At 58.4% G+C, this 68,517-nt stretch overlaps 2 protein-coding genes across 6 annotated transcripts in view; both read left to right on the top strand.

Annotated features, from left to right (window-relative positions):
• Positions 1-10,681, top strand: part of TAB1 (TGF-beta activated kinase 1 (MAP3K7) binding protein 1) — a 33,174-nt gene extending 22,493 nt beyond the window's left edge. For 2 of the 3 annotated variants that reach the window (XM_082740009.1, XM_082740008.1), the window contains exons 4-11: positions 1-51; positions 517-655; positions 1,594-1,707; positions 2,313-2,424; positions 4,076-4,220; positions 5,800-6,022; positions 7,288-7,450; positions 8,981-10,681. The exon at positions 1-51 is cut by the window's left edge and continues 36 nt beyond it. In XM_082740009.1, coding sequence (XP_082596135.1) covers positions 1-51; positions 517-655; positions 1,594-1,707; positions 2,313-2,424; positions 4,076-4,220; positions 5,800-6,022; positions 7,288-7,450; positions 8,981-9,188 — 1,155 coding nt within the window. In that variant the 3' untranslated portion in view covers positions 9,189-10,681. The remainder of the gene's footprint in view (positions 52-516; positions 656-1,593; positions 1,708-2,312; positions 2,425-4,075; positions 4,221-5,799; positions 6,023-7,287; positions 7,451-8,980) is intronic. The other variant, XM_082740010.1, reaches the window with a different exon arrangement.
• A 26,081-nt stretch (positions 10,682-36,762) lies between these two features.
• Positions 36,763-67,510, top strand: MGAT3 (beta-1,4-mannosyl-glycoprotein 4-beta-N-acetylglucosaminyltransferase). 3 transcript variants are annotated; one of them, XM_082740004.1, is made up of 2 exons: positions 36,763-36,929; positions 62,739-67,510. In XM_082740004.1, exon 2 carries the CDS (start codon positions 62,740-62,742, stop codon positions 64,339-64,341), a length of 1,602 nt encoding a protein of 533 aa, XP_082596130.1. In that variant the 5' UTR covers positions 36,763-36,929; position 62,739; the 3' UTR covers positions 64,342-67,510. The 3 variants fall into 3 exon arrangements, with proteins under 3 accessions (XP_082596130.1, XP_082596131.1, XP_082596129.1); XM_082740005.1 differs by lacking the exon at positions 36,763-36,929 and adding an exon at positions 41,578-41,719; XM_082740003.1 differs by lacking the exon at positions 36,763-36,929 and adding an exon at positions 46,597-46,967.
• Positions 67,511-68,517: the final 1,007 nt, after the last annotated feature.

Below are 68,517 nucleotides of genomic sequence, written 5' to 3'. Positions count from 1 at the left end.
ATCGATGATGCACTGGCTGAGAAGGCAAGCCTCCAGTCCCAGCTGCCAGAGGTAATCTCCCCAGCCTGCTCTCGGGGGGTAGCACCTCAAGGCCCAGCTTTGCAAGGAGCAGGGACTTACCTGCCGTGTTACTCCCCAGCCATTGGCAGGACTGGGCCATAGTGTGTTTGCAGAGGCCCCTCCAGGGGGTCTCCCGGGCCCACTGTGGGCAGCTTCGGTCAGGCTTGGCACGGGGGTGGGCGGTGAAGGATGTGAGAAAAGGCCCTTCCAGATCAGTCCTCGGCCTGAGCCTGTGCATCGCATCATCACCCACCTGCCCACATCAGCCACCGGCCCTTCCAGAACCAAGAGGGCGAGTGCGGTCCTGTCTGGCTTTCCTGGGAGAAGGCTTCCTCGGAGCTTCGGTGCGGCTTCATCCCGGCCAGGCCCTCGGAGCCTCGCCTTTGAAGGGAGGGCCTGCTGGGGAGATTAGTCCTGAGCACCCCGCCTGCTCTGACCCCCTGGTGTGGCCTCTAGGGTGTCCCTCAGCACCAGCTGCCCCCGCAGTACCAGAAGATCCTCGAGAGACTCAAGGCTCTGGAGAGGGAGATTTCCGGAGGAGCCATGGCCGTCGTGGCTGTCCTGCTCAACAGCAAGCTCTATGTCGCCAATGTCGGTGAGCCAACTGCCTGTCACAGGGCGGGAGCACTGGCCGGAAGAAGGCCAGCCTCGAGGTCTGGGTGTTCTTTGGGCAGCCTGCTTCCCAGACACATAGGCCCTCCAGCCCATGTCTCCTGAGACCCTGAGGTCCATTTCCCCATTTCTGCCCAGGAATGCCCCAGTCCCAGCGCAGAGAGTGAGAAGACCCGGCTGCGAGGCAGGCCTCCCAGCTTTAGTCCCCGACTCTGCCCCAGCTGGCTGTGGGCGAGTTGCGTCCCCTCTCTGGGTTGCCTCAGTGGCTTCCTCTTCTGGTGGAGATGACCTGGCTATGGAAGACCCACTCAGCATCTCACAAAGGGCTGTGGGATGGGCTAGGTGAGGGGCCCCGGGGATATTTGGATTTGTGGGAAAGGAGGTCATCTGGAAACCCAAGAAGACCACACTCACAGATTACTGTGGGAGCAGTGCAGAAACCCCATGATCATGTCTGTCTGTTCTTGGGATCTCATGGACAGAAGTCAAAAATACAGAAAGACAGGGTGAAAAGCATAGAGCGAACACCCGTGTGCCCAGCCCCCAACCCCAGCAGTCAGAGCCTCAAGGCCAGTCTCATTTCCTCGCCAGTCCTTTGGCTCCGCAACCCCAGACATCGTGTCACGTTATCTTTGTCAATAGTTCAGTACATCTCCCTAGAGAAAAGGTCTCCCAGTAAAATCATAATTATCCTAGGATGACACTGGAAAAGTTTAACCTAATTCCTTAATACTATCAGCACGCCTCGACTGGTGACTCACCCCAGTGGTCTAAGCCTATTTTCTTTGCTCGGTTCAAGGATTTCCCGGTGTGAGATGCTGCCTCCTCTCTCTCTGTCTGTGTCTCTGTCTCTCTCTCTGCTCCACCCATCCTGTTCCTCCTGTGCGCAGTCTTGGCTCAGCTGCTCAAATTCCCCTGCAGGTACAAATCGTGCCCTTTTGTGCAAATCCACGGTGGACGGGCTGCAGGTGACCCAGCTGAACGTGGACCACACCACGGAGAATGAAGACGAGCTTTTCCGCCTCTCTCAGCTCGGTGAGTCGGGGCGGGGCCGACCCCCATGGCTCACCCTCAGTCTTCTTCCGGGGGCCGACTAGGGAGAGGCAGGAAGTGCTTGGGTTGCAACCTTGGGCTTGGGACCAGCCTGCCTGGGGTTGGGTCCCAGCTCTGCCCCTTACTAGCTGGTGATGTCCGGAATTTTGGAAGTTTGTGCCTCAGTTTCCCCATTTGCGTAATGAGGATCGTAGTCACACCCGCCTCAGGGCCTTGTGAGGATTAAGACTCTTTATGTGTGAAGTGTTTCCAGGAGTACCGAGTGTACGTCCAGGAGTACCGAGTGTATGAAGGTACTATGACTGCTAGAGACTAAGAGGCCAGAGAAGGCTTAAGGCTGCAGCTCGCACGGCACAGCTGCTCGCTCCCTGCCTGGGGCCTCTGAGGAAGGGGGCGTCCTGATGGGGCTGGGCACGGTGGACGCTGGGGCCCTTCGGGTGAGCCGCTCCCAGGGGCGCCCTGGCGTGACTTCATTTTCCACCCAGCGGGTCCTTGTTGTCTGTTGGGGGGCTGTGTCTGTATGCTGTTCGTTTCCTCCTTCATGGTGAGCAGGGTCTGGGATGGTCCTCTCGTTCTCCCGCCGGCAGGTTTGGATGCAGGAAAGATCAAGCAGGTGGGCATCATCTGTGGGCAGGAGAGCACCAGACGCATCGGGGATTACAAGGTCAAATACGGCTACACTGACATCGACCTACTCAGGTAGGGGGCCGATGTGAGACCGGAGGGTCTGGGCAGAAAGATGGTCTGGGGACAGAAAGATGTGGTTGAGGTGGCTGGAAGCCCGAGGAGAGCTGTGCCCCTCCCAGAGAGGCTGGTGTGTGGCCTTAGACCCAACAGGCTGGGAGGTTCTGTAGAGCTGGGCTGGCAAGGGGTCCGGTTGGGGACATGAGTGAAAGCCAAGGGCAGCAGCCAGGGCCACGGGGCCTGACAGGAGTGGCCAGCGTTCTCATGAGCTCCTGTAGTTGGGCAGCGGTGGTGACCGCGGGTGGCATGCCCGCCTGTGCCCAGCTCTTTACACACGGTCTCACTCGCTGCTCCCTCAGACCCTGTGAGGTAGGTACTGCTGTTGGCCCGAAGGTGTGTTCATCGGAGGCAACCGATGTGGAGACCGCGGGGGGCCACCTGCTCACAGGGCTGGCAGGGGCTGAGGCAGGGCTTGAACCCAGGCATCCTGAATCCGAAGCAGTGTCCTTAACGGTGATTGGGAAAACAGACATGCGGCGGGCAGGGTATGTGTGTGTGTGTGTCTGTGTGTGTGTGTGTCTGTGTGTGTGTGTGTGTAGGAGGTGTGGTGTAGTGTGGGGTATGTGTATGCAGTGTGTATGTGCACAGTGTGTGGGGGGGTGGGGTTGGGGGGTGTGTATGTGGGGGTGGGGGGTGGGGGGGCTGCGGCATGTGTGTGATGTGTGTATGTGGGGTGGCACGTGGGGGGGTGTGGTGTGGGTGTACAGGGAGTTGGGGGTGCAGGGAGGATTTAGGCAGTTGAGTTTGGAAACTTTGTCTCTAACTGCGGGGGGTTCTGTTGGCTTAATTGGAAAGTCCAGATTCAGAACAGGTCAGCTAGCACCGAGGATCCACAGTGAGGGTTCCCCCCACCCGAGCCCGGACTCCTTCCCCAGAGGCTGCTGGTCTCCCCGTATCCTGTCCTGGGGCTCCCGTGCGCATGTGTGTGGGGATGTGCCGGGGGGCAGCCACCTTCCTAAAACGCCCTCAGGTCCTGGCATACCCTTTCCTGTGCCCTGCACCCCCCTCGTTTCCCGATGGGTGCTGTGCTCCCCACTGTGCAGTGCAGGGGGGCGGGCGGCACCCCCCCGTAACTGCAGCCAGGGGCTTGTAGCAAGGCCGCAGCAGTGCTCACCGGCCCTGCTCATGGGCTCCCGGGATGTGTCCAGACTCTGCTCTTCCATGTACCATTGCCGGGAACATCTCAGACTTGCCTCTGCGTGTGCACGCACATGCTGGAGCTTTGTGACATTCGCTGTGCACCTGGGGAGTGGACTCGGGGTCTGAGTGGGCGTGGTACTTGTTCTGGAGGAGCCCGGGCGAAGTGGCCTTTTACAAGTGATCCCCACCTTCTTGCCGTCCCTACCGCCACCGCACAGGCTCTGTGGCCAGGAGGTGGGGACTGGGGCCAGGGTCGGGTGCCCGCAGCCGCCCCGCTGGCTCTCCAGGCTCTCAGAGCTTTACGTTAGGAGCCACGCTCAGAAGATAGGTCCGTTTTTCTGGTTTCTCTCTTTCCTCTTGTCAGATGTGCATTTGACTTTACATCCTGGGTGGATTCTTGCCCTTAGCAGCACAAATGTCCCCCGGGGCCCTCCCAAGCACAGCTCTCCCCACGCTCTTCCCACAGCGCTGCCAAGTCCAAGCCGATTATCGCGGAGCCCGAAATCCACGGTGCGCAGCCCCTGGACGGGGTGACTGGCTTCCTGGTGCTGATGTCGGAGGGGCTCTACAAGGCTCTGGAGGCCGCCCACGGGCCCGGGCAGGCCAACCAGGTGAGCCCGGCCCCAGCAGAACACCGCCAGCCCACCCGCAGCGCGGTGTACGCCCCTGGGGACCCAGCCAGCCCTCGGGCCCGCTCCATGGTGCTCAGGGACCTGGAGCTCCAGTTCGCAAATGCCCTCACCAGGCAGCTTCTGCGCCTTCAAAGCTCCCGGGAAGAAATGCCCGGCGCTCCAAGAACACACACCCCACCCAGAAGCCTGCTCGTTCTGGGCTTGAAGTTGGGTCAGTCCCCAGGGCCCCAGGAAGTGAATTTCCCCAGGCACATTGCTCTGGAGTGTGCCTGAGAAGGGCCCTGGTCCAGAGGAGAGCCCAGAGGGTATGACCTGAGCCTCAAGGGTCCCCTCCCTCCGCCTCCTCCTTCCCTGCCTCTCCTCTCCTCTCCCCTTCTCTCCTCTCCCCCCGCTCCCCTCTCAGCCGCACTTGCTTACAGCTTGCTCCTGTCTCTAACCGGTGATAACATCCACCTTTCTGGGATTGCAGTGAGGGCGAGGTGTGATAAGCTTAGGTCCCCAGTCAGTGGGAGCCCCTTATTTTTCCTGTGCTGAGAGCACACGTGTCAGACAGTTGTCCTAATGCGTGGCTTCGAGACAGTCAACCTCAAGGATGATTTTGAAGGGAGGCTGCCTTTCCCCGACCTTGGCTAGTGAATTCAGGTTGTGTTTGTGCTTCCAGTAGGCAAGTAACCTTTTCTGCTTTGTCCTCCTTTTAATTAAATATTAGGAGAAGAATGTCTCATGTGTCTATCTCCTGATAACCTATGTTCAAGGTTTTTGATTTACTTTATTTTATTGTTCCTGCCAGTAGCCTTATAACCCAGGAGATGGGCTCGTGTCCACGTCGAGTTAGGCAACTTGGGGCTGATGGAGTTCAGGGGCTTGTCTGAGGTCTTGAGGTGACAGCCGGTCACTGACAGAGCTGAGCTGAGCCCACCCCAGACAGGGCTCAGGTCATCTTCTGTGACCTGTCTCAGCCCTCCTGCCTCCAAGAGACTCTGGCCAGCCATCATGTACAGGAGTTTGTGTTTGTTGTCAGTATGATTTTTTTCTTTTCCTTTTTTTTTTGGTCTTTGCCAAAGAATTACCTAGTGGCTTTTGCTGGGTTGTAGAATAAACTGGATAGTGGACTTCTCTGAGGCATGTGTTCATTTTGTATTCCGTGTTTATAACAAAAATGGCATGACATAGCCTACAGTAAGTTTGTTCCAGGAAAGGAAACTTAGTAATTAACAGCAACTGGTACCAGGCTTTTTCGTGGTCTCTAGTGCCCTCCCATCCATTGTGCAACTTAATCCTCTTAATAACCCAGTGAGGTGGATATTATCCCCCATTTTATTGGTGTGGAAGCCAACAGTTGGAGAGATCACAAGGTCACACCTTTTCTAATGAGAAAGTTCCAGAAGAATTAGCCAGAATACCTTGAAAAGTTCAGATTACAGGCGGGACTGCTGGAGACCTCCTTCACCTGCTCGGCTGATACTCCTCAATGCCCTGATTAGACTCTGGAGTTGCGGGCGGCGTCCTGGGCGCCCCCTCCCTTCTCCTCACCAGCTTTTGCTCCCCCTCCCCCCAGGAGATCGCCGCCATGATCGACACGGAGTTCGCCAAGCAGACTTCCCTGGATGCCGTGGCCCAGGCCGTGGTAGACCGGGTGAAGCGCATCCACGGGGACACCTTTGCCAGTGGCGGTGAGCGCGCCAAGTTCTGCCCGAGGCACGAGGACATGACCCTGCTGGTGAGGAATTTTGGCTACCCTCTTGGTGAGATGAGCCAGCCCACGCCATCCCCGGCTCCAGGTATGCACGCGTGTGACCGGGGGGCCTCCTGAGGAGGTCGTCCGGGGCTCGGGGTGACTTTGGAGGGGTGGGCCTTGCCGCCTGGAGTGGACGTGGATCCAGAGGCCTGGCTTGAAACCGTTCTGATCTGGTCTCTGACCGTAAAGCTCTCTGAGCTGAGTTGTTGTTGTTTTTCCCTGTTGCCTGTGAAATGAGAATCCTAGCACGTGCCCGGCTGATCTTCTGAATGTCTGAGTACGTGAGCAAGCTCTTTGCCAACCTCCAAGGCCACACAATAGGGATGGTGGCTGCCACTGCTGGGGTGCCTACTGGGTACCTGGCCCTTTATGCACAGAGTTCCTTCAGGCCTCAAAACCCTAGGCACAGGGGCTCCTGGGTGGGTCAGTGGGTTAAGCCTCTGCCTTTGGCTCAGGTCATGATCTCAGGGTCCTAGGATCGAGTCCCACATCAGGCTCTCTGCTCAGTGGGGAGCCTGCTTGCCCCCCCCCCTCTCTGCCTGCCTCTCTCTGCCTACGTGTGATCTCTGTCAAATAAATAAACAAAACCCTAGGCGCAGGGGACACCCCCGTTTACCGAGGAGCTGAGGCTCTGGAAGGAAGAGAGGGAAGCGAGGTTAGGCATGTGGACAGAGGGGCCCCCGAAACCTGGCTCTGTCCCTGGGCCCCACTGGGGGTGAGGCTGAGATGCTTTATTTTCTCCCTTTGGAATTCCGTGGTCAGGTTGCTGGGGAAGAGAGGCGCTAGTCTTTCTCTGTTTCGCTCCCCGGGCTGGTCAGTGTCGAAACTATCCATTCCTAGGGGCTGCCTTTCTTTGTCATTTTTCAGACAAGCAGGGCTTAGCACGTGAGCAGCACAGATGGGCTTGTTCCCCCACGGACACCGGGGTTACTGGAGTTTCTGTAACTTGTTGTTATTGTGACCGTATTTTCTTGGGCCAACGTCCACTTAACCCTGGGCTGAGCGCGCCATGGGGAGCCCGGCAGTCACCCTGCCCTGGAGGCAGCTCAGCGCATGTTCTCCTCCTGCTTTGAGCACCGGTGCCTTGCTGCCGAGAGGAGCCCCCCGTCTGCCTGGAAGAGTCTGCCATTAAACAGACGCCCCTTCACTGTCCCAAAGGGCAGCCCCGGGAGCCAGGCCTGGCTGCTGCCCACCTTCTCAGCCGCTCAGACGCTGTCCCCATGTTGCCCCTCGGCGGCTGTGTTCCCACCACCCCAGCGATCCCCGCTCAGCCACTCCCTGCAGCCCACCTCTCTCTCCCCCGACAAGCTGCAGGAGGACGTGTGTACCCCGTCTCCGTGCCGTACTCCAGCGCCCAGAGCACCAGCAAGACCAGCGTGACCCTCTCCCTTGTCATGCCCTCCCAGGGCCAGCTGGTCAACGGGGCCCACAGCGCTTCCACGCTGGACGAAGCCACGCCTACCCTCACCAAGTAAGCCCTCCCCCGCCCGCAGCCCCCCCCAGCCCTGCCTCCTGGGACAGCCCCTCGGTGCAGGGATGGGAGTGGCCATGGGGCCTAGTCCTGGGCTCGAGTGATGTGGGGTGAGGTACGCTGGGGTCTTGTACCTCTCACATTCCCCACTCCATCCCTGGGGGTCCTTTCCAGACCTGGAGGCAGGAGGAGGCCGCCCTGCAGGTTCCAGCAGCTCACTGAACCCAGACCTGGGCGGGGTGGGGGTTCAGGGGCCAAGCGGGCGAGGCGGGCCGGAGGAGACAGGCGGCCGGAGGAGACAGGCCGCTGTTTGTCCTTCCCGTGGGTCCCACAGACTCGCTTTCCTTCACTGGGAAGGTTCTCGTGTTCTTTTCTTTTTTCCCCATCTCCTCCCCATCTCTGAGCCTCCGCAATGGCATCCATGCTTGGGGGACATTGTTTGGCCTGTGCTGGCTTGTCAGAGCCTGGGCTCTGACTAGAGTGTCCCATTTTAGCTTTAAAGTGAGTCGCCCAGTTTACGGCGGCGGGGGGATGGTGCGTGGAGGCAGCAGGAGGCCCAGAACTTAGGGGTGAGCAGGCTGGCCCCCCTCGTCGCTGCAGACCTGCCTCACAGGTCCATGTCTCTCCGGCCCCTTCACTTCTGTGGAATGTCCACCCCCCCCCCCCAGCCCCACCACACCAGGGGACCGGGATCTGGTTTCCACATTCCAGCCCTGCACAGAATAATAGGGATGCCACACCCAGCCCACGCAGAGGATGTGGCCAATTGGAAGGGCCACCCAGGAGGGAGTGGTGCTGTGGGCCTCTGCCCCCCCAGGGGCCTTCCCCTCTCCCTGCCCCCACTGCCGCCACCACCGCTGCTGCTGCTGTGGGCCAGAGGGACCCGCCGGGCTGTGAGCAGGGGGCGTCCCGAGTACGCAGGGCTGCCTGGAGGAAGGAAACCCCAGCTGGGTCCTCAGAGGCAGAGCAGGACAGCAGGGTCAGGAGAACTGACCCAGGAGAACTGGCCATCCTGCCGCACCTCTGCTTCTGGGGCCCCTGAACGACCCCTTTCCTTGGGCCTATCTTTGAGTGGGAGGTGGGCTCTGCTGTGCGTGGGCCAGGCCTGGGGGCTGGGCAGGCTGGTAGGTAGTGCCCGGCTGTGGGGTGTTTCATGACAGAGCAGGTACCCAGGGAGCTCTGGCGACAGGGGGCCTGTCCCCACCAAGCCAGTAAGGAGAATGAGAAGGGGGGAATGAGGAAGGCTTTTGGGGAGCAGCTGGAATGGACCGCCTCTGTCTTGGCACTGCCCTGAGGGAGATGGTCTGTGTCCCATTCTGTCGCCATTGGGATATATGGCGATCGAGCCCTGGAACCGAGTGATCCATTCTGTTAAATTCTAGTTCACTTGACGATTTACATAGAGCTCAAGTTTGGGAAATACACTTACTTGATTTTTCACCTGTCATTAAGAACATTGCCCGGGCTGGCTCTGGCCTGAGGCCGGAGGGCCTCTCTATCGCTGACTGATTGTCCCCTGTGTCCCCACAGCCAGAGCCCAACCCTGACACTGCAGTCCACCACCACGCACACGCAGAGCAGCAGCTCCAGCTCCGACGGGGGCCTCTTCCGCTCCCGGCCCGCCCACTCTCTCCCGCCTGGCGAGGACGGCCGTGTCGAGCCTTACGTGGACTTTGCTGAGTTTTACCGCCTCTGGAGCGTGGACCATGGCGAGCAGAGTGTGATGACAGCCCCGTAGCCCCAGCTAGGGGATGTGGCCTGAGCAGGACCTTGCCCGGGGACAAGGGGGCCCAGCTTTGCGGCCAGATGGGCCTTTTCCTGGCATCTGCCTGTTCTGAGGTGGGGCAGGGCGCTGGGGAGCACCTAGTCCTCAGCCTGCACCACACTCCCACCCCACCCGCACCCAGCCGTACTGGGTGCAGCAGAGAACGTTCTCCGAGAGCAGCCCTGCACACCAGACCTTGGCCCAGCAAAGGGGGCTGGAGGCCCCGCCCTCAGGCAGACTGAGCTGGGACCGCTGCAGTTTCTCCAGCAGGACAGGGCAGAGGCCACGCAGACTGCGGGCCTGCTGTGTGGGGCGGACCTCAAGGAGTTCTGTGGTCCAGCCAGGGGCCTGGCAGCCGCTGCTTTCTCTAACCCCGCAGCCCTGGGCAGGGTTCCTCCCTCCCTTCTTCAGCCTCCAGACTCGAGCCCTGGGTGGCATCTGCGCCTTCGAAGCCTGCACCTGTCCCTGGGCCTCCCCAGGTTGTTTCCAGTGGTCAGTGTTCACGAAGGCCAAGGGAAGCTTCGGGAGCCTGGGCTGGCTACACCTCTGGGCAGATCAAATCGAAAGGGGCAGGAGGTCCAAGAGGAGCCCTGGTCCTAGAGCCCACCGAAGGGGTGGGCTGGGCATGGCTGAGCCTCCGCAGGCCTGGGGGTACAGGAGAGGTCAGGACGTGCCGGGACTGAGTGGGGATAGTGGCCACTCACTGACAAGTGAGTCTTTACTGGCTTTAAGGGAAAAACAGGTCAGGAGTCAGGCTGGTGGGGGCGTGTTGCAAAGACCCGTGGGAAAAAGGTTCTTGGATACCAGGTGGCCCAGGTGACCGGGAACCTCAGAGGCATGCCCCACTTTTGCAGACACTTAGGGATGGAATCGGAGCAGCCCAGGCCCCGAGAGCACACATTCTCTGCCTTCGGTGGGCAGAGTCTGGCAGGGCTGTCCCCAGTGGCGGAAGAGGAGGCAGGCCCAGGAGACTCCCAGCTTGCCGTCTCCCACAGTCAGCAGTGGAGCAGAAGTCAGACCTCTTCATCAGTCTTGGAGGCGGCCCTGGATCCCTCCGCCCCTCTCCAGCTCCTGCCCCACAACACCCCAGACACAGCTTTTACCAGGGACCGGGAGTTGCGTGCAGCCTCCAGGGTGCCTGGACTTGAAACAGTCATAGGCAGGCTCTAAGGCCCCGCTCGCTGGGCGGTGCAGGACCCCATCTCCCTGCGGCTGAGCTGAGCGGGCAGGTGCGGGGCGGGCGGGGGACAGTCTTCGGGGAGAGCAAGAGCCTCTTGGCCAGAGGGCCGCCACCACCCGTCACTACAAGGCCATCGCTGTCCCGCAGGTGAGCAGATTTAAAGTCTGTCTCGAGGGCTTGCAAACAAAGAGAATTCTCTTCCAAGAATGTCTCTGTGATGCTGTTTGGTGTCTAGAAATAGAATCCCTTTTTTACGGCAATAAAGAAAGAGTAAGAGGTGGTATTACATGCCGGGTGTTGAGTGCTGCTATTCAGGTCTCCTGTGCCTCGCCACGGCCTGGGGAGCTGGGGCCTCCTCCATCCTTCTGCTCAGCGGCATTGCAGGAACGCAAACCCTAGCCTTCTAATGGGACCTGCGCGGCCGGCCTCCCAGCCCAGGCAGGACAGCACTGGGTGCCCAGCGCCCCTCCCTGCCCCCACACATCTGGAGAGGGGGGCAGTTTTCTCGAGCTACAGGCCAGGTGCTCCAGGCTCCAGGCCAGTTCTTGGTGCGTGAGGACCAGTGTGGCGGACAGAGCTCCGGGTCACCAGGACGGGCCCCCTCCCCCTGTCACCAGCTAGTGGACATTCAGGGAGTGCCTTTGCTTTATTTTGGTTTTGTTTGGGTGGAGGGCTTTCCGTAAATCCTGATCTGTAAGTACCAGCCTCTCCCTGCTCTGTGGAACTTGACCCGCCCGTCTGACAAGGGCGAGTCTGCTTAGAGGCGAAAGCAAAGCTCAGTGTTCGGGTGCCGGCATCTGAGGCTCCTGGGTTCCCCTGCCCCTCCCCTGGGAAGAGCCCCACTGGCAGGATGGGCCTTTCAGGGTCCATCCCCACTCTGGCTTCCCCAGCTGACCCTCGGGAAGCCCTCGGGAGCACTGCTGGCCTGAGACCCGGAGTCCTGGTGTCAGCCCAGCACCCTGAGAGGGAGGCGTAGGTCCCCCGTCTCTCAAGTGAGTAACTGAGGCGCAGACAGGTGGGCCCGCTCCGTCACAAATGGCCGTCCAACCCCTAGGCCTCCCGGGGCTGCCCTAGCACCTGCTTTGGCCCCCCAGGCCCTGCCCAGCTGGCTTTGTGTCCCTGAACCCCGTCCTTGGTGTCCTGCAGCTCCTCCTGGGCCGGCCTTTGGAGGCCGAGAGGGGCGCCGGTGTAGCTTCCTGGTTCCCTCTGGTGGATTAAGCTGTGAGACAGAGAGGGCTAGTTTGGGGTGGGGGGGTCTGTCTTAGGATTTCAGAAATGGCAGGAGTCGGGCCCAGAAGGGAACGGGGCAGCGGGGGGCCAAGCTGCGAAGTGCAGGCCTGAGCTTACAGCCCAGCCTCTGGCCGCCTCCCACCGCCTCACTGGGGAGAGCAATCTCCCTGGGGCTGGATCACAGAGGACCAGAGAAGCCCTGTGGCCACTTGTCCCTTGAAGACATCGGTCCCCTCACACGATGCGATGCAGTCCCCGCCTTGACTAAGGACCTGGCCTGGGTCAGACCGGATGAAGCAAGCGTTCGTGAGCTGCCGTCATCCCGGGGCCCGAGGCAGCAGGGCAGGGGACCGGGACCTCCGGCAGCACCGGGAGCCCCATGGACACTCCCCATGGGGGTTTGTTCTCTGGAGTTTCCAGCCTTTGTTGGGTCCTCTCATTCTCACAAACTGACCCTGCTGCCGAGCTGCGGGAGGCACCTGGCAGGGTGTCCCCACCACTGGTGGCATTGGCAGTGAGACCTGTCAGGGGCCACTCAGGCCGCTGGAACGTCATTGGGAAAGGCACCTGATCAGGCTCTTTACATGGTTGGCTCTTTATTGTGCCTCAGGCCTCTGTGCAAATGCTACATCCCAAGAGAGGCCTGCCCTGGTCCCACTCCAGCCCCATCCCAACCCCATCTTCCTGTGGAATCTGCTTCATAGAAACGGCCTGGCATTTCTGGCTTGTTTATCTGTGTTGTCTCACTCACTAAGATGTACCCTCTGTGAGAGGGGGACTCTGTCTACTTTATTCCACTGGGTCCTGGCCCCAAGGTCCGTGCCAGCCATACAGTAGCTCTCACATCCGTGTTAAATGAAAATGACAAGCTGTGTGACCTTGGACAAGTTACTTGACCATGCTGAGCCTCTGGTCCTTCATCTATAAAATGAGGAAACCAGCTTTTTTTTTTTTTTTTTAATTTTTTTTATTTTATTTTTTCAGTGTTCCAAAATTCATCGTTAACGACCAACTTCTTAATAAGATTCCCCGCAGGCTTGAGCCGCCATAGCTAGGAGACGGTAAGGACTGCACTGCCCCACAGATGTGGAAATGGACAAGAGCATGAGCACGGATTTCCGCGCTCTCCCTGCACACCCCCCACACACTCAAAAGTCCCGTATAATGAAGGCTCCCCCCGGGACCTCCCATGGAACAGGTGTACCGGCAGCTTCCCCCAGGAACCCAGACATTGGGGAGTGGGGGTGTGCCGCTTGCTCGTCTCAGCCAAAGCCCGGAGGGAGGCGATCTGCTGGGCTCCTCGACGTTTCTTCCAACAAGGGCATCTTTCATGATTTTTCCTTCTGGGCCCCCTATTTTGAAACCAAACAAGGGCGCAGATCACTGCCAATCCAGACAGGCTCGGCATGAGCACGCGCTTTGTTCCCACGCAGAGGTGATGTCAGCCCCGAGCAAAGACAGGCACTTGACATTTCCACGAGCCTGGGCAGCCTCCCCCAGGACAGACACAGTGTCTGGCAGCCGGCTTTGAGGAATTACAGACACCAGTTTGCAGATGCCGGCCCTGCCTTCGAGACCCCCAGAGAGGTCAGAGGACCCCACGATGTGCGGATCGGTTGTTTGGTCCAGCACCTTGCTTTGGCTCTCCCAGGTCATGCGGTGGGCTGGGGCAGGGACGCGGTGGGGCCTGGACCTCCACCGCTTCCTCAAGGCCAGAGCCCCAGACGGTCTCCACACCTTCCATAATCAAGTTCCTATGCTTGTAACCTCAGCAAAGCCATCCCATGGGCCAGACGGGACTGAGCTCGAACCTTCCAAAGCTCCAGCCTCCTGCTTCCTGGCCCCTACTGTGTTGGAGTCACTCGTGTGCTTGCTCCTTCCTCTCCCCCCGCCCTGAGACCCCCCGCCCCGTACCCCCTCCATCCTAGAGTCTCCTCTAGGCATCTCGGTAGCCATCTGGGCAGCGTCTAGGGAGTGTCAGAGGAACATGAATGGATAGACGAATTGCTTAAAGAAGAGCTTCTGGAACTTTCTACAGCAGATACCATTACCTCAGAGAAAACTACTCCTACCCCAGCAACCCCAGAGTTTTAGGGGTTCTAAGAAATTAGATGTCTCCGTTTATTTTGAATTTCAAGGTGAATTCTGTAGTCATATTCATAATATCAAATGGGTCTTTTTTTAGTATAAAAGCAACTTTTTTTTTCTTTTTTCAGATATAACATTTAAAATTACATTATCGAGTCATTTGATACTTTAAGAAGTGAACCACGTTGGCCCCGTGGCTCCCTAGAGTCAATTGCCGAGGGCCAGGTTGGGAACTTTCCAGACCTTTGTTCCGCAGGGGGCCCACCTGGGCTGCTCCCCACACCCAGAGCCCCCGGTCAGAATTTGTCTGCAGGTCTACTGGGTCCTGTCATGAGCCCCCCTCCCCATGGGACACATGTGGAAATCAAATACAGGCAGAAAGTTTGGGCAGAGATCTGGGGAGAGAGATGTCGGCTCAGGCTCAGAAAGAACTTCCCAACAGTGTCCAACGTGGACAGTCTCGCCGGCTGCCTGTGAGAGGTGAGGAGCTGCCTGTCAGGACGGATGTGTGAGAAGAGGCTGTCCCCGCCTGGCACCTGAGGGTCTGGGGGAGGACAGAGCCGCAGGCCCCCGCCTGGCTGCCCATTAGGGCCAGGGGGCGATGAAGACCAGAGCTAATACAAGGACAGATTCTTCAGCTCCACCCTCGCCTCCCAAATCCAGAGGGAAGCCCAGGAATCTGGACTCGGACAGGAGTGCAGGCTCTTCCCCAGAGGCAGGGCTGGCCGCCTTCTGCCATCCTGCGCCCCCCGCCCCCCCCCCCGTGGCCTTTCTTGATCCGGTGCTTCTGGAAGTCCTGCCTCTGCATGCCCCTGGGTGACCTTGGATCAGGACCAGAAACTCTCCTATCCGAGGCTCTTCCCCAAATACAACTCAGTTTTTTGTAAAAACAAAACCGCGACGACTACTATTTAATGAGTTCTCACTACGTGCCAGGCACATGCTGGACACGCAATGTCGCCTGTCACAGTTAACGACTTAGCAAGGAGCAGATCCCCCGCCCAAGAGAGAAGGAAACCCAGACCTGCCCGGGTAACACAGAGGGCGGACGTGAACTCAGGACTTTTCTCTCGGCACCACGATGTTTCCTCCTGACTTTCAAACCCCTTCCCGGGGTTGGACGGGGATGTCTCCATGCCGGTTTAACCCGCTGGCACGTGCCGACGCCCCCCAAGGCAGGAGGGAAGCTCTCATGCCGAGGACGCTCTGAGATCTGAGATTGTGCTGGGGTTGTGTTACCTGGTCTGATTCATCCCTTGGGTCTGGGGACAAGGCCTTTCCCAAGCCTTGCCCCTCCGCTGCCGACCGAGCAGGAATCAGCCACAACCTGTCCTGAAGAGCTCACACCCCGGGGGTACCCCTGACGAAGACTTGGGGGCTCCTGGCAGGTTGCCTGGAAGAAGTGAGCCTGCCTCTTGAAGGAAGGACAGGAGTCGCCGGGTTAAGGAGAGAGGAGAAGCAGCCTCTGAGGACAATGAGAAAGGCCGGGAGAGAGCACAGCCTGGGGGGTGGAGGGCCTATGCGTGGCAAGGCCTTGGGGTTCGGGCCGGCCTTTCTCCAGAGGCCGAGGGGAGACGGGGCACTTCAGTGAGGGAACGTCGGGCTGTCCACAGGGCAGGTGGGAGGGGCCTGGGAGGGGAGTCCAGCGGTGGAGATGGCCGAGGTGGCTTTCCAGTCCCTTTGGAGAGAACCACCCCCTCTAGCTGACCCCCAGCAGGACCTGGGAGGTGATGCACACAGCAGAAGCAGCTTCTATGACTTTGAGGAAGGCACATGAAGATGACGGGCATTTCAGGCACCGGGAAGGAGAGTTTTCAGACTGTGCAGTGGTTCCACCATGAGGTCCTCTGGCCCTGGCCCGCCAGCTCCCACCCTGCACCCTCCTGGGCCAGATCAGTTCTCCCCAACCTCCTCGGACTGGGCCAGAGCCCTTCGTGCATCTCTGTGCCGATGCTTTCCCTGCGGCCCGGGAGGCCGTTTTCAGAGTGAGAACTATTCATTCTTCAGGACCTGACTAGGATCAGCCCCCTCTCCAGGCATGCCTTCCCTGGCTTACCCTCTCCCCGGCACCCCTGCCCTGGGGCCACGGTGAACCTGGGGCTGAGGTACGGACCCACAGACTCTGGTCTCAGGGTCCCAGCCATCAGCGCGGGGCTGTTTGTGGCCCTGGAGGGAGGTGGACCCAGCTGTCCCGAGGGAAGGAGCAGGACCCCACTCAGAGCAGCCAGGAGCTCAAGCCGGTGGGTGACCCCGGGCTGGGGCAAAGACACATTGTGACGTCGGTTGCTGCTGCCCTTCGGAACAATTTGTTACTTAAACTGTAACCCCTGGAGGATTTTACTAGTTGCCAAGCACATTTAGATATGGCCTTAAGAAACACTGATACTGGGCGCCTGGGTGGCTCAGTGGGTTAAGCCTCTGCCTTCAGCTCAGGTCATGGTCCCAGGGTCCTGGGATCGAGTCCCGCATCGGGCTCTCTGCTCAGCGGGGAGCCTGCTTCCCTCTCTCTCTGCCTGCCTCTCTGCCTACTTGTGATCTCTCTCTGTCAAAGAAAGAAAGAAAGAAAGAAAGAAAGAAACACTGATACTGACAACAGGTCTTTGGGGAGAAGGACGATGGACGACGGGGAAGCTGGGCAGCTGGGGATGCCCTGCTCGCTCAGGGCGGAACATCGCCCCTTCACCGAAGCCGGGCAGCCGGGAACGCCTGGCCCGCCCAGGGCGGAACGCCGCCTGCTTCAGGGAAGCCGAGCACCCGGGAACGCCCGGTCAGCTCAGGGTGGAACGGAAACCGCCTGCTTTCCCTTTTCCGTGATCGATCCTTTCTCTTCCCAGAAGTGCTCGTTGTTAGTTAGATGAGTCCTTTGAATGTGCTTGGTTAACTAGAAACCTTACCCTCCTCCTTGCTGGCCTGCAAGACGTGACTAACGTGTGACCTTCATCAATCCTTCTGTTGGCTATTGTTTTCTATCTAATAAAAGTGAGACTGCGGAGTTGCTCGCGGCAGCCGTCCTTTTCGACTGTTGTCCCCTGCTCCCAGTCTTTTGCAGCTGACTTGTTTGTGCCTAATTCTTCTCTCGTCGCCGTCGCCGACTGGAAGCGGCAGTCGGTGGGTCTCTTCTCCTCCCCAAAAGTACTAGACATGGTACTTGACAACTGCAGTGGTATCAAGACGAATGGATTATTATAGAGCAAAACATTTTCTTAGAACCAAAAGTTAATTCTTGGGGTGCCTGGGTGGCTCAGTCCCCGCCTCACCCCAGTCTCTATCTCCTTCCCTGTGTGTCCTTGCCTTGGTTCTCCAGCAACAAAGTGGTCTGGGAAGCGGCCATGTGTACCGTGCAGGGGCTGTGGCAGGGAGACAGAAGGCGACCAGAAGTGCCACAGCTGACACTCCTGCCTCAGAGGGGCTAACAGTCTCTGGGCTACAGCCAGCCAGCCCTGAGCTCCGGCCAGAGTGAGTCTTGAGACCCGGGCTGAGGGGGGGACCCTCCTGGAACAGGCTTCCCAGAAGGTTCCCCACAGTGGGGGGCGGGGGTTGCTGGAATCTTGCTAAAGGACTCGGGCTTCTTGGGACTGGCAGGCTGGTCTTGGCCTGACAGCTTAGCTAAGGATGGCAGATCGAACACACACACCAAGTGTCCCCCCTCGCCAAATCCCAGTAAGGCTACAGAGAGGGCATCCTTTTCCTTTCATTCTGAAGTAGAGACACAAGCGTGGGGCAAGCTGGACGGAGACCGAACCGTGCAGCCCTGAAGCTGGGGAGTTAAGTGAGGGTAGAGGTGGCTGAGTCGGGGGCTCAGAAGAGCCGCCTCCCAAGTCAGCTGGGGCGGGGATGTGCTGAGCCCCAGCATGAGGAACGCCGCACAGCCAGCAAGGGCTCGGCCCCAGCGGGCAGCGCCAGGGGGGGGATATTGGATGGGGGCAAAATATGGAGCTGCCGGACTCCTGAACCCCCCTTCAGGACGTGAGACCTTGGGGGCCACCTGCCCACCCCAGCCCCAGCAGAAAACTGGAGTTAGGTTTGCTGATGGAAAAGCAGCTGTCCCTGGCCTGGGGATGGGGCATCGAGCTGAAAACAGGGAGCCAAGTACAGGGAATTTCGAGTGCTGGGGACCCTGTCCCCTTGCCCTACTCCCAGCAACAGCCAGGCCTTTGCCCCCCAGGCAGCACACTGAAGGTCCTCTCCAGAGAATCGGGTCCTCCCAAGGATAAAGTCCTAAAAATACTGACAAGCTGGGGCACCTGGGTAGCTCAGATGACTCTTGATTTCAGCTGGGATCGTAATCTCGGGGTCCTGGGATCGAGCCTCACGTAGGGCCCCACTTAGCAGGGAGTCTGCTTGTCCCTCGCCCTCTGCTCCTCCCCACCCCTGCCCCTCTCAAATAAATGAATAAAATATTTTTTTAAAAATATTTTATTTATTTATTTGACAGAGATCACAAGTAGGCAGAGAGGCAGGCAGAGAGAGAGAGGAGGAAGCAGGCTCCCTGCTGAGCAGAGAGCCCGATGCGGAACTTGATCCCAGGACCCTGAGATCACGACCTGAGCCGAAGGCGGCGGCTTAACCCACTGAGCCACCCAGGCGCCCCTAAATGAATAAAATCTTAAAAAAAAAAAATACTGACATGGAGTTCTCCAAAAAGTACGCCCCCCGCCCCGCCCAAGCTCCCTTCAGTGGTACTCAGGTGTCTATCCTAGCACACCCTGAGAACCCAGGTGACTCTGTAACAATGCGTGTCCAGAGCTCTGAGACATAAGTAAGAAGAATGCTAAAACGACGAAAAGCAGCAGCCACGTGACCCGGCAATTCCCGCCCCAGGAAACAAAAACATAACCACCACACAGAAAGCATACACACACGTGCATTACTCAGAAGGCGGAGACGACCCCACTGTCCATCCGCGGGGTTGGCAAGTAGTGGGGTACCCACACGACAGGGTCATCTCCAACCATAAAACCAATGAGTCTCTGACACCTGCCACAACCAGGATGAGCCTTGGGGACATTGTGCTGGGTGAGAGAAGGCAGACATTAAAGGTCCTATATTGTATTATTCCTTTCAAATGAAATGTCTGGGATAGGCAAATCTGTAGAGACAGGAAGCAGATCGGCGGTTGCCAGGGGGAGGCGGGATGTCGAGTGATTGCTTAATGGGTGCATTTTTCTAGGGCGATGAGAAACTCAGACTCTAGAAGGAGGTGATGGGTGCACAGCACTGTACACTTGGAAATGGATTATTGTGTGTTATGTAAACTTCACCTCAACTAAAAATAAATAAGAGAACAGCCAAGTCTTCCGAGCTCTAGGCGGCTCCTCTAGGCTTGGAAAGCACCTAGAGGGACCTGCTAGGTTTAGCATCCCAACACAAAGACAATGCTAGCCTGAACCGCCAGGCTAGATTCTCCAGTAGTCCCATTTTAAAAAGGAAAAAGGAACAAGTGAAATTAATTTTAATGTATTGTTTCTTGAACCCGGTATAGATAAAACGGTATCATTCTGACACGTAATCAACATAAATACTACTAACAAGATCTCTCCTTCATATGAAGTCTTTGAAATACAGGTGTATTTCCCTGCGCAGGACATCAAAACGCAGCCAGCCCCATTCCGGGGCTCCTGGCTCATGCTCCCCTCGCTGGAAGGGACAGCTCTAGGGTGTCTCACACTGGAGTCTCAGGACAGAAGCTGCAGAGTATGAGGATTTAAAATTCTGTGGGTGTTGGGGCACCTGGGTGGCTCGGTGAAGCATCTGCTTTGGGCTCAGGTCATGATCCCGGGCCCTTGGGACCAAGTGCCGCATCGGGCTCCCTGCTCAATGGAGAATCTGCTTCTCCCTCTCCCTCTGCTGCTCTCCCTGCTTGTATTCTCTTTCTTGCTCTGTCAAATAAATAAATAATATCTTTAAAATATAAAGTAAAAATTCGTGGGCATTGAATCTGTGAATTTAAAAATAAAGAGGCTATAAGCCTACTTGGGGTCATCTGAACAATCGCATTAGAAATAAGTCCTCAATCAAACATAGAATTACAGTGTGATTCAGCAATTGCATATCTGGGTATCCATGCGAAGTAAGAACAGGAACTTGAACAGATCGTCATACACTAACATTCATGATGGCGAAAAGATATGAGCAACCACTCACTGATGCCCCTGAGGAACGAATGAATAGAAAAGCCAAATGTGGTGTATACATACAATAGGGTATTATTCAGCCTTAAAAAGGAAGGAAACCTTCAGGGGCACCGGGCTGGCTCCGTGGGTGGAGCATGCGACTCTTGATCTTGGAGCTGTGGATTTGAGCACCACGTTAGGAGTAGAGTTTACTAAAACATAAAATAAAAATTAAAGGCAGGAAACTCTGATGTTGCTCCAACACGCAAACCTGGAGGGCAGTAGAATAAGTGCAATAAGCCTGTGGCAAAAGGACAAATAGTGTGTGGTTCCCTCCTAGGCAGAATGTGGAGGACTCAAGTTCACGGAGACGGAAGTAGAATGGTGGTCGACCCCAGCGTTGGGGGCGGGGCCTGGGGAGGGATAGTTTCAGCCTGGGAAGAGGAACAAGGTCTGGAGGTGGCTAGTAGTGCAGGTTGCACAGTGCCGTCCGGTATTTGATGCCTCTCAGATATACCCACATGAATGGTTAAAATGGTAAATTTTATCTTATGTATATTCTACCCCAGTGAAGACAAATACATCCTACCACCTGGATTTGGGTTCCTGTTGCTCAGGGTGGTTGAGACTACGGTCACTGGTGGGGGGACCACGCAGGCAGTGACCCAGCTGTGCCCCGCAGGATGGGGGACAGGGAGGTGACCAGAGGAGACTCAGGGAGGAGGGAGGACCGCCACCCTCCCTCCCACTTAAGAACCAGACCCGTCTGTGCTGAGAACCAGCAAGATCCTTCCCTGTTGTGAGTTTGAACTTGCGTTGCTTCTGCTGCTGGTCACGTTGGGTTCTGTGACTTTCCTTCAGTTTTCTTTTCTTTTTTTTTTTTTAATATTTTATTTATTTATTTGACAGACAGAGATCACAAGTAGGCAGAGAGGCAGGCAGAGAGAGAGAGAGAGGGAAGCAGGCTCCCTGCTGAGCAGAGAACCCGATGCGGGACTCGATCCCAGGACCCTGAGATCATGACCTGAGCCAAAGGCAGCAGCCTAACCCACTGAGCCACCCAGGCCCCCAGCTCCTTCCGTTTTCATGTTGGAGGCCAGCACGAGCAGGGGAGGTTTACTCCTGGCTCTGAGTCTGTGCATAATTAAGAAACACTGTAATAGGGGCGCCTGGGTGGCTCACTGGGTTAAGCCCCTGCCTTCGGCTCAGGTCATGGTCTCAGGGTCCTGAAGCTCTCATGCATTACCTAGTTTTGAGCAATGCTGTGACTTGGCTTCTAGGTTTCTGTTCCCCTGCCTTTTTAAAAAGATTTTATTTATTTATTTGACCGAGAGAGCAAGAGAGGGAACACAGCAGGGGGACTGGGAGAGGGAGAAGCAGGCTTCCCGCTGAGCAGGGAGCCCACTGTGGGGCTCGATCCCAGTACTCTGGGATTAGGAACCAAGCCGAAGGCAGACACTTAACAACTAACGATGGAGCTACCCAGAGGCCCCTAGGGTGTTTTTGTTTTTTAATATTTTATTTATTCATTTGACAGTGAGAGAGAGAGAGATCACAAGTAGGCAGAGCAGCAGACAGAGAGGGGGAAGCAGGCTCCCCGCTGAGCAGAGACCCCCCCCCATTCGGGGCTCGACCCCAGGACCCTGAGATCACTACCTGAGGCAGAGGCTTAACCCACTGAGTCACCCACGCGCCCTGCCCCTAGGTTTCTGTCCCTTGAGACATAGTCATCTCTGCATCCCCAAGGGGCCAGCATCTGTGGCCAATCTCAGAACCATTTCCTGAGTGAGGAAGTAAGTGCATGCAAGCATAGAAGGAGAAAGACTTTGTGGGCAGGAGAATCTAGGAAGGCTTCCAGGAGGAGGGGAAAGAGGGAATGCAGGTTGAGGAGTAGAAGATGGGGCAGGGCGGAAATAACTTGGGGCTAAGCACCAGCCCGGGCCCAGAGGATATTGAGCGAGATGAGACAAGGCCCTGCCCAACTGCCCTGTCACACCTGGGACCCAGCTGAGTCCTGCTGTCTTGGTTGGTGGGCCAAGGGGACCGCCTTCCGCATCAACCCCCGGCCCCCCCCCCCAGCGAGATGCCCCTCCCTCCTCCTGCCCCACACCCGGGTCGGTATCACCTCCTCTCCCAGCCCCACCCACCTGGCCCTGCCTCCAACACCTGGGAACTGACCTCCCACGGCCCTACTGCGGAGCCACTCATTCACTTACAAATATGCAGTGGGAGGGAGCCTGATTAGGTCTGCCGTGATGGAAACAAACTATGGCCCTGCCCGGGGAAAGACAGACAGCAAACAAGGAAACAGTAAGTATATTGTATGACATCAAGCAGTAACAGGTACAGAAAACAAAAGAAATCAGGGGAGGGGTCCTTCTGCCACCTTCTCGGGGCCCTCAGCTAAGTCCAGTCCAGGCCCCTCCGGGGATGGCCGCCTGGCTTCAGGAGGGCCTGGCTTCGGAGTCTCAGGGTCTCCTCCCGCAGGATGGGCTCAGGGTTACGGGAGAGAACACTGCTGGGATCAGTGGGGCCCAGAATCCCCTGGGGCTGGCCCAGGGAGGGAGAAGTGGCTCCTGGCTCCCGAGCCCAAGACCCAGATCTATCTCACAGATGTTTTCTAACACAAAGGTAAGAGGCCTGGCTTGTGCCCACTCTCTGTGGGCCAGGAGTACAGGTAACAGATGGTCCCTCTGTGGCCTCGGGGTCTGCCATGGGACGCTCGTTGCCAGGGGCCCAGTGCCAGGAGGGCTGGAGAAGGAGGGGCCGACTGCTCTGAGCTGGGTGCTGAAGGAAATGCGGCAGGAAAGCGGGAGATCGGGGGCGCCTGGGTGGCTCAGTGGGTTAAGCGTCTGCCTTGGGCTCAGGTCATGTTCTTGGGGTCCTGGGATGAAGCCCTGCATCAGCCTCCCTGCTCAGCGGGGAGCCTGCTTCTCCCTCTGCCCTGCCCTACTGCCCCTGCACTTGCGCACACACTGCTCACGCACACTCTCTCTCTCTCTCAAATAAATAAACAAAATCTGAAAGAAAGAAAGAAAGATAGAAGGAAAGAAAGAAAGTAGGCGATCTGAAGCTTAGGGCTCTCTCCATATGTGCCAGCGCCGGGTCCTCCAGACCTCCCCATGCCTCAGTTTCCATGTCTACGAAGTGGAGATGGTCCCTCCCAAGGTGGTAGGAGGAGCAGACCGTGGTGGGGAGCCTGTCCTCCACGAGAATGAGCTGTTTTTTCAGTTGGTGATAATCTCGGTGGCAGAGGCAACGTGGACCCTGGAAAAACGGGATGTGGTTAGCTGGAGCCTTGTCATGTCCTCCCATACGCTCCAGAGAAGCCATTTCCTGTGAGCTGCCGTGAATATGATCAGGAAGCAGCCCTGGGGGCGGGGGAGCACTGGATGGGATTCCAGGCTGGGCTCCATCTCTTTCTTGCTGTGTGGCGTGGCCAGGTCACTCCCCATCTCTGGGCCTCTGCTTCCTCTTTGGGGTCTGGTCATGATGATAGCTCAGGGCCCCCGAGAGCACCCCCTAGGAAGCCAGCCCGAGGGACCCAGTTGCTTTGAACCCCCACCCCCTGGGGGGAGTGACATAATCCTCTTAGGCAGCCCTGGCACCCATCCAGGCTCCTTCCTGTGCAGAGATGACCAACAAGATAAAGCGAGGCCAGCATGTGGGGACAAGGCTGCCAGGAGGCAGCAAGCAGCGAGCAGTGTGTCCAGGCCAACAGGAAGCAGGGGTGGGGGGTGGGGAAGGGCAAAGCACACGCAGGTGGATGTGGACCCCCCACTGGGGACAGACCATCTGTGGACGGCAGCAGTGGGGGCCCCTGGGTGGTCTTTGGGGGATCTTGGTAATCCCCCAGGCTCCATCACCCCCAAATAGGCCTGCTGGCTACAGAGGGCAGTTTAAGAAATATCCCTTCCTCGGGCACTGGGCTGGTCCAGTTGGTAGAGCACAGGACTCTTGATCTCGGGGTCATGTGTTCAAGGCCCACGTGATAGATACGTAGAACTTACATGTAAAAGAAAAAGAAAACATCCCTTCCTTAAGATCACCCTGCCCTGCACAAGCCCTTCCTTTGTAGAAATTTGGTCCCATGGTCCCTGGGGGTGGACTGCATGCCTCACTTTCTGGCAGTTTCTCCAAGAGGAGGGCCAGAAATGGGCTGGTAGGAGAAGGCGGAGAGCCCAGCGAGAGGGTGAGAGCTGGGGCTTGGGGGGCGCTCTGTTCTGGGCTGGAGGCTCCCACCACCCTGGGTTCTGTGGACCTGCAGAGCCTGTCCACACCTTGCCCCCATGAGGGTAACCCGAGTGGGTGACCTCAGCGGGGGAACAGGGGTTTGGTGGCCCTGGCAGAGGTCCGGCAGCACTTGCCCTGCGCCCCTCCAGTTAGCCTCTCAGCTCGGCTGGTGGCCACGGCTCACTCAGTCTGTATCAGATTGTCCCAGAAGAGGAAGGACCAAGACCTCTGGGCCAACCTGTGTTCCGTTCTCCACACTCATTTCCTCTGCCTCCTCACCCCATTCCCTGCATGTCTCCCCGGTTTTTTTGGGTGGGGGGAGATGGGGGGGGAGCAAGTCCCAGAGAGGCGACGTTCCTTACCCAAGCCACCAGTGGAAGCACGACTTGAACTTGAACCTGCCACATTGTGGTGATCCTAAGAGTTCAGAAACAAGAGTTCAGGACTTAAGTGTATCAGTTAACTGTTGCTGAGTAACAAACAACCCCCAAGCCCTGAACCTCAGAGCAAACACCAGCATGGATTAGCTCACGACTCCGTAGTTCGGGAAGAGCTGGCAGGGACCCCTTCTCTTCTGCGTGCATTACTGTGTGGGGCGTCCGACCTGCCTCTCTCTGGGGTCTGGGGCTGCAGCAGGGGAGCTCGGCAGCCAGGGGTGGGCAGGGCCTCTCTCCTCCATGGTTTCTGGGGCTTCTTCCACGTGGCCTTTCTCTAGTGGGGTCCTCCTCTTTCCTTATGTGCCTCTGGCTTCGAAGCTGGAGGAAATGGACACAGTAAAGCCTTTGAAAGCCTAGGCCTGAACTCTGTCACTTCCAAGTCCTTCTTTTGGTCAGTGCACACCCCACACAGGCTACCCAGATGCCAGGGGAGGCAAGATCGCAGACTGCGTGGCCGAGTGACGGGGATGGGAGGAATTGTGGGCAGTTCTTCTTCCACGCGAGGATCCTGCCCTTAGAGTGGGCCACTGCTTGCTGTCAGACTCCTGTGTGATGGGCTTGGGAGAGTGGATGGTGACCCCTGGGATTGCAGAGGAGGGAGGGCCCAGGGAGCTCCAGGGCCTGGCTGCAGGAGGACGAGAAGGCGAGGCTGGCCCTGGCCAGGCCTAGGGGGCCAAAGGCCTCAGAGCCTCTCTTCAAACCTCTGGGTCTTACCCTCCCTGGCCCCATCTGCTCAGCTGCCCAGTTCCCCCAGGATAAGGTGGCTGAGCCCTGGGCGCCTGGGTGGCTCAGTGGGTTAAGCCACTGCCTTCGGCTCAGGTCATGATCTCAGGGTCCTGGGATCAAGCCCCACATCGGGCTCTCTGCTCAGCGGGGAGCCTGCTTCCTCCTCTCTCTCTGCCTGCTTCTCTGCCTACTTGTGATCTCTCTCTGTCAAATAAATAAATAAAATCTTTAAAAAAAAAAAAAAAAGGTGGCTGAGCCCTAGTGGGGAATGAGGCCGGGCCTGCTCGTCTTGTTGGTGACAACTGTTCACAGGCCCTTGCCTGGGCTTTGCGGAGATGCTGAGCTGGCTGGGAACAATTCCGTAGCCCCGGCCCTGCCCTGCCCTGGGCCCCAGGGAGGACGAGAAACTTCCTCCCTGCAGCCCCATCCCAGCCTCACAAGTTCTGAAAAAACGTTGGCTCGAGATTGTGACATTCACTGGTCAGCGGGGAGGAGGCCATGCAGATCTTTTGCCCACCTCCGCCCCCAGACATCCTCAGAGACCTGGCAGCGGCCACCTAGCGCGGGCTCTGGAGGTGGGTCCCCACCCTGCCGCTCATTAGCTTTGTGAGCTTGGGAAATTTCATTCCGTCTCTGTGCCTCAGCGTGCTCATCTGAGAAATGGGAAAAGAAAAAGGCGGGCACGGCCACTCTGCATGGGCCGTGCTCTAAGTGCTTTCATCCAGCTGCTCATACAACCCTCCTGACAACCGGGGGGTCAGGGTGTGCGCCCCTCTCTTACTCACTCAACAGCTAAGGAGTTGAAGGCACAGAGAGGTCAAGGGACTTGCCCGGGGTCACAGAGTAAATCACCATTCCAGAGCCCATGCTCTACCCACCCCCTTGCCTGCTGCCAACCTCCTGATTCCTTTTCCTAGTCATTACAGTGAAATGCACATCACACGAACTTGACCCTGCCCAGGTCTGTGGCACGCTGTGTCTTCGTGCTGTTGGGCTGCCTTTGCCACCCATCCGTCTCCAGAGCTCTTCGTCCTCCCCAAATGAAACTATACCCTTTATTTTTTTCTCTTATGATTTTGTTTATTTATTTATTTATTTTAGAGAGAGAAACATGAGGGGAGGGGCAGAGGGAGAGGGAGAGAGAAGCAGACTCCCTGCTGAGCACGGAGCCCCATGTGGGACTTGATTGCACATCTCGAGATCATGACTTGAGCTGAAATCAAGAGTTGGACACTCAACAGACGGAGCCACCCAGGCGCTCCTGAAATGACACCCTATTTAAACCGTAATTCCTGGGGCGCCTGGGTGGCTCAGTGGGTTAAAGCCTCTGCCTTCAGCTCAGGTCATGATCTCAGGGTCCTAGCATCGGGCCCAGCATTGCATCGGGGTCTCTGCACGTCGGGGAGCCTGCTTCCCTTCCTCTCTCTCTGCCTGCCTCTCTGCCTACTTGTGATCTCTGTCTGTCAAATAAACAAACAAAAAAATTTTTTTAATGTTTAAAAAAAAATAAACCGTAATTCCCCATTCTCCGGCCATCGTCACTCTTCCTGTCTCTGTGAACTTGACTCCTCTGGGTACCTTGTGTAAGAGAAGTCACGCAGCATTCGTCCTTTTGTGACTGGCTCCCTGCGCTTTGTATCATGTCTTCCAAGTTCGCCCGTATGGCCCCACGCGCCAGCATTTCGTCCCTCGTGAAGGCTGAGTAATATTCCGATGTACACAGACCGTTCATCCGTCACTGGACCCTTGCGCTGCTTCCCCTTTTGGCTATTGTGGATAAAGATGCTATGAACATGTGTGCATCAGTGTTTGTTAATACTGCTTTCGGTTTCGGGGTGTATGTACCCAGGAGTGGAATTGCTGAATCGTATGAGAAGTCTGTGTCTTACTTCTTGAGGAACTGCTGTACTGTTTCCCACAGAGGCTGCACTGTTGTATTTTCCCTCTGGCAAAGCACAGGGGATCCTGATTGCTTCTTGTACCCCAGGAGAACTTCAAGTCCCAGGGAGTGCCAGCAGCCTTGGTGGGTGTCTGGCAGGCCTGGAGGTGGCCCGATAGCTCCTGGGGGCGGGGCATGCAGGTCAGGGCAGGGGTGCTGGGAATCCTGGTGGGCTCCAAGACAGCCTGGCCCCCGGCATTCCCTCCCATGGACACTGAGCCCTGGCCTCAGTCCCTGGGCTCTGGCCTCCCCCACCCCCGCTCTGCCAGGACAGGCCACCCTGGGGCAGAAGGGATGAAAGGGGCCAGTGTGGGGCACATGTCTTCACTGGCAGGCTTAAGGCCAGACCCTTGGTCCCCATCCTGACCTGCTGCATGCCCTCTGCCATCCCCCACCCGACAACTCCCCCCTTCCCTGGCCTGGGTTCACTTCTCCCCTGCCAGGAGTGGCATGCCTTGTGGGGACAAGTTCAGAGAATTGGCTTTGTGACCTGAGAGAGGTGCCCATGTACTTTGAGGAATTCCCAAGGCCAAGCCCCTCATTGTACAAGTGACTCATTGAGCCAAGGGGTGTGGACTGTTCTAGAACCCTGACCCCTGTCTCCCACCCCAGCTGTCTCAACAGCCTGCCCATGTCACCAACAGCCCCCCAGAAGGTATAAAGCCAGCAGGCTCCACAAAGTCTGGATCACTGAAGATCCGGAGCTGAGGCCGGGTGGCTCTGCCCTCCAGAGAAGGTACCAGAAGCAGGGTGTCTCTTCTGCACAGACCCCAGCCCTGGAAGGACGTCTTCACATCATGGAGCCCCCTACCTCTGTGGCCCCAGTCCCGGCTAGAGGCAGGGGTCAAACATCCTGAAGGATGGCCCAGTGCCTCGGGCCACGTGCACTGACACGGTTGAAGGCCATGGTTGTGGGGTGTTGGGCAAAGCAGGTAGCTGCTTATGGCCCCGGGCAGGCCCCAGCCGCGCTCTCATCCATTTTCTCACTGGTGCAATGGACTAGGCTGGAACTCCCTGGCCTTCAAAGACCCCTTCCACCTAGAAGGTTCCTGAAGGAAGTCCGGGAGCGGGGGGTGGCTGTGAGCAACTGGTTTCGGAGCACCGACCATTTATGAGGCGCAGCTGCCGTGGTGTGTGGTAACAATGGGGCTCACTATGTCCTAAGCGCTGGGCGGTCTGAACTTACTCATTCCTGACAAGAATCCCACATGGTAGACACGCTTTGCATTGCCCTGGTACAAAAGGGGAAATGGAGGCGCGGAGAGATGAAAATGACCCAACGCAGCAACGGTAGCGGAGCTCAAGCCCCGCCGTCTGCCTCCATGTTCCAGGCCATGGTCTTATGGACCCCAACATGGCTGAGCTTCCTGTAGGCCAGATTTTCTGGAGGACCTGAGTCTCTCCAAGCAGCAAGCAGCAGCGGCCCAAAGTCCAGCCGCAAAGCCGCTTGCAGAACCTGGAAGACGGGCCATCAGGGGCCCAGGAGAAGCCTTCTTCTTCTGTGTCTGTGCTAGTCAGGCCGCCGCGAGGGGCAGACGGGGGCAAAATGGAGTGCGGCTGGTGTGGAAAGTTCTGGAACATCTGTCACAGGAGGAGTTGCTAAAGAACCTGGGAGAAGGGGTGGAGTGGCTCACCCTAAACTTCTGCAGGCCCCGGGGGTGCCGAAGAAGAGACTGGTTTGCTCTGCCCCGTTCCAGGTAGTGGGAGGCAGATCTCTGGCAGCCGAAGGTGTCACACGACCTGGGGCAGCGGCGGTGGTGGAGGGAGTGCCCCACCGCAGGCGTGAGCACCTCTGGCTGGGCGCAGCAGGCGATGCCCTTGGGGCTCCACCCAGGTCACAGGCGTGAGGCTCAATCAGGACTTTCCGAGCAAGTCCAACAGCCCCAGGCCTTGACAGTCCCTGTGTTTGGTGGCTGAATGCTCTCCCCCAGCAGCCCCGCCCAGCAGCCCTGCTCAGCCGCACAGCCTGGCCCCTGACCGAGGCACCCAGCAGCACCCTGTTATTCCAATTCCAGGGCGAGAGAACCTGCTCACCCCCCAGAACCCCTAGTGTGGGCAAGGACTTGGCTGGGGCTGGAACCTCGCTGAAGGGCCCCCGGAGCCAACGCAGCAGGACGATGGACAGGCCGGGACTCAGCCTCGCTCCGCTCCTGTCCCACCTCCATTGACGGCCTTCCAAGGCCCCTTCGCCAAGGCAGGTGCTGTGGGGTGCTGTGTGAAGTGGGGGTTCTGGGAAGCAGGACGGGGGTTCTGGGGGCGCCGTGCTTTGCCCTGCCCTCCCTGCCGTGGCTCTGTGGAATGTCCTGTGAGTCTGGGGGGAGCGCCCAGTGGAGCTCGTGGGTGTAGGGCCGTGTTCTGCGTGTGCGCACGGTGTCTGTGGGTCTGTGTACCAGGCTCCACGTGCATGTGTGGGACACAAGGGGAGGGGGTCTCCCAGTGGGTGCTTGTGTGACCACTGGTGCAACCCAGCCCCCCAGCCTCCCTCCAGCAGGCCACCCTTGGGGGCTGGCCGGAGGCGGCAGTGGGTATCACTGCCAATCCCTCCCTTGGCACCTGTGGTGTCCTTGGAGCTTGTGGGGGTCCTGAGGCTGAATTACTCTCTCCACACACACAGCCCCCCCATCGGCCTGTCCGTCCTTCCTCGCTAGGACTAGTCCCTCTCCCATCCATCCTTAGTCTGCATGCCCTTTCCCTTCTGCTCTGTTTCCAAATCTGCCCCAACCTCTGGGGTCCGGCTGAGGCGGCCTCCACCCTCCCAGCCCCGAAGTGGACCGTGGCGGCCCCCTTGCTATCTCTCTGGCTCCTCCGGTGGTCTGGATTCCCCTGGGGGCCAGGGGGAGAGTCTGGTTCCTCTCCACTCCACCGAAGCCTGGAGCCCAGAGCTTGGCACACAGGAGGCTCCCAGGCAGTGAGTGGCTGTAGCCCGCCCCACCATGATCCTGCCTTCCCCGCTCTCTTTCTCTCTCTTTCTCTCTTGGGTTGGCTGTTGGGAGAGAGAAGACCGGGAGGACATCTGGCACCTGATGCCCCAGCGCCAGCTCTGGGGTCCAGGTCCTGGCTCTGCCTCTCAGCCATCAGGCGGGCTCTGTCTGCTTCCTCACATGGGGATCCAGCACGTGGGGCTGGTGGGGGCTGCCCGGGGAAGGAGGGGGGTTCGCTGACAGAGCAGGCTCCTGAATTTCTAGGAGTGGTTGTCAAGGCCCAGCTGGGTATGCGGCTCAGGGGACCTAGGCAGCTTGGCAGCCTGGGTCACAACGATTTGCAACCACGCAGTGGTCCCTGCCCTACCAGGACTGGTTCAGTCTCAAGTTCCCTCCTGCCTGGAAGGCCGGTGCTGCTTCCTCCAAGTTCCCGCCACCTCTCACGCCTCCCGTAGTAGGCACCGCGCAGGAGGGCCAGGGAAGGAGGCCATCTGAGGCTTACGCAACAGCATTTACAGGCCGCCTAGTCTGTGCTGGGCTGACCACAGCGGGGGCAGGGCGGACAGGATCCTGTCCTGGTTGGGGTTATGCTGGGGAGACAAGCAAAAGAGGAAGAAGCAGAGGAAGTTACCTGTAGGCTAGATGGTCAAAAGGGCTATGGAGAACGAGCAGACAAAGGGATCAGGGAGCTGCACCCTAAGAGGTGCTGAGGCGGCGGGGGTGGGGGGGTGGGGTGGGGTGGCGGCGCTGCATTTGCATTGAGACTCCAAAAAGGAGGAGCTGCTTGGATACCTGAGGGGGAAGAGAGGTCGGGATGGAGGAAACAGCCAGCGCATGGCGGTGGCGAGCACGGGGACAGTGTGGAAGCACGGGGCGAGGGAAGAACCAACCTAGACCAGACAGGGACTTGAGACCCCCTGAAGCACTCTGACCTCATTTGGGCTGAGATGGGAGCCACAGCAGAATCTGAGCCAAGGAGGGAGGTGATCGGACTTGGGCCTTCCGGAGTCACACCAGCGGCTCTGTGGGAAGGGTCAGAAACAGGAACAGCGTGGGGAAGCTACTGCAGAGACAGAGGTCAGAGCCGCGGAGGGCTGACCGGAGTCCCCACTGAGGGAAAAACACCAAGGAATTGTGGGGGAGGGCCTGGCAGTCCTTTACCCGGGTCCCGAACCCTTTGAGAATCCAGTAACAAGCACAGACCCTCTCCCAGAGACCCATGCATGGGTGTGTGCATGTGCGCGCGCGCACACACGTTCACACAAGCAAGTGCATGGTCACATCCAAGTGTGCCTGGACTAAACCCATGTTTATATGTGTGCATGTGTACGCCCACGTGCTTATGCATGCACATGCCATGCGACAGGGAATGTCAGGAGATTCCTGATTCCCTGTCTAATCCGTCCCTTCTACTTAACATGTATGGAAACTGAGGCTTGTAGAGAGACTTGTCCAAGGTTAGCCAGGCAGCGGGACCCGAACCGGACAAACCTGGAGCCATTGGCGACCCCTGCCTTAGAGTCCTCTGTCTCCCAGCACTGTGCAGGGTGTCAGGGCAAACCCCATCGCATCCTTGAGTCCGAGAGGCTGGGCCGGGAGGCTGGGATCCTGAGCACTTCCTGTCTGGTATCCTGGCCTCCCTGTGGGGCCTTTCTGGAAGCACTTTGGCACAGGATGAGACGGGGTTTGCCCTGGAGGCTGGGATGGGTGGAATGAGCACTTAGAGATGGGCTGGCAGGCTGGGAAGGGCACTGTGGGTAGAGTCCCGGAGCAGCAAAGGCCTTGACATGGGAACTCTCCCAATGAGACATGAGGAAGCCCTCTGGGAACCAGAAGTCACAGTGGTCTCTGGGGGAAGGGCACACCTGGGTTGGGTCTTGAAGAGTGAATAGACGATTTGCCAGAAAGACTAAGATGTGCCGGGGTGCGGGGCTGAGAAAGGTGGTTGAAGCAGCGTTTCCGTTTCCGAGGGCCGCCTCTGCTGTGCTCCTGGGAAAGGCTCATTCCTGAAGGAAGGGAGGGAGTGCAGGTGGGGGAGGGCAGGACGAGGCTGCCTGGTCTGGAGACTTCATCTGGCAGGGGAGAGAGAAGGGAACCCCGTTTATCGACTAGCCCTGCTGGGGCCCGTCTCCTCGAGCCCATTCTGCAGATGAAGACGCCAAAGGCTTGGAGCCAGTTCACAACGCCTGCGGCACCGCCGTGCTCCCCGCCTGCCAGGAGGAGCCTTGGCAGGGCTGGAGCTCGGCCTTGGGCAGGGGTCAGGGACTCCTCACCTCCGGGACCCAGGTCCAGGAGGGAGGTGACCCAGGGAGGGAGGAATGTGGCTCCCAAGAGCCAGGCAGCTGCTGCGGGAAGGGATAACAGACCTAGCAATTGTTCACGGAGCCAAATCGGCTCCAGGTGAACGAGGGCTGCCCCAGCTGTAAGGTGACACCGCCTTGGGTTGGCTAATCTTGTATCTAGGCTGGGCTGCTTTCAGCTTCCCAGTTTGCTTAGCTTCCTGGTCAGGCCCAAGAGGAGGGGGTGGGGAAGGAAGGCCACCTACCAAGCCCCCTCACTCCCGCCCTCCCCAACATCCTCTCTGATGGCTTAGAGATAGGACAAGAAGTGCATCAGGAGGGAGAGATTGGAAAGGTCCAGATTTCGGTAGTACCCGTGTGATGTTGGGCGGTGATGATTCCCATTTTACAGAGTAGGAAACCGAGGCCTAGGGCCTTGAAATGACCGGGACACCCAGAGGAGCTGGGGTAGTCAGTCACACCAGTGTTCAGCTTCTCCACCAGCCGAGCACCACTGTGTCCCAGACCTTTAAATGCGGGAGAAAAAACCGAGGCTTGTCTCCCCTCCTGGCCAGCTCCCCGTGTTGGGAGGGTGGAGAGGTGGGGCCTGGTACACCGGCTCTGCCTGCAGCCGCTGTGTCTGATTACACAAGTCGCTAGTTATCTCTGTGGAGCTGGGAGGGCAGGCTGGCCACACACAGCCCCCACCACTCTCTGAGACTGCCAGAGTGCGTCGGGCAGGCCAGGCGGAGACTTTGGTATGGCCCCACCAAGGCTGACTCCCTTGTGACCTCACCAGAAGCCTGGAATCTAGAAAGGTCAGGAGAACAAAGACGGAGCGATGGGGGGAGGATGGAGCACAGTGGGTCAGAAGGAACAATCATTACCTTTTTTTTTTTTAAAGATTTTATTTATTTATTTGACAGAGATGACAAGTAGGCAGAGAGGCAGGCAGAGAGAGAGGAGGAAGCAGGCTCCCTGCTGAGCAGAGAGCCCAATGTGGGGCTGGATCCCAGGACCCTGGGATCATGACCTGAGCCGAAGGTAGAGTCTTGAACCCACTGAGCCACCCAGGAGCCCCAGTCATTACCTTTTTTAATGGCAGGTAATATGCACACTGATGGCATAAATCATTTTTTTTTCCCAGCAAATATTTATTGGGTGTCTCCTCTAGACCCAGTTAAGGGTGCTCAGGCGACCGTGGCTGGGCAGTGACTGTGCCAGCTAAGACAGTGGCAGGCCCTGAGGCAGGACTCTTACGTACAAGGACCCATTTCAGGCGCTTGAGGAGGGAGGCTTCCTTATCCCCACTTCATAGATGTCTAAACTGAGAGGCGAGCCACTTGCATGAAGACCCAGACCCAAGCCAGATCTCTCCAGTTCCTGAACCCTGTCCCCCAGCCCCACCTCCCGAACAGTGGGACCCTCCCCATGGATCCTTACCTTGCAGGGCCTGGAGGATCAAGGACAGAAGAAAACATTGGTTTCATACCTTATTTTAAAAAAATTAAAAGGGGGGGGACAAGCTATAAATGTAATGGATTGGTTTTTAGGTCACAACAAAATGGCTTCACATCAGATGAACTGCTTCCCCCTCCTCCCCACAAAAAAAAAATATCATGAAGGAAAGTGGGTGGCTAGGGCCGGGGCTGGGAGCTTCCTTCCCACTGGACGTCTTTCAATAATTTTCAAATTTGTGCTGTGTGCAGCTATTATCTGTCCACCTAAATCAATTAAAAAATTTCAAGGGATGAAAAGGCATATTTGTGGCTCAGGTCTTGGTCTGGACCTTCCTGGCTCCCAGCTTTGGGAGCCAGAGCTTGTCACGGGAAGAAAGAGTACACACTTGGTGAGAGACGAATGCTATCGGCTGCTCCCTGTGAGCACCCCAGCGTGGAGAGTGAATGAGCGTGTCCCGCAAACCCGGGTTGGAGTCCAGGCTCTGGAGCCTCCCAGTCTTGTTACCTAGGACACTCTTGGATGGGAGCTGTGAATGTGGAAGAATATGATACTTCATTCCCAGTGTGGCGCTAATGGGCCAGCTTGGAGGTTTCCAAGATGCCCAGAGCAAGCCAGACCTGAAATAGTACCTCTCTCATGGGCCAAAGGATGCCCAGGTATCCTGCAGGAGCGGCCAGGGGAGGAAGAGCTGATTCTCCCGGGGAAGTCAGGGGCAAGGAAGATGTCTCTTGTCTCTGAGATGACCCTTTCCAGAGGACAGGAGTCCCCAGGCAGAGGCACAGGGAGAGGCAGGAGAGACGGAGGTAAGCCTGTGTGAGCTGTAGTGAGGGTTCCCCTGGGAACCTTTTCTATAGTGGTTAGAGAAGGGCAGAGAGTCAGCTGGAGGAGCAGGTAAGGAAGAGCATGCTGACATTTCGGGGTAGAATAGGTGGGATTTGCAGGGAATGACAGGATACCTGAAGCAAGTGAGTCATAAGGATGTTACAGAGGGTTCAGGGATGTGCTTAGAGTGATGCCAGCTGGGAATGATTTTTACATTTTCAGATGATTAGGTAAAAAAACAAAACGAAAGAAGAATAAGGTTCCACACACAGGAAAATTATATAAAATTCACACTTTAGTGTCCATAAATAAAGTTTTATCGGGACACAGCCATGCTCATTCCTTCGCATATTGTCTGTGGCTGATTTTATGCTATAGTGGCAGAACTGAGTAGTTTGAGACGTAAACCCTACAGGCAGCAAAGCCTAAAATACTGACTAGCTGGCCTTATGCAAAATAATTTGCCTACTCTTGGCTTAGAGGGAGTCTCCATGGATAGGAGGGGTGCGGATGAGGCTGGAGAAGAGACAGAGCCAAGCCACCAGGGCCTCCTGCTCTGCGTAGTCACTGAGCTTAAGCTGAGGGCAAGTGGGAGCTACTGAGGAGGAGTCAGGGGGGAGAGTGTCCAGCGCAGACCAGCGTTGGAGAAGGGTCACTAACTGTTTTTCAAAGATAGATGAAGGTGGGCAGGGGACATCTGGAGCCAGAAGCCCAGCCAGAGGCAGCTCCACAAAGGCCTAGCAAAGGCCAGTGGGACACCTCCCCCTCCCCCGTTGAGGGCCTTTGCAGGGACCTAGCCTTGAGGGGTCTTCTGCCCTTCCCATGCACCTTCGTCTATAGTTTAGAGCCGTGCTCCCTGTATACCCAGAGTCCCCCGCGCACGGGGCGGAAGCGACTGCCTCACCCAGGAGTCCCGGAGCGGAAGTAACTGCCAGAAGGGCGGGAAGCACGTGAAGGCCACCTCGGAGCCCGAAGCAGGACCATGAGGAGCCAGGGTATAAAGTGGTGGGCACTCGGAGAGCCGCTGGTGGCCCGATGGCAAGAGAGGAGGCTCAAGAGGTAGGCAGGGAATGGACCTTGCGGCCTTGAGTACCTGCTTAATTGTGTGGGGGAGGGGAGGCCTACACCCAGGAGCCCCAGGAGTTGAGTCACGGAGCTGGGCCTGGGAGAGCGCTCCGTGGTCTGGCATACACTTACAGGGACCAGTCCAGGAGGGGGTCGGAAGGATACAGGCAGACAAAGGCCCGTGGACCCCTGGCCACCCAGGCGGACACACAGCTCTGTGTAGACTTGGTCTAAGGCCTAACACTGTGCATGCACCACAACGGAAGACCAGGCCTCTGCACCCCATCCGAGATGGGTATACAAATAAGCAGAGCTCCCCGGAGTCACGCCCGCACACGGGCTCTAGAGGCCCCTCCGCACAGTCACAGATCTGTGCACACAATCAGGGCCCAGGTCCACGCAGGCACGGCCACCGATCCACGCGCACACCGTAACGCAGATGTGCACGCAGGCACTCCCGGGAACTGTAGGTCACCCAGTCCCATATGCACACTGCAAAACACAGACGCACACATCCGCGCACGCAAAGAACCGGACACGCAGACCCGTGCGCACACGAGACAGACACGCTCTCTGACCCGCCCCGCCTCCCATCGCACACACAACCGCCCAGGACGCACCGGGCCGTGGGCCGGCGCACGCACGGTCACAGGCAGGGGCGCGCACACAGACACAGACACAGACACACAGACACACACACTTGATCTAACGCGCGGGAGGCGCGGAGCGGCGGCGGCGGGAGACTGCGGCCCGAGGCGCCCCGGCCCAGCGCGGCGCGGCGAGCGGAGCGCGGCCGGCGGCAGAGGGGAGGGGGCTCCGGTGGGGGCGGGGCGGGGGCCGGAGCCGCCGAGCTGGGCGGGAGCGGGCACCTCTGCGCGCCGCGCTCGGGCCTCGCCTCCGCACCCCCTACCCGCGCGCCTCCCGGGGGGCCCTCCCCCGCGCCCGTCCGCTCGCCGGTCCCCAGCGGCGGCCCCGGGGTGCAGCCAGGCGGCCGCGCCGGGCCCGCGGGACGGGGTGGAGGTGGGGGCGGGGGGCGGGGATCGGGGCCGGGCCGGGGCCGCGCCGCCCGCGATGCCGGGCGCCCGCCGCAGCCGCCGCCGGAGCCCGGGATGGGGCGAGAGGCTGCGGCGGACGCCAGCATCTCCCCGCCGGGGGCCCCGGGGGCCGCGGAGCCGCCGCCGCCGCTGCTGCCGCCGCTGCTGAGACCCAGCGGGCGATGGGTGAGTTGACCCTGGCGTCCCGGGGACCCGCGCCGCAGCCCCGCCATCCCCGCACTCCCGGCCCCCCGCCTCCATCTCCGCGCCGCCGCCTCCGCACTCGCGGCGCCCCCCCGTCACGGCTCCCACGGCCCCCTCCCTGAGTGTGACCCGGGGGCGGGAGCAACGGGCCGGGGGGTTAGGGGGGCCCCCGAGATAGGGAGCGGGATGCCGGGCAGGCTACTCGGCTCCAGCTCCGGCGCCCCCTCCCCCAACCCGGCTGCTCCGCGGAGCTTTCCCCGGCCCCGGAGGGCAAAGCCTCATCTCTCTGATCCCCTCCCCCGGCCTGGGCGGGGGGCGTCCCCGAGGCGCGGGACTCGAGCAGCGCTTTGTGCGCGGTGCCCCCACCCCCCAAACCTCCGGCGCCGCACAGGGCTGGGGGCTGGAGGCCTCAGCGCCCACCTCCCCCACCCCCCGACCCCGGGCTGCTGCGGCGGAGGCCCAGGCGCGGTCCCGGAGCAGGGCGGGTGCGGGGGCTGGGACTGGGGCTGCTCGTGGCGACCAGGCGGAGTGGGGAGAGCACCCCCGGTTCTTTTGTCGTGGCGGGGGGGCTCCCGCTCTTTGCACGGCACTGCCCAGGGCGGGGGAGGGAACCTGGCTGGGGGAGGGCGCTATAAATATCTGCAAATAGTGAGTTCTGGAACCGGGGGTGGGGAGGGGAGCGCGCTTGGGTGTAAGTGGGAATGGCGGTGCCTGAGCCAGGGTGCCATGAGAAGCAGAGAAGCAGAGATGGGTCTCGGCCAGCCCTGGTGGCCTGAGGTCAGGTGACTCTCCCAGCTCTGGAAGACTCCCTAGAAGGGATGTGGGCAGGAATACTACTCTAGAGAGACCCCTCCATGGCCCCCCAGCACTGGCACTGCCCCCATCCCGATGGTACTCCTCCTCGCTCCTGGGACCCCCATCCAGAGCTGAGGATGGGAAGTTGTGGGATCCCGGTGCCCCATCTCCCAGAGCAGTTACTAAATACCCAGGCAGGGGGGGGTCTCTGAGGGCTAAGGAGAGAGGCACAGGGTCCTCTGAAAGTTTGAAAGAGGTGCTGCGAGCCCAAGGAGGAGAGAGAACTTGCTGGAAGAGTTGGCTTGCTCAGGAGAGGAGGGAAGGGCACTTGAGGTAGAGGGAATGGCAGAAGGAGGCTCTGAGCTGTGAGTGCCTGGTATCTGTGGAGAGTTGGAAGGGGCTGGAGGGGGCTTCGGGTCAAGCAGGGCCAGGAAGGAGACCCAGGTGCGGGGTGAGACTTCGGGCCCTCCCAGGGAGCTGGCGCTAGCTCCTGAGGACGGTGGGGACGGGCTAGGGCTGGGAGTGCTGCCATCTATCTGGCTGGGCACCCCCTCCGGAGTCTGCCCAATGCCCCTGTTGTGGTCAGGGCTGCCTGACCCACATCTGGGATCCCTCTTACTGTGGTGGCTGTGCCACCACGGGCAAGTCTGCTTTCTGAGGCTCAGTTTCCATATCTGTCAAATGGGGAGAGTCTACCACACGGTCGCGGAGAGGTCTGGATGAGATGATGGGTTTAGGGTGCCCGGCACCTGAGAAATAGTCGGGAAATTTCTGTCTGCTGTGTCAGGATGATTACCTGGGACACTGATGTGGTGGCCCACTGGTGGGCCAGGCTCCCTTCCCTGGCTCACCTTGTCCCAAGTGGTCTGAAGCTCATGTGGGGCTGGAGGTGACGGGGAAAGCCAAGGGCTGGGGGAGTTACATGTCCAGGTCCTCACGTTATTCTGGGAGAAGAGAGGAGCAGTGGGCAGTGGTTGGAGCCGGGTGGTCTGCATTGACAGCCTGTTTATCCTCACGGGCACCTTAGCCAAGGCATCCAGCAGACCCTGCTGCGTTCCCCAAGGCCAAAGCCTCTTTGTTCTCTGTGCTGCAGTCCTTCTGCTAGCCAGCTCTAGCCCTGCACGGGGGACCAGGGCTCCCTTCTAGAAGGTTCTCCAGACATTAAGACCAGCAAACACAGTGATCTCCTGTGAGGGGCACTGTCGTGGTCAGCCAGGTGGAGACCTTAGCCCCAGGAGAATGGATTCTAGTTGAGCAGCAAATCTTCTTGGGCGTCCATGATCTTGCCTAGCCCCGTGCTGGCTGCTTAGGGACAGAGGGAGGGTGACAGTGGGATGGTCAGGTGCAGCATTTAAAAGCATGGATTTCAGATCCAGTGGTCCAGGTTCAAATCTCAACTCTGTCGCTTCTTACTGGGCAGCTGGGGACTAGTGAACTTGGCCTCTCTGGGCCTCAGTTTCCTTGCCTCTAAAATGGGAATGATGCGTAGTATTCCTATTTGAACTGCTTGGTTCTGTTTCTAGTGGGCATTCACGCCCCCTCTTTCAGAATAAATCTCCTGGTTCACCCCTGCCCCCTTGGAGACGACGCAGCCTGCCTCACTAGATCAGGGGTTTATATCGCTGTTGTCTTCCTTTGCTGTCTGTGAGTCCGTGTAGGCAGAGGCCTGCCTTTCCATGTCCATTGCTGGGGCCAGGGACAGTGGTGTGCTGGCAGCGAGTCTCTGGGAGAAGGTCCTTGATGAACACCGATGGCAGGTTTCTGTGGTGTCAGTCTTCCAGCAAGGCCACTTTGAAGCTGTACCAACAGCTTACTCATGTCACAGTGGGCCCTGGTACATGTCAGCTTCAGCACCCAGGCATTCAGTGGGTGCTTAATAAATGGCAGTTGAATGAGGAGACTATTGGTCAGGTAGACTTGGGGAGCTGCTGGGCCATAATTTAGCTGGGAGGAAGGGAGGGGAGGAGGTTGGATAGGATGAGGGCATATCAGAGGGCAGGAGCAGAGATCCCTCTGAGCCAAATAAGTTCAAATAAGTGAGATGCAGGGCAGGGGGAAGGAAGGCTGGTGCCCTTCCTGGGAGCCTCCACTCCTCTGACCCTGTCTCACTCCTTCTCTAGCCTTCCCTTGATCTTGGCCTGGTTTGGGCTGTCTGCACAGAATGACCCAGCTAGATCCCAAGTTTCAGCCTGGCCGAGCTCTGAGATGTGGTCTAGATGGGCCACAAATGTCCAGTTCTGTTCCCTTGCTTATGCTGTTTCTTCTGCCTGAATGTCTGTTCCCCCCCACCTCTTCCAGTGTCCTCTGAAACACTGTCACCCTTCAAAAGCCGCCTCCGTGGTGTCAGCCTGCCCAGATCAGTCCCTTCTTCTCCTTCTGCCGTCACACCCAGCCTTACAGCCCCTCTCAGGCACGCTGCCTGCCCATCAGAATACCGACACCTCTCATTTATTGCATCTTTACTACAGCCCATGACGGAGGTACCGTGATCATCCCCTTGGCTGATGGGGAAACTGAGGCACAGGGTCTTGTTAGGGATGATCCGTCCTCTCCGTCCGAGCTGAGCGTCTGTTGTGCAGGGAAACCCCTTGCTGCGGGCTGGCAGAGAACCACATCTGTCTTGTTCATGTGTGTGCTATTTCGTGTCGGGCTAGGCTGTGAATTCCGTGTCGTATAGGAACTCGAATGAATGAATGATTAAGTGAATTAGTGATAAGTCAGCTCCAGGGAGTGCCTCTGTTCTTCTCCCCATCCTTCCCCCTTTTCATTCCCATTAGGGGAGACTAGCCCTCAGGAGGGTGGCCTCAGACCACAGAGGGATGTCCCAGGGACCTCCTTATCCACTCCCTGTGGAAGGGGAAGTGAGGCCCCGGGTGGGGCCGGAAGTAGGTGCGGTGGAAGGCTCGCGGACCATCCTGCTGTGGTCTAGAACAGGGGCACATGGGGGCCCCATGGCCCTGCCGGGAATCCAGGAAGTGAACAGGGTCCCAAAATACTTTTTCTTACACCGCCTCAAGTGGAAAGTACCCTGTGGGCTCACTTGATTTTCATCTTTTCTGTACAAATAAAATGGGAACAATGGGAATCATTCACGGACCTCATCACTCTGTTGTTTTACGAATTTAGAACTTACTTGGCTCAAGACTGTGGTTCCCACTGAAGTAGGAATCCCCAGGGAGGGTCAGCGTGAGGGCCAGGACAGGAGGCCAGAGCCCTGCTGCCACCGGGGCCTCCTCCGAGTCTGCCTTCCATCTGCCCTCTCTGGGCAGGCTGGGAACTTCCCAGAAGGAGCAGCACAGATGGGGGTCTGAGTAAGGGAGGGCCGCCAGAGACAGGCTCCAGGATTCTGGTTGACAGAGACCTGTGATGGATGACTTCCCAGGCTGTTCCCACCCCACCTTGACCTCTGAGTCATGATCATTTGCTGCTATTTCTCGAGCACTTACTATGTGCTGGGCATGGGGCCAAGCCCTTTGCATGATCCCAGCGACGCCTCCTAACTTCCCTCGAAGTAGGTACTATTATTATCCCCATTTGGCAGTTTGAGGGTGCCTGGGGCCCGGGGCTCAGGGCCAGGCCAGGGCAGGGCTGGGATCGTATCCAGCCTGTAGGACCCCAGCCCCTCCCTGATGGGGCTCTGAGTCTAGGCCCCTAAGTCACTTCTCTGAGAATGGCTTCTGCAGTGACTTCTAGCCTAGACCCCCTTGCCCTCAACCTGGAGCCTGGGACCCTGCCCCGGCCCCCCCGACCTGTGTTCTCTACCTCTGCTCCCTTCCACCCTGACCCAACTCTGCACCCACCACACTGACCCCCCCCCACCCTTTTTTCCAGACACCTACTGCTGCTGTTTCCTTCTGGAAACGGGTCCCAGCTGGCCGTGGACCCCACGTAGCTTGCTTAACACCCTCGACAAATCACTCATGGCCCCACTCTGGCTACACCAGGCCTGGCACACAGCCTGGGTGGAATCATGGTGGGTGAGTGATGGTGGCCAGGGGAGGGGGAATAGGGAGGGCTGCCGATGGCTGGGCAGAGCTGGGCTTCCAGGCTGGGCTACACAGGCAGCTGTGTAGCTGGGGGCTGGCCCCTTGCCTGACATGGAAAAGGCATTTTATACATATTTCTTAAGTATTTGTTGAATGGTGATAGTGAGAGAGGCGGGTGCAGGCCCCTTCCGGAAGCTGCACAGATTGGTGGGTTTGGGAGAAAGACTGAGGGTGGGGGTGCCTTCCCAGCCATCTCCTTGGGCTGTGATCGTGAGTGGTTGGGGTTTGGGGCTCATTGACGGCTCGAACGGGAGTGAGATGCTGGTGCTTTCTTGCGTGATTTCATCGCCGTTATCACAGGAGCTGTGGGCTGTGGGGCTCAAGTAATCCTCATTGCATTCTAGGGAAACTGAGGCCTAGACAGGGCGGGCAGCTTGCTGGGCTCACGGCCAGGAGGTGGTTCTGCCGTCCGGAGCCTTGCCCCTTGGCCGGAAGAAGCAGCAACTGTGCCGCTCTCTGTAGTGTCCAAACCACCCTTCATGTCACCCCAGTCGGTTCTAGCAGGGTCGGATGGAGGCTTAGCGCTGGGTTTTCAACTGTGCCCATATCCGGGAGTCAGAAGACCTGCCCCCGAGGGGCCTTCTGCATCTCTAAGGGGTAGTGGTGGGAAGAGAGCCCTCCTCTGGGCCAGCGGCAGAGAGAAACAAAGAGGCGAGCTGGGGGCTCTGGCACAGAGTAGGTGCTCAGGAGCCCTTTTGGTCAGAGGAGGCGGAGCCAAGCCTTTGGTCCCATCTGGTCCTTGGAACAGCCCCCAACGGGCTTCATTCTTTGAACCAAGACCCACAGAGCGTGGTTGACTGGCTCAAGGTCACACCTGCCACACCCAAGGTGAAGAGCAGAATGTTGAGGCTCCACCAGGGGTAGGAGGTCTGGGAAGCTGGGCAGGCGGAGTCTGGCTGTGCAGGAGGAACTGGCCCCAAAGGGTCGGCGGGCAAACCCCTCACAGGGGTGTCGAGGGCAGCCACTGGGGCCCTGGCATGTCATCAGAAATGTTTGGAGCCACACCTGGGTATGGGCAGTGGCCCTGTACCTGCCGCTGGGGGGCAGGTAATGGAATCTGTAGTGCCTCCGCCTCCAGGCACTGGCCCACGCACAGAGACTGGAAGTCCAGGTGCTGGCTTTCATGGCCTTTGCAGACTCTTTCCCTCCAGAAGGGCCCTACCCCCCTCTCCTGGCAGGTGCTGGCTCATCCTTGAGACTAACCCCCTGCCACACCAGGAAGCCCTGCTTGACCCCCAACCTCAAGGCCGAGGCTGATCCTCCCTGCCAGGATTTCCCTCTGTCTGCTCCAGGGGATGCCGAGAACCCTGAGGGCTGGGCAGGTCTGCCAAGGGCCTGGTTCCAGTGTAGGGCCTTGTCGGAGACGCTCGTGGAGTAGACAGAGAAAGAAGGTGCCCAGCTCAGGGGACTGTCAGTTCAGTCCAGAGAGGGGACCAGGCTGGGGAACCTTGAGGCCCTGTAGCCAGCCAAACACGCCCATTTCACAAAGGGAACATTGGAGGCCCTGAGGTGCTTGGAATGACCTGAGTACCACGGAGAGCGGCAGAGAGTCGCTTTGTGGCTTGGAGGAGAGCCTGCAGCTGTATGGCCGCACCCCTCCCCCTCTCCTTTCCCAAGCTGGAGCGCCTCTCTACAGGTTCCAGGTCAGGTCTTGCAGGGGGACTGCTGGGAAGAAGCCCAGGAGAGCACAGTCCCCAGGGCTCAGGTCTGCACTTGGCCCTCCCATGTGTGGAGGGCAAAGCTCCTTAGAGGAAATGCTTGGTGTCTAAAAGCTGGCAGGAAATCCACATGGATGGTTCATTCCAGCAAAAAGATGTGCAGGAAAAAAAAGTCTGGGAGGGACGCCTGGGTGGCTCAGTTGGTTGAGCAGCTGCCTTTGGCTCGCGTCATGATCCTAGCGTCCTGGGGTCGAGTCCCATATCGGGCTCCTTGCTCCGCAGGGAGCCTGCTTCTCCCTCTGACTCTCCCTGCCACTCTGCCTGTGCTCGCTCTTGCTCTCTCTCTCTCTCTCTGACAAATAAATAAAATCTTTAAAAAAAAAAAAAAGTCTGGGAGAACTTATGCCAAGGGGCTAGCGCAGGGGATGGTGGGACAGTGGCTGATAGGGTCCTGTTGCTTTCGCTGTGATTTTTCAATTCTCTAGGACATGTGCGACAGCTTTATCATCAGAAAGAAACGCAGCTATAATCTAAAGAAGAGCGGTCTAAGAAAAGGTGCCCTGAGAACAGCCCAGTTCCCCATTTGTTTGACGGTGGGGTCACTACCCGTGGGTGGCTTCCAGGGGGACCAGTGGGAGCTGCCTGGCCCCAGGCCCATCCCCGGAACAGGTGCATCTGTGACTGACAGCTTGTGTTTCTCTCATCCTTGCAAATGGGGTCAGTGAGAGTCCTGGTGTGGGGCTGCTGGCATGTGGCACCCCGAAAATCCCATTCAGACCTCTGACCTTCCTGCGTTGCCTCAGGGCCCTGGCCTTCCCACCTCCATCGGGAGAGCCTGCCCACCGCACCCCCCCAGGTGCTGCCATCCACCTCTCCCAGCCAGAGATGGCCCCGGGGCTGTTTGTGTCACCACAGTCCCAGGTGCCCAGTGGGGGTGTTGATAACCGTTGACCCGTGTCCTTACTGTCTTCTGCTCCGAAGCGCCTTTCCAGGGGTCCTCCTGCAACACGGTCAAGTTCTGCCTGGTGGAAATGGTATTTGTCCTCACAGCCAAGCCCTGATCCTGGGTGAGGATGCCGTCTCCGTCTCCCCCAGGCCCCCCTGCCCCTGTGCTCGGTACAGAGCTCTCATTCATTCGTTCGGCCGCTGTCCAGCAAGTGCCCGGGCCCAGGCTAGGTGCGGGGGCACGGATCAGCAGACTTTGGGGTGTGACCGTGTGTGTGTGTCTTTGTGCCTGGGTTTTGTGCACGTCCCTTTGCCCCTCCCCACAGTAAGAGCAGCTCCGTCCTTTACGACCTCTGTTCCGGGTCGCCCTGCTAATTCATTCAGCAATGAATTAGACCTGCTAAAAGGAGGTTCCAGGCCCTGACCCCAAAGAAACGTGACCCAAGGTTTCTGTCCTTGGGAAGTGCCGTCTTGGGGGGCCGTTGCAGTGCAGACTGGTGAGGGCCCAGGCCAGCACTAGGGGTGGTCAGAAGCATCATCCTGGAGAGACGGGAAGGCACAGTGGGGAAGGGCATCCCGCCCGGCTGCGGGTGTGCACTCCGATCCCCCGCAGCCCTGGGGTCCTAGGCCTGGGAACACCGTGCTGGCCCTCCTTGCTGCTCTCATGGCTCTAAAGCAGGCCTAAGGGGCAACAGAGCTGGAGCACGTGCTCCGGGGCTGTGAGTCCTCCTGCAGGGCGGCTGGGAGGGAATACAGAGCCCTGGAAAGGAAGCACGTTGACTAGAAGATACAAGACAGCCCGCTGGCAGGCAGGAGGACCTGGGCTGCAGAACTTTCTGAAGGAGAACCTGGGGACCAGACCCTAGAACATAGCACCCCTCGATTCAGCCCAGAGAAGCCGGGTCACGGAACTCAGACCAAGCAGCAGACCTAGAATGCGGCCCTACCCACTGATGGCAGCTGGAGGACCCACTCCCACAGTGGTCAGTGGGGAAACTGAGGTGGTCCAGGGATCAGGAGGTTCTGGAGCCTGGGGGAGCGTCGGTGCACATGCTCATGGTCTCTGCTGAGCTGGGTCCTCCCCAGGGCTTGCTGCTGCCTGACCTTGGGCAAGTCCTGTCTCTTCTCCAAGCCTCAGTTTCCCCATCTGTGAGATGGCTGTGTGACAGTGAGATGAGATGGGACAGGTCACTTGGGAAGGGGGTGCTGCGCTTGGTGCACAGGCTCCCCTACGTGGTTTGTGGCATGGTGTGGCTGAGGCCAGGACCCTGGCCACCCGCCTCCTGGAGTCACCTGTCCCTTATGGCGATGGTCTGCTCACGGCCATTGCTCCTTCTCCTTCCCCACACTCAGTGGGACCTTTGGGAACTTGCTGCCTTTCTTGGGATGGTCTCTGGATCTAGCAGATGGGAAGGACCGAGTGATTAAAGGAGCAAGAACAGATTGGTGGCTCCGTATTAAGGAGCAGACGTCTGGTGCCTGCAGCCCTGCATGGTGTCCCCTACCATTTGGTGGGGGCCTCCTGAGTGTCCCCGGTGGAGACGGTCAGGCCCTGACCCGAGGCAGCTATGGCCCCTCCTAGGCAGGGATGGGCTAAGATTAATTGGGGAGGAAAAAGAAAAAGAAAAGGCTTATTGTTCCAGTTTCACGGGGGCTCCCCAGGTGTCCAGTATGGCAGAGTGAACCAGCTGTGCACCTGCTCCTAGCCCGCCACTAACACAGGAGGGGGCTTGGGCTGCTTGGGTTCCTGAGCGCTGGAGCTGTGGGCCCTGGGCCAGGAGCAGCTGCATCACCTCCCCTGATCCCTGCAAGGACCCTGCAGGCGGGTGTGACCAGCCTCCCCTTTCATGCCTCTGCGCCAGTAGGGTCCCAGAGCTGTTGGGGGCAGAGCTGGGGTTTCAACCCGTTCTTCCACTCCGCAGCAGCTCTTCGAGCCCCTGCTGCATGCGAGGCAGGGCGCTAGGCGCTAAGCACCGAGGGTGAACTGCAGTCACTTCGTTTTTCACCTTCTTCCTTCCTGTGTCTCCTCTGGCCTGTCAGCCATGGTGTTGCTTTGGGGTCCGGGCCCGTGTCCCCCTTTCCCTCCACCGCCCTCCTGTGGCGGGGGACCCTGTCCCATTCATGTAGATGAGCCACATCCGGGTATGCCGTGCCCAGGCTGATGTGGACTTTTCCAAGCCCAACCCAGGGCGCAGAGCCCAGTAGCACCGACTGCAGGTGCGGTGTGTGGGTTTGGGGGGAGGGTCATGTATTCATCTAGCAAGCCAAGGTCAGCACCTCCTTTGCATCAGGCGGGGAGCTGGGGCCCCAGGGGAGCCCGGCTGCCTCGCTCAGTGTGGGGTGAGGAGCCCTCAGGGGCAGGCCAGGGGCCTTTGAGGGAAGTGCGGCTCCATAGAGCCCACCTGGAGACAGAAAGTGAAAGATTACCCAGGAACTTGGAGCCTCCTACAGGACCTGGACTTTATCCCGAGGGCGGGAGTTCCCAGCTAGGAGGGGGCGCAGCATTGGATGTGGCTTTTGTTTGCTTCATGGGGACCAGGGGGAGGGCCCCCCGGAAGGCCGCTGCTCTCGTACAGGTGAGTGCTGGCCGCGGTGCAGCCAGCGTGGGACAGTGGCACCAGGGGACAGGTGGGATGGAGAATGTTGGGGCATAGACGTGCCTGGTGATGGACTTGTGGAGTCCGCAAGGGGGAAGATGGCTCCTGGGCTCCCGGGCTGGGCAGCTGGGTGGACGGTCCCATCGTGTCGAGACCCAGGAGGAGGAATGTTGGGAATGCCGTAGGTCGTCCCGGTGTCCCTGCGTGCCATGCTCAGGTCACAGGTGATCAGCTCCAGTTGTTGAGACAACTGTTTGAGTGAGTTCTTTGTGCCTGGTTTTGCAGCCAGGGGTCCCAGGCAGGATGGGAGCCAGCTCTAAGCCCAGGCTGCTGTCCCCTGCCCTTGGCCGGGTCCTGATTCCACGGGGTCTCCTTCTCTCTGTCCTTTAACCCCACGGCACCGTAGCTTTGCATCCCTCACCTGTGCCCTGTACCCAGGGGGAGGCCCCCCCGGGAGCACCTCCACTCCTGCCTGGGTACACGGACTGACCTCCACATGGGCACCCCTCCCCCGCTGTGCAGGAGCATCCTCCCCCCACCCCCACGGTGCAGCTCATGGAACAGAGCCTGTCCACACTGTGGTTTGAATCTGTGGCCCTCCCGGCCCGTGCAGACGGCCCGATGAAGACAGGCAAGGCATAGGGCTCCCCTCCCTTCCCCCACCCGCAGGCCTTGGGGCTGGAGACGAAGCTGAAGCTGGGCACTGAAGCGGCCCTTTGTACATTGTCCCCCTGGAGGCTGGGGGAGCCTGGTGGGCGGGGCTGGCACTGCCCGCGCTGATCTCAGCAGGGCTGAGGAGCGAGGTGGGGCGTGAAGAGGGGGGTGCTTTCTCAGCCTGGGAGCAGGACGGAGCACCCCGCTAGGTCTGGGTACGCACTGGGGCCTCCCAAACTAGCTCAGAGTCTGTCATCACTTGCCTTGAGAGTTCGGTCGTCACGCACAGCGGTTTCTGGAGCGCCTGCTCTGGGCCAGGCTTTGTCCTGGCGGGTGGGGAGCCGCGGAGACGGGTGACCTGTGACTGAGGCTCAGTGTGATCCTGCTGTCCTGTGCTTACGTTCTGAGTGCTGCGGTGTGGGCGGGGGAGACAGACCACTAACGTGTAAACAAGGAGACAGACAGCTTCCGCCGTGGTTGTGGGGGAGCAGATGACCCCGGGAGGGGACAGCTGCTCTATCCTGGCGGGGCAGGAAGGCCCCTCTGAGCAGGCAGCCGCATTCCAGACAGACAGGCAGGGGGAGGACCCTGAGGATGAAAGGTGGGGACTGTGGCCAGAGCCCAGTGGATGAGGGAGGTGAGGGCAGCAAAGATCCAGGGACCAGAGTGGCAGGGCCTTTGGGCCCAGAGATGATTTGGGTTTCATTCTGAGCCAGACTTGGGTGGATTGGGTACGTGTAGGGTCTTGAGGGAGGCTGTTGAGCTGGGGGTGGGGGGTCGGGGGTCATGTGGCCTGATGGGGACTTTGTAGTGACAGAATTTGCGGGGCCTAATGCCAAAGGAAAGGGTAGCACCCCTAGTTCAAAAAGGAAGAATGTCAAGACAGAAAGAGAAAAAAAAGCAGGAAGGAGGCCAGCGAGGAGGAGGAAGAGGCTTGGGGTTGGGTCCTGGGAGCGATTTGGAAGGAGGCACCGACAGGCCCTGCGCTGCCCCCGCCAGGCACATGGCGAGGCCTTCTGGAGCAGCAGGGGATGAACTTTTTAGCTCAGGACTGGTCTGTGTCGAGGCTTCTTGGATGCGACCCTGTTTAGTCCTCATGGGGTGAGGGGCTGGGATGGTCCTGCAGCGCAGATGGCCACTCTGAAGCCCAGGGATAGGAAGTGACCCAGAAAGCACTCAGCCCAACCTCTCGGGCCTTGCTTTCCTCAAGGTGCTCCCTTCCACAGCTGTGACAGCTGCCGCTGGGCGGGGCTACTCTGTGCCCCGCCCCCTGGGCTTGTCTCCTCTCACTTCCTGCTCTGCCCCACTGATGGCTTATTTGGGTTTGGACTTACAGGAATCTCTGGGGAGCCGCACAGGGCTCCAGAGGGGGTGGTGTGTGAGCAATAAGCCTGCATGGGGTCTGGGTCAGTTAACTTTGTGGAAGGACTGGTGGCATATTTTATGAGTTAGAAGAAGCTAGGTTTTTCTTTTTCCTCTCCATTGGCTGCACTGTTAAGATTAATAATCTGCCCGATTGATGGTCACGGGCTCCTGCTGCCCCTCCTGCTTCCTCGGCCACACCCTGGCTGGACCCTGCCCTCCTCTTTCTCCTTTCTTCTCCCTCCTGGCACCCCAGACCCAGCCCTGTCCCCCTCTCCGTCATAGACCCCAGCGTGCACCCCCTCAGAGATAATGGGGGGGGATCCCCCCATGGGCTTAGGAAGTCCTCTGATCCCTGCTCCCTTGGGCCTTCCGCAGCCCTACTGGCTGGGGCCCATCCCACCTGACCGAGGCAGACACTCAGGCATTCGCGCCCTCACTGCACTGACGTTCGCTGTCCTGTACCAAGAATAGGGCTCAGCGGCTCACAGCCTGTAGGGCAGGCTGACTGGCCACTGGGACGTTTCTGTCCAGGCTGGGGTGGAAGGCAGCTCCCCAGGGGAGGCAAGGGCTAAGCTGAGTATGAGAGAGGAGTCCCCCAGAGACCCCACATGCATCCCCCAACCCAGCAGTACGGATGCTGGAAGCTCTGCCCCCCATCCCCCTTCTCTGCCAGGGTCTGATTTACGTCTCCACCCTCTAAAGAAGATGCTCGGAGAGGGTAATCCCCACCACAAGGAATGAATGTGTTCATTGCTTGTGGTGAACTGGGGCATGGAGCCAGGCAGTGCAGTGGCTGCTTGGTGGGGTGGTCTCTTCTGGGCCCCCAATTTCTCATCTGTGGCCAGCCACCCAGACTGCAGCCTCTGTTCCCACCACGGCAGAAAACCCTTCCTCCCCAACTTTCCCCGCTTCCGGGGCTGTTGAGTATGGAGCCCACTTGCATTGAACAGCGCAGGGTCTCTGAGGGGCAGTCAGGATTCAGGCTCCTCTCGCAGCCCGCCAAGCCCCCAGTGTGTGTGAGGCACCGGGTCCGGTTCCGGCCCACCTTTTTCTGCCGGTACCGCGCTCCGTTTCCCATCCGCAACCCACCAAAATGCCCCACGGCCCCTTTGGGAGTCCAGGAACAGTTCAGGGTGACCTCCCACCCAGTGAGGGAAGAGGTGAGGCTCCAAGAGAAGGGCACATGGTTTACCGAGCACCAGGCACAGACAGGTCCCTGAGGCAGAAACTGTGCGGACACACACACCCACATCACCAGCACCTGCCACCGGGACCCTCACCTGGAGACTGCACATGCGCGCACACCCACATTCCCAGCACCAGGCTTCGGGGAGCAGCTTCTGCAGGATGGGGCTGCCCTCGCCGTGTTCCCTGTTTCTACCTGGGACAGATGAGGAGACCAAGGAGACCGCAGCCCCTGGGAGGTGAAGTGACTCCGCCAGGTAGAGCTGGGGCCCAGGAATCCAGCAGGGGAAAGGCCAGAGCTGGTGCCAGGCCAGGTAGCCAGTGACTGCCCCCGGTTTTCGGCCTGGGGGCGCATGAGACAGTCATCAAGTCCTGAAGGCCAGGCACAGGGCTGCTGCAGCTGGGAGGGACGCTGTGGGGTGCCACTGCAGGGACCCAGGGCAGGAACTAGGTCAGGTGAAGGGAAGGGGGGGCCTGCGGAGGTCCAGGCATGGAAGAGGCAGGGTGAAGGGGGAGGGAGCAGGAGGCCCTAGGATTGGGTCAGGCCCCACTTACAAGATGATCCAGGCGGGCTGCTCAGATCCTCTGAACTGTTTCCTTATCTGTAACAACGAAGGGGGCCAGCGTGGGGCTGGAATTAGAGAAGGGGGCTGAGGCAGTTAGCGCCCAGCCAGAGGGCTGCTGTGGGTCCGGCCTCTGACACACCCTCCTCGTTCACCCATGTGGACAGGCTGACCAGGTCAGCTGTGGGTGGGGGCGTTTGGCATCTCCAGGCCATGCAGCTGCGCCCACTGGGCTGGAGGCCAGCGCCAGGCTGACAGCAAGTACACAGAACCCCCTGGGTGGTGGGTGCCGTTGGCGTGGGACCCTGCCTTGCTTGGCTCAGAGTTCAGGGGCAGCGGGGCCGGGGAAGAGAGAATGCGCCCACGGAGGGCAACGCAGGCACTAGCCAGGTTCCCCGGTGGACTGCCCGCCCCCTGGAGCCTCCTGAAGTCCAGGCCTCGCCAGAGAGGGTTCCTGACTTCTTAAAACACCAGACCCTGAACCTTCGGGGTTCTGAGATTCCACCACTGGCCTCTATCCAGGGTGATCTGTGCCCACTGGCGTTGGGGGAGGAAGGGGCTCTGGGGTTCCTGCGGCCTTTCAGGAACCCGGGGCTTTGTGAAACGCGGTTTTGCCTCACCTCCCTGTTGTCTGGCCTCAGAGAGCTGCCCTGGTGGTGGTGGGGGTGGCTTAACACTATTACAGGTGGAGGGGAGCCTCAGGTAGGGGGTCTGGGCCGTGCAGCCCTCCTGGGCACAGGGCTCTGGTGACTGGTCACTTGCTAGAACCAGGGAAGTGGTGACCCACAAATGGCAAGGCAGCGGGCTCTTGCTGGGGGCCAGGGTGACGGTGGGCCAGGCCCTTGCCCTGGGCAAGGCTGAAGGCAGCACCCCAGAGCTTGACCCCCAAAGGAGGACCCCTAGGAGCAGTGAGTGCGTCAGTGCCAGGCAGACCCTTCAGCTCCCTCAGGCTGTCTCCACCACCCGAGTGGAGTTAGGCACACAGACCGCCTCTGGCAGCCGGGCCATTCAGTAAGTACCTGGTGCCGGGGAGAAGATGATGATGGAGGAACCGCTTTCTGGGAGGAATGTTCCAGACCCACGGCTCCCCAGACTGGTCCAGCCCTGCCTGTCCAGTTAGAGTGTTTAGCTGCGTCCAGATTACTGCCTGGGGAGGGCAGCCACTGAGGTGGGGGCCCAGGCTTCTGCCCAAGCAGCCCCTGAGGTGTGGGGTGTCCTCGCCAGCCCCACTAGGCTGCGCAGGCCCTTCACAGACCCAGACGCTCTCCCCCTCCTGCCCCCCTCCCACTTGGCTGTCCCTGCCCTGGGGGCTTCCTCCTCTGGGAGGTGGTTCCTTCTCCGGTCTCAGCAGAAATGTCCTCTCTTCGGAAGACCCTGACACGTGGTGTCCTCTGTTGGCCCATTTTCTTGTTTGCCTCTGTCCCTCCCCTGGACTGAGCTCTCGGGGGGGGGGACCCATCTACGCCTCTTGTTCCCTGCTGCACCCCCAGCTCCAAACCAGGACTGATCTGATCTCTCCACCCCAGGCAGAGCTGAAGCACTGCCGCCTGTGAGCCTCACATCCTTCTCCCCTCAAACCCAGGCCCATCCCCCAGCAGGGCAGCTCTGCCTCTTTATTCTTCCTTTGGCAAATCCGGGGCCCTGCTGATGGGGACACAGCCAGATCTTGGGTCTGAAATTCCACCTTAGTGCTCATCCCTTTGGCTTGTCGCAGATATTCACAGAATGTCTGAGCCCAGCCTCATGCTGGGTGCCGGGAACACAGGGTCAGTCTGACTCGGAGAATCACAGTGTGGGAATGGAATGATGGGGCCGGGGACAAGGCCAGTCGCTGCCGAGGTTTACTGTGACAGGGCAGAAGCAGGGGCTGGAGGAGATGCGATCTCTGGCTCAGTGGCTGCTGTCACGCTTGGGTGGTCGCCACCCACCCCTCCCACCTGTGCCCCGTGGTCCGGCACCCCTGCTGGAATGCGTCCACATTCCCTCTCTGGACCGCTGCAGAGAGGTCAGAGCCGTGGCCCGCTCCTGGCATGGCCGTCCCCCCAAGCCCCGCTGTGTGTGTGAGGCCATCAGAGCCTTGGCGGCCCTTCTGAAATGCACGTCCACCTCCGCCCCGCTGGGTTTTTAGATCTTTTTTCAGTATAGAAATTTTTCCACAAACAAAATCTTAGGAGAAACTCTACTGTATGAAATCGAAAAGCTGAGGGCGCCTCTTTTTGATTGTCTGTGGGGGGCTGACCCAGGCTTCACGACCTCTCCCCGTCGCCATCTGGTCCCAGGAGCGCCCTGGGGATTCCCCAGAACTTGGTTTGGGGACATCTGTTCTCAGTGCCCACAGTGCCCCTTCCGTGGTGCGTTGGTCTGTCTGCATCTTCCTCTCTTCCCCTCCCCAGAGCTGCCCACCAGAGCCCCCGCTTCCTCCGCAGATGCCTCAGTGTCTCTCCTGTGGCCGACATTCGTCCTGCCCTTCAGCAGACCCTGTTCGATTTCTGCCGGGTGGTTGGGTCCTTGCTCTCCCCGGCAGCGTGCCAAACCCTTTAAACACATGAGATCCTCGCTGCAGCTCTGGGATCTGAACACCTTCCTCCACCTTGCTTCCTCCTGCTGCCTCTGCACAGGGAGGCCCAGGTGCCTGCCCCCTCAGGTCGTGTCCAGCACCCCCCAGCACCGCCAGCCCCACCCCCATCCCCAGCTTGGACTCAGCTCCTCTATGGCTCTGCTCCTCCCCTTCCTTTTTCCCAGACTCTCCCCACTTCCCACCTCCAGCCCACCTCTAGCCCCTGAGGCTGGGTCCCTCCAGCCACTCCCTCCCTCTATCACCCATTGTTTAAGGAGCCTCTGTACCACGGCTCAACTGGCGCTCCCCACCCGGTGGGTGCTCCCCAGGCTGGATGCCCCAGGCCGCAGCCTCGCCTGCCGCACCACTGCTGTCCAGATGAGCACCTGACCCCTCTGCTCCCGCGGTCTCCTCCCGAGCCCAGCCCCACCTTTTCTGCAGCTCCCTGCCCGCTCCTCCCCAGTCTTGTCTAAACCCGCGTGTTCCAGTTCAGTAGCAGCTAGTACATGTGCCTATTAAACTAAAATTCAAATCAAGTTAAATTATAAATTAGTTCCTTCGTCTCCTAGTCAATTTTAAGGGCTCAGTAACCACATGGGGCTAGCGGCTGGTGTGCTGGACAGCGCGGCCTGGCTCTTCCGCCGTCACAGAGCCAGCTGCTGCGGGGGCTCTGGAAGCTGCTCCTGGCCACCCTCAGGCACGGGCTGATGGCTTGTTGCACTCAGAGCCTGGAGGGGTCTGGGGCTCAAGCCAGTGGCACCTCCTCCCCCACCCCCCGAAGTGGAGTCTGCATGGGTGTGCACAGGTGAGCAGAGGAATGCTCTGAGCTTCGGTTTCCTCATCTGTAAAGTGAGGATAGTAAGTCCCCATCCAAAGACGGCTGGGAGGGTCAAGTGTATGTAAAACATACGCTGCCAGCTGGTGCATAGCTAAGCGTGTGGTGAGCAGCGGCTGTGACGTTAATGTGAATGAGGCAAGGTAGGGGCCCATCTCAGGAGGCAGGGGTCACAGTGGCAGTGAGCCTCAGTGCTGGACAGTGGGAGCCTCTGCAGGCTTCAGGGCACACCCGCCCCACTGGCTGATGTCTGAGCAGGACTAATCTGTTTAGCCTCCAGCACTGTCCACTAGGACATTCTGAGCTGGTGGCAATGTTCTGTGTCTTCAGTACCTTTGGGCCTTTGGGGACCAGACACTGATGTCCTCAGTGGGCCCATGACCAGTGGGGAAAGAGGAGGAGGCCCCAGCGAGCCGAGGGCAGGTCCCAGCCTTGGGAACCAACTTTCTCAGGCACATGCTAATGGCTCTGTGGGCAAGTTCTCAGGCGACTGGCAGGCGGCTGGCGTCAGGCAGAGTGGGGAGGCGTTTGGAGGAAGGAGAGAGGGCCAGGGCACATGAGTTGGTTGGGGGGCGGGGTTCTCCATGGAAAGAGCTCCAGAGCATGGGCATTGGGCTGAAGCTTTAGCCAGCCCCCTGCCCTGCAGCTAAGCCAGCAGAAAGAGTAGGGCCCAGATCCTAGTGCCCAAGGGAATGGCGTGGGCACCCCATCTGGCTGGTCCAAGAGCTGGCTCCCAGTGTAGCTGTGCCTCTCCTTTGGGCCTTGGTTATCTGTGGATGGGAGCAGCAGCAGCTCCCATCTGCTCCACGGTGAACAGGGTTTGCCAGGATTTCGCAGTTCCTGGGCAGCTGGGGTTCTTGGCCAGGGCTGGCCCTTTGGGCGGACTTCTCTCTGGGAAGTGCTGGGGATTAGAAGTCCTGGGGACTGGGGGTCAGGGTACAGCAGATCTCCCTAAGCAAAGCTGTTCATGTTTAGCCTGGGGCAGAACCCCTAAATTCAGAGCCCCGCTGGGCCCCACATCTACCGGTTGCCAGGTATAGGGTGCTTGGGGAATCTCGGTTTGCATCTGCTTCATTACCACAAGCTCTGTGTGGCTGAGTGAGTAGCTTAACCTCGAAGCGTCCATGTCCTCATTTACAAAATGGAGACTCACATACCTTCCTCTGGGGAGGCCCCAGGAATGGGCCCCTGGTTTCTCCAGCTGGTGCAGGGGCAGCACCTGGCACACTGCGTGTTCTTGGGGAATGTCTGCAGGAGCCCAGACGATACACTGGCAGTGGGATGAGCCCCGCATATGGCTTGACCATTATGAAGCTCTGCCTGATGGACAGCAGCCGAGGGACATGATGAGAGCTAAAGAAATAAACACAACATCGTTTATCTTGCATCTTGCCGGAACTCGGGAGAACTCGGGAATTTGTTGGACTCCGTAGCTGCCGCCTCTGCCCGTCTCTCCGTTTGGGATCGTGGAACCTCACTTGAGAAGGGCTCTCACCTAGCCTCAGAGTCTTCTGATTCCGCAGGCGCTGACTTGTTCTGCCTGATCCCAAGAGGGGACCCAGAAGCAATAGTGGAAGCTCCAGCGAGGCTGATGTAGGTCAACAGAAGGAAGAATTTCTACCAGCCCAGTGTGCTTGGAATGGGTAGCCCTAAGACTTGGTCAGCAGAGGCCAGATGGGCACTTGGCAGGGGCACCGGCCTGGGGTGAGGATTTGGACAATGCTCTTGCTTTGTGGCCTTTCAGACCCCAGGAGAGGAGTCTGGACCCTCTGTGGGGCTCCAGATTCCCTGGGATGAGTCAGATGAGTCACTGAGAATGCCCCATAGGGTGATGGGGGCCAGTCAGTAATAAGCAGCCTTCCAGTTGTCTCAGTCCTTTAACAAAACTGGCCAGGAGCAAGGCCTGGCATGTTCAGTCATGTCGTCTGCATTGGGTTGCCTGGCAGGAAGGGCAAATGGAAAGAAACAGGCATTTTTAGAGCATCTGCCAAGTGCTGGGCTCCATTCAGGATGCTTTGAAACCATGGCTCATCCATCTCTCCCACAGGACTGCAAGGGAGAGAGGGTATCTTCCTTTTGCATCTAAGACTGAGGCTCAGAGAGGCTAAGTAATTTGCCTGAGGGCACACAGTAAATTACAGGTCTGAGGTTCAAACCATATCTTCCTGATTTCCAGTGACAGTGAAGGCTAGTGTTCATTGAGCACCTACTGTGTGCATAGGCAGTTACTAGTCCTTTGTGTGGATTAATTAATTTGTTATATCTCCATTTTACAGAGAAGGAACTGAGGCTGAGAAAGGTAGGGTAACTCGCCAAGGTTAGAGGCGGTGTTCATAACTGACACTGCAGCTACTGTGCCTTCCCTTTGTGATGGGCAGAGTCACACAGGGTAAGACTAGAATGGAGTAGAGATGAGCACAGGGAGGCAGACTTCAGCTCAAAATCAAGATCCCCTTTCAAGCAGATGAGCTAGTTGGTGGAGAGAGAGGTGGAGGGGGGTGCATTCAGAGGTGCCCCCAGGCTGGGGTTTGTAGATGGACCATTTCCTGCCCAAGAGTGGAGATAAGGTGAGCTGTGCACCTCCCAGATTTCCCCCAAGGCATTTTCAGAGCATTCTGAGCACCTGCTAGGGGTCAGACCCCTTTGCTGCTGGACACAGACCGCAGCTGATCCCTTCTCTCTCTCGTGGAGGAGTTGAGTGCTCCATGGCTGTTCAGGAACTGAGGACGCCAGGGATCAGGTGTCATGAGGCAGGCTGGGAAGGGGCCACAGTATGGTGGGCAGGGGAAGTGGCCATTAGGACATGAGCCCCTGAACCATGGAGGAGGCTGGCAGGGGGCAGTGAGAGGCTGGTGGAAGGCATTCCCGGGGCTGAGCTAGGACCCTGGTCAGCACAGGATAGCTCAGGACCATGGAGAGCTCCCCAGGAGCCTGCCGTCTCTGATGACAGCTGTCAGGGTGTGTCTGAGGCTACTGCCATCCACGAGACTCTGCCAGCCTGGCCAGGCCCACAATCATAGCCTGTGATCTCCAGGGACCACCTGTCCTCTCTGGCCAAGAGCCCCACCCCTGGACTCCGCCTGTGCCCTGACCCTGAGATCATGGATGGGTTGTGGGGTTTGGGCTCATCTGCTTTCCTCCCTCATCCAATCAGCCTTCTAAGCAGCACCCAAAGGAAGACTGCACAAGCAGGAGAAGGAAGAAGTAGGAAGAGGGAGGGAAGGAGGGGCACCTTCCAGGGCGTGGTGACAGCCACAAGTCAGCACAAGAAGAGGAGGCCCAGGGTGGGCTGATCCTGCCACTGTCCTGGGTCAGGTTCAGACGTAGCCTCCCCCATCCCTGATTATCTGCTACCAGGAAGTAGCAAGCCCATCCCTCCCAAACTACACGTAGGAGACCCAGGTCCCTGGGATGGTTACAAATCATGGAGTATGTGTGAGGGGTTGGGGGAGGTTCCTAGAGGCCCTGAAATTTCTCCCTCCTTTCCCTGGCACCCCCAGAAGCAGAGTGCCCTGCCCCAGCCCCTCCACCATCAGGCTCAGGTTCTGCCTAGGCCTCACTTGCTGAGCCCCAGCTGCGCTCCTTGCTCCTCTAAGACAGGACAGCACCCACCAAGGCCCTGGCTTTGCCAGGAGCTCACCTCCAAGCCTTTACTCCTGTCACACCCCGACCCGAAGGTTCTCTGCCAGGCTGGGATCTAGCAATAAGAGTAAGAAGAGTTAAAATTTATTTTGTAGTCACCTATGCACCAGGCACTTTACATGGATTTTATTAAACCCTCATTTTATAGATGAAGAAAAGGAGGAAAGTTGTGAACTTGCCCGAGGTTACACAGGTAGGAGAAGGCAGAGCCAGGATTTGCGGTCTCATTCCAGAGTCTGTGTGCGCAGCAGTGATGGTGAGCACACGGAGGAGGTCCACGGCAAAGCGGGGTGCTTTTGTGGAGCACCTGCTGCGTACAGCTCCCTGCGGTGGGGAGCTGGTAGTCCAGCTGGGAAGACAGAGGTCAGGGGACGTGAGATCAGCATGGCAAGTGTTGGGAACAGGGCAGAGCTACGGATTGGTCTCTCTGATTTGGTGTCTCATTTGAAGCAGGCAGGACAGGAATGATTATATCCATTTTATAGACAGGGAAGTCGAAGCTCAGAGAGGCCAAGTATCTTGAGGTCCAGGTTGACAGTGGCGATATAAACCCAGAGGCTGATGGCGGCGGGCTTCAGGAAGGGTATTGGCAGAGCTCAGTACGGTTCTTCCAGGTCCTAATCCAGGGCAGAAGCCTCTTGGTTTCAAGAGAGGCCAGCCCTGACACAAAGCAGGCACTGGAGAAATAGTGAATTTTACTGAAATGAGTAAGGGCCTAAGTATGGCCTCTGAGCTGCCCAAGGTCATCCTCAGCAGCAGGAGGGACCTGGACAGGGATTTTGTCCTCAGGGAGCTAGCTGCCTGCTTACGCCTTGTAGGGCAGTGGGCGAGCCCATTAGAGACCCTAAGCCCTTCCTCAGCTAGACTTGCTTTTCCAGGCAGGTCCTGGCCACCACACTGGACCTGGGGTCCTGAGTTTGGGCCGGGGGTGGGGCGGCTAGCTAATGCATGCTAGCAAGCAGGAGTGGCGGGGGGAGAATGGTGAGCTGGAGAGTGGCCCCCCCAAGCCAGCTCCTCCTCCCAGAGCCCACAGGGGATGCCTGATACAAAGCATTGCTCACCCCACCTCCATCCATCCTGTGATGCTTCTAGACCAAGCATACTATGGAAAGGACACGAGATTTGGATCCAGAGACCAAAGTCAACAGCCAGGCTCTGCCATTAGCGGCGAGATGACTGGCCACGCCCCTCACTCAGCCTCAGTGTTCCCATCTGCTGGGAGGGTTGCCGCCTGAGGGTGAGAGCGAGGACCTGCAGACACCACCTGACTCCAAGCCCAGCTCCCTCGTTCACCATTTCCGTGAAGGCTGCTGAAGGGTGTTTCCACCCCAGTCAGAGGCTTCTCCGTCCTTCTGGGTCCTGACTCCTTGCTCACACTTCACGTCCAGGTCTTCAGCAAATCCAACAGAACCTGGTCACTTTCCGCAGCCCCCCACCCCACACCGTGGTTCACGCCTCCCCCCGGCACGCCTAGACAGTGCTGGGGCCTCGAAGCGCTCCCTGTTCAGCGCTCACGTTTCCTGCCATGGCCCCAGCCTCTGCGTGATCTGGGCCCACCCTGCCTGTCTCCCTCCTGAGCACTGGCCGTCCCTTCTGCCCAACCTTCCTCCCCTGCCCCCTGGTCTTCATCACGTCCCTGTCTTCTCAGGGAGGCCTGCGCTGAGCACCCTGTTTGCCACTGACACCCCAATCTACCTCCTAGCCCTTCCCCAGCTCTTTTTCTAGAGCACGACTCTTTCTCATGTGTGGTATTTCTTGACTCCTTTATTTCTAGTTGATCGCAGGCTCTAGTCCTGCTCACTGCTGTGTATGCTGCGTGGAGGTGGGGGTCCTTGTCTGCCTTGTCTCCTGGGCTCCCCGGGCCTAGCACGGTATCTGGCATACAGCGGGCTCTTGATAAGTAGTACTGTGTGAGTGGATGATAAGGGTCAGCTGACACCCTCTGGGGATATTGTGTGGGTCAGCTGTGACGGTGGCTGTTCCATACACTGGTTTGTCTACACTGGTCACTGGTAGACTTTTTGTGGGTATTGGGTTGAGTGTGGCAGATGGAAGGGACACAGGGCAGGTTTGTCACTGGACGGAAGCCCACTGGGGACCCCACAGAGTCCGACCCTTACTACTTACGTGACACTGGGCAAGTTATGTCACCTTTCTGGCCTCGGTGTCCCCAGCTGTGAGATGGGGATGACAGCGGTACCCGCTTCGTGTTGAGGATTCAATGAGGTCTAGTGTGGAATGTGTTCAGGACAGTCATTGGCTTGTAAGCATCAGTGACTGTCAGCTTTGTTGTTACACCTGATGGGTTCTCGAGGAAGATTTACAATGGAAGTAGAAAGTCTCCCAGCTGGGCCTAATTGGGCTCCACGGATTTATTTAGCCAAAGCTGGGCCTCCTGGAGGGATACATCTCAGCTGTAAGCAGGGAGGGAGGAGCAGACACGGGAACAGAACTGTCCAGACGGCCTTTAAGAAAAAGGCTAGTCATCTTTCTGAGTCTCCATTTTCCCTATCTGTAAAATGGGTGGTTACGTAGCCTCCTGGGGTGGGGGGATGGGAGTTGCACGAGACCTCAGGAACCAGTGCCTCACCTGTTCAGTTTCCCACTTAGATGCTGCTCAGTCCAAAAAAAAAAAAAAAAAAAATGTATTTCAAGCACTTACTGAAATCTATGAAGATAAGGGATCGGGCCCAGAGGAGTAAGAGTGAAGCTGAAAGTGAAGGTGTCCCAGAAAATCTGGTCTGTGAGGCAGTGACGGGCTCCTGGCCGATCACCAGGTGCTTTGGCGTCTTCTAAACAGCCTGAGCAATGAGGGAGGCGCGCATACTTCCGTGATTCTCTGCAGCAAGCCAGGCTGGGGCCTTACCCAAAGCCCCAGTGAAAGGGAGATCCCAGGCACGGGGAGTCTGTCCTCCGAAGGGCACATCCGGCCAGGTGTAACCAGATCCTGAAAGCCAGCCTGGCCGGGAAGCCAAGGGACAGCTGGGTCAGGGGGCCCTTCCCGCACAGCAGGGCCACTGCTGCCGCGGCAGTGAGTGGGAGGGGCAGCCTGGCCCCACTCTCCATGGTCAGGGCCAGTTCAGCCCCACGGATTGGGGTGTGCTCCACAGAGCACAGGATTGGGGTGTGCTCTGTAGAGACAGGTTCCAGGTGGGAAGAAAGGGCCTGCCAGAAGAATCAGGGTTGCCTTTACTAGGTCCTCGGGGCCCTCTGGTGGGTCAGTCTGGACGCTTCTGCTGTGCTGACCTCCATCTGCAGTGTTGCCTGATGTGGTCTCTGCCATAGCAGGAAGTCCCGTCTACCCATCTTTATCGGGCTTCTTGTCCCTCCACTCAACAGCACATCTGAATGAAGTATAGACTTCAGTTAATAGTAACGTGGCCATTTCGTTTTTCGAGTTCTGACAAATGTACTATTGTGGTGTAAGATACTCACCGTGGGGGAGACGAGGAGTGTAGAAGAACCCTCTGTACCATCTCTGCCACTTCCCGATTCACTACGAATATTGTACAATAGAAAGTTTACTTAAACTGTAAAAAAACAATATACAAAGCTCTCCATTCCACAGCCATAAGCTAATTGATAAATCGAACTGCGGAAGTGAATAGAAAGAATGGTTATACTCATGAGTCACTCGTGAATAGAGAGTGAGTCATTCAAAAGAATCGTGGATTATGGTGTGGGATTTAAAAGGAAATGGTGGATTTATTACTACTGATACGAAAATCTCTTTAATCTGTCATTGATTGAGGAAAACAGCTTGATTGTACTTAGTGTCCAATATGATAATATTTATGAAAAATAGAAAATCAAGAATAGAAATACTGCATATAAAACCAGCAACACGCCTCAAAGAGATCAAACTGTTTATGCCTGGAGATCAGTCTAGAAAGGATAACCAAGGGGAACGTTTACTTATTCTTTTATTTATTTATTTATTTTTAAGGATTTTTATTTATTTATTTGACAGAGATCACAAGTAGGCAGAGAGGTAGGCAGAGGGAGAGAGGAGGAAGCAGGCTTCTGGCTAAGCAGAGAGCCCAATGCAGGGCTGGGATTCAGACTTGAGCGGAAGGCAGAGGCCTTAACACACTGAGCCACCCAGGCACCCCTACTTATTCTTTTAAATATATCCGAATCAAATGTGTTTCCTTGAGGCCTATGAACTTTTTCAGTGAAAAGGAATTAAAAAAGATTTGTTAAGAACTGAGCCTGGGTGGCTCAGTAGTTGGCTCATCTACCTTTGGTTCCAGTCAGGAACCCCGGGTCCTGGGGTTGAGCCCTGCATTGGGCTCCCTGCACAGCGGGGAATCTGCTTCTCCCTCTGCCCCTCGCCTGCTCATGATCTCTCGCTCACTCTCAAATAAATAAAATCTTTAAAAAAAAAAAAAAAAGATTAGTCAACATTTGCACAAAAGAAAGAAAGAAAAGAGAAAAAGAAGAGAGGAAAGCAGCCTGGGCAGGGCAGGGAGGGGAACCACACAGGGCGCCTGCAGCCCACTCTGCTCCTCCCTTCGAGCAGGTTCTGGGCTGCAGAGTTGGGCTTTTCCCAGGCTGCACTGTTCCTAGTGCAAAGTCTAGCCAGGAAGCTGGTCTGGTCAGGGTAAGCAGGCCAGGTGGGGAGGATCAGGCTGCAGATGGCTGGGTGGGTGTGGTGACCTGGTACTGAGGGGAAGGGCTGTGGAACAGGTGGTCCTGAGCCAGGAGGGGAATTTCCTTGATGCCTCACCACCGCTGGGTACTTGGTACAGCAAGTTGGACTCACAGGCTGGCCTCCTGGGGACTAGGAGGTGACTTCCTGAAGGGACACCAGGCACCGGCCTGGACATTCACAGACACGGTGGCAGCAAAGTCCTCCTCCGGTTCCCTCCCTTAGGAGAGGGGCCTCGGGCTCTCCTCACCCACGTCTGCAGACCCCTGACCCGTGTGCTCTATCTCTCTTCCTGCAGGATGAAGATGAGACGCTACAAGCTCTTTCTCATGTTCTGTATGGCCGGCCTGTGCCTCATCTCCTTCCTGCACTTCTTTAAGACCCTGTCCTATGTCACCTTCCCCCGAGAACTGGCCTCCCTCAGCCCGAACCTCGTGTCCAGCTTCTTCTGGAACAATGCCCCCGTCACGCCCCAGGCCAGCCCGGAGCCGGGCAGCCCCGATCTGCTGCGAACGCCGCTCTACTCCCACTCGCCCCTGCTCCAGCCGCTGTCCCCAAGCAAGGCCAGTGAGGAGCTCCACCGGATGGACTTCGTGCTGCCCGAGGACACCACTGAGTACTTCGTCCGCACCAAGGCAGGAGGCGTCTGCTTCAAACCAGGCACCAAGATGCTGGAGAAGCCCTCCTCGGGGCGGCCCGAGGAGAAGGCGGAGGGGGCCGATGGCTCCTCTGCCCGGGGCCCGGCCCGGCACCTGCTGAGCGCCCGTGAGCGCCCGGGCGCCCGCAGCCCGCGGCGCAAGTGGGTGGAGTGCGTGTGCCTCCCGGGCTGGCACGGGCCGAGCTGCGGCGTGCCCACCGTGGTGCAGTACTCCAACCTGCCCACCAAGGAGCGCCTGGTGCCCCGCGAGGTGCCGCGGCGGGTCATCAACGCCATCAACATCAACCACGAGTTCGACCTGCTGGACGTGCGCTTCCACGAGCTGGGCGACGTGGTGGACGCCTTCGTGGTGTGCGAGTCCAACTTCACGGCCTACGGGGAGCCGCGGCCGCTCAAGTTCCGCGAGATGCTCACCAACGGCACGTTCGAGTACATCCGGCACAAGGTGCTCTACGTCTTCCTGGACCACTTCCCGCTGGGCGGGCGGCAGGACGGCTGGATCGCCGACGACTACCTGCGCACCTTCCTGACCCAGGACGGCGTGTCGCGCCTGCGCAACCTGCGGCCCGACGACGTCTTCATCATCGACGACGCCGACGAGATCCCCGCGCGCGACGGCGTGCTCTTCCTCAAGCTGTACGACGGCTGGACCGAGCCGTTCGCCTTCCACATGCGCAAGTCGCTGTACGGCTTCTTCTGGAAGCAGCCGGGCACCCTGGAGGTGGTGTCGGGCTGCACGGTGGACATGCTGCAGACGGTGTACGGGCTGGACGGCATCCGCCTGCGCCGCCGCCAGTACTACACCATGCCCAACTTCCGGCAGTACGAGAACCGCACGGGCCACATCCTGGTGCAGTGGTCGCTCGGCAGCCCCCTGCACTTCGCCGGCTGGCACTGCTCCTGGTGCTTCACGCCCGAGGGCATCTACTTCAAGCTCGTGTCGGCCCAGAACGGCGACTTCCCCCGCTGGGGCGACTACGAGGACAAGCGGGACCTTAATTACATCCGGGGCCTGATCCGCACCGGGGGCTGGTTCGATGGCACGCAGCAGGAGTACCCGCCGGCCGACCCCAGCGAGCACATGTACGCCCCGAAGTACCTGCTCAGCAACTACGCCCAGTTCCGCTACCTGCTGGACAACCCCTACCAGGAGCCCAGGAGCACGGCGGAAGGTGGGCGGCGGCCCAGGGCTCCCGAGGGAAGGCCCCCCGCCAGGGGCAAATCGGATGTGGTTGAAGGCTAAGGCTGCGTGATCTCAGAGGGCCAGGGGCAGGGTCGGGGCTGGCAGCTGCCCCTCCTGATGTTTTTCTGCCTCCCTCTGCCGTGTGGCTGGTCCTTGAGAAGACCAGGAGTGCATGGGTGAAGGAGTCTTCCCTACTCAGGCCCTCGTGAATTGGGGTTGGGCCTGTGAGCTCACAAAACGCCCTTCCCCATCAGGAGAGGGGAGTCCAGCCCTCCGCACTCCCAAGAGCCCTGTGACCGGGAGGTGCTGGTGGAGCGTGCATGGTGGTTGCTGGGTAGTGAGGGAGGTTGGGCAGGGTGGGGAAGGGAACCTGTAGGAGCTCCCCAGGGCCAGCAGATGGGAGCTGCAGCCCCTGCCAGGAAGAAACCTACCATTTGGCCTCCTGGGGCTTTGGACCTGCAGCGGAGAAGTGGACGTGCCAGGAGGTCCTGGGGCTCTGTAAATAGATGCTTTTGGCTCCAGGAGGAAAAGGGGACACCAGGGCGGGAGGGGAAGAAAAACAGCAGCCAGCTGGGAAGAGCTGCAGTGTTCTCGGAAGAGCTGAGCCAGAAGGAGCCGAGATATCTGCCCCATAGTCCGCCCCTCCCCCTGCCCAGTGCGGGACAGCACCTGTGGGGTAGGCGGGGGTCTGCAGAAGTCCAAGGAGTCTTTCTTTTGGTTCCAAATCTGGCCTTGACATTCCTTCTTTCTTTTTATGTTGCTGTCTTGTGGCAAGGTGAAGAGTCCAGTTCTCAGGGTGGGGATGGCAGCCAGAGGCTGGACCATCAGCTCAGTAGGTTGGGCCTGCGAGGGGGCACGGGGAAGGAGGTGGTTCCCCATCACCCCTTTCCACTAAAACCCACAGCCCCGGCTCCCCACCATCCCCTTACACCCCAAGGAGGGGCTGGCTAGAGTCAGGAAGCCCCACAGGGCTGCCCTGACTGGGCCCAGGAGGGACTTGAAGGCCAGTTGTATGTCATCTCATTCCTCTTTGCCTCTTGAGGGCAGGGGATGTATTGGTTAGTTTCTAAGCTGCTCTAATTAAGAGACCCCAGAATACAGTAATTTAAGCAAGACAAGCTTGTTTCTAGCTTAACTGTCTAGAGAGCGATGGTCCACATCCAGTAAGGCAGCTCTGCTTTCCTTCATATGCACCTTCCACTTCTGGATAGAATGGTTGCTTCAGTTCCCACCATCACATGTGCATCCCAGCACAGGGGAAGCAGAGAACAGCAAGAGAAGCACATGCCCTTTCCCGTAAAGGGCATGAGCCAGAAATGACTCGGTCACTTCTGATCACATCTCACTGGCCAGGGCTTAGTGACATGGCCATAAATAGCTGCAAGGGAAGCTGGGAAAAGTAGTCTTCAGCCACATGCCCAGCCTCAACTGAAGAATTCTCTTAGTAAAGGAAGGAGGAGAGAATGGAGACAGGAGACAAGGAGCGTCTCTGGCACAGAGGGAGGGGGATGGGGAGAGAGTGTAGGAATGACTAACACAGTCCTAGGATCCTATTGTCTCATTCAGAGCTCCTAAGAGCCCCCGCTCCTGCCCCCACTCACTGCAGCCCAGGGTTGGGGGCCAGTTAGAGCCTGTGGTTGTAGGAGCGGTGATACTCCCCATGCCCAAGGCACCCGTAGATGTTCACCCAGCGATGCCAGGATGCAGAACCTGCCTGTGGAACGGTACATGTTTGTGCGTGTGTGTGTGTGTATTTATGGGCATGTGTGCATGCTTGGTGTGTATTTGTACGTGTCTGTATTGGGGTGTCCCTGTAAATATAGGCTTCTGTATGGATGTAGGGGCAGGGCCCAGGCCTCCCCTTCCCCAGGACCCGGAGCCTGTGGCCACACCTCCTTGCAGCTCCTCCAAAGTGACTTGGGCAGAAAGCCCCTGGGGAGCCGAGAAAGCAAGGCTGAAGGGGGTGTGGGGGTCTGTCTGTCTGTCTGTCTTTCAGTCCAAGGAATGAGAATCCTCCTGACCTGAGGGCTGAGCAGCTGAGAGCTCACTACCTCCCCAGCCCATCTTGGTCCCACCCAGCCTCCGGCCTGGACTTGCTCTGGATGTCTTATTGGGGCTTCCTGAGGGGCGAAGAGAGCGGTGTCTCCTTTGCCACAGCTCTGTCCCAGGAAATGTCTGGCGTGGGCGTGGTCTTCCAGGGAGCAGGCCACTGAGCAACCTCTGGTGGGCAGACAGGAAGCAGGTGGAGGGTGCTCTGTGGCCTCCACTCTCCCTCCGCAAGGGGGTCCATGGTGTGCCCCGAGGGAACCCCTCCCTTGGAGTCTTAGCAGCCCCACTCCCAGTCCCTTTTGGAGCTGAACAAAGAGGCAGAAGTGGCAAAAGCGGTTAGAATGTTCACCAGGGCCTGCCTTCCCAGCCACCTTCGCTCATCTCCTGGACCGGCAGTCTCGGGGGGGCTCCTAAATCAGGCCTGAGCCCCAGCCCAGGGTGGGTTTCCTCATCCATGCCCCTGGCACCCTCAGCTGCTATGGAGATGCCCCCTCCCCAGGCTGGCAGGGGTCCCTGGCTTCCAGTTCACCAGCTCCAGGGCAAGGGAAGGAGAAGGTGGGGAGTTCAGACCTGCCAGGCCTCACCTTCCCTCTCAGACCCAGAACATGTTCATGGTCACTGCCAAGGGGAGACCTGGTCATTGGGTGGAGAGGGCAGTCGTGGGGGGGGGGGCAAGATGTGGGGTTGAAGTTTCACTTAAACTCACAACATACACTGGGAATTTCGGGGGGCAGGGGAGCCCTGGGCCACTCCCCCAGTATGAAAGGAAACCAAACTGTGAATGGGAGTGTGGGCATACTGCTCCCCCTGTCGCTGTCAGCAGGTGTCTCTCCCTGGAAACCGCTGGCCCTGTGACCTCTAGACTCAGGAGGCTCCGCCCACCCACAGGTCATGTCCTCTTGCAGAAGCAGGTTCATAGGGGTGGACTTGGGAGATCTTTGGGGCCAAAGGTGGCAGGCGGGGAGGGGAGACGGGACTTCTCCAAGCAGAAGGCAGGGCCCTGGGAAATGTATAATTTAAGGACGCCAATGATAATAGTATTATTTTTTTTGTAAGGGAAAATCAATATGTACATTCTGAAATCATTTTCTCTGTAAATGGTTGGATTTCATTTCACCCTTAAAGGGATGCTTAAAGGAAAAGATAATATTAATAATAAAAGCAGTTACAAAGTCTTAAAGGTGCACATGTGGGGCAAATTTGGGGGTACTCTGGGTCAGGGAGGGGTGCAAGGGACTGGTTCTGGTTTTTAAAGACCACTTCGCCGCCAGGGCTGGGCCAGCGGGGTGCGGGGACATGTGGAGTCCCTTCACTGAGGGATGCGCCACACATGCGCGTGCACGCTACCCCAGGAACATCTCCTACTCCACCCACACCTGGTGGAAATGCTGGACAGCAGAAAGTGCTGGAAGGAGGGCTGCAGAAAGAAGTGGGCCCAGGACTGGCGACACCCACCCTCCCAGGTGGGCCAGTACCCCTTTAGAGCTCTAGATGAAGCCTCTGCTGTCTCTACGCAGAGGGGAGCCATCCCCCTAGTTCTGCTCAGGGGATCCAGACAAACACTCCCAACTCCATGCTCTTCCCCCTCTATGCCTGTCACAGGTTCCTTTTTTTCCCTCAAGATTTTTTTTTAAGTAATTTCTACAGCCAGTAAGGGGCTCGAACCTACAACCCCAAGAGCAAGAGTCACATGCTCCACCTACTGAACAAGCTGCATTCCCCTATCAGACATTTGAAGGTCACACAGCCACTTGCAGGTAGAAGAGGGACCGCACCTGGATCCCCAGCACTGGTCCTGTCGCCAGTCCCTTGGGGCAGGCGAGGGTAGCAGTGTCTTTCCTGTAGACCTGTGCCCCGATGGTGCCTGGGACCGTGGAAAGTGGGGGCTTCCTGGAGGCTTCCTCTGGACCCGTGGGTAATGGTATTGTTCTGGGGAAGGAACCCTCTGGGTATTTTCTAAGGAAAGCCTCAGAGATGGTGGGAGTGAGCACACTTTTAAACTCTGCCTCGGTCCCTATGGGGTGGCTGGGCAGCCACCCTGTTAGAAGGGGACACCCAGGCTGGAGATAGGGAAGAGAGCCAGTGTCGGTGGCTGTAGCAGGGGCTAATGTCCCCTGAGCACCCACATGACTGCCTCAGACGCCTGGACTCCAGCCACACTCCCAAAGCCCGGGAAGGTGCCTGCCG

The sequence above is a fragment of the Mustela nivalis genome, assembly GCF_964662115.1.
Source record: "Mustela nivalis genome assembly, chromosome: 7".
Lineage (NCBI taxonomy): Eukaryota > Metazoa > Chordata > Mammalia > Carnivora > Mustelidae > Mustela > Mustela nivalis.
This window is presented reverse-complemented; position numbering and strand designations above follow the sequence as displayed.

What these genes read in the sequence shown, in the direction of transcription:
- MGAT3 (XM_082740003.1), top strand. Translation starts at nt 46,900, where the DNA reads ATGTGGCTTTTGTTTGCTTCATGGGGACCAGGGGGAGGGCCCCCCGGA. An exon ending in AGGCCGCTGCTCTCGTACAG is followed by an intron (nt 46,968 to 62,738) that starts GTGAGTGCTGGC and finishes CTCTTCCTGCAG; the next exon opens with GATGAAGATGAGACGCTACA.